This window comes from Megascapheus bottae, chromosome 13, assembly GCF_031878675.1.
Source record: "Megascapheus bottae isolate mThoBot1 chromosome 13, mThoBot2.hap1, whole genome shotgun sequence".
Taxonomy (NCBI): domain Eukaryota; kingdom Metazoa; phylum Chordata; class Mammalia; order Rodentia; family Geomyidae; genus Megascapheus; species Megascapheus bottae.
This window is the reverse complement of record NC_143521.1, coordinates 46228665-46300413: the sequence shown is the minus strand read 5'-3', so window position 1 is coordinate 46300413 and position 71749 is coordinate 46228665. Positions and strand designations below refer to the sequence as shown.

The 71749-nt window shown below is 45.0% G+C and overlaps 1 protein-coding gene across 1 annotated transcript; it reads left to right on the top strand.

The window, feature by feature from the left end:
• The first annotated feature begins 24247 nt into the window (after nucleotides 1-24247).
• Nucleotides 24248-35703, top strand: Smim20 (small integral membrane protein 20). Its single transcript, XM_090343744.1, has 3 exons — nucleotides 24248-24501; nucleotides 34024-34080; nucleotides 35126-35703. Exons 1-3 carry the CDS (start codon nucleotides 24387-24389, stop codon nucleotides 35161-35163), a joined length of 210 nt encoding a protein of 69 aa, XP_090199870.1. The 5' UTR covers nucleotides 24248-24386; the 3' UTR covers nucleotides 35164-35703.
• Nucleotides 35704-71749: the final 36046 nt, after the last annotated feature.

The following is a 71749-nucleotide window of genomic DNA, read 5'->3' as shown; positions in this document are numbered from 1 at the left end:
GAGCTAAGATTTAAACTCAAGCCACTGGGATGCTAAGATATGTTTCTTTTTAAAAAATCTAATTCATTTAATTTTTGTTAGTCATGGAGCTTGAAGTTAAAGCCAAGGCACTGTCATTGAACTTTTTCATTCAAGTCTAGTGTTCTACCACTTTGAGCCACAGTGCCACTTCTTGTTTTCTGGTGGCTAGTTGGGAATAAGAATCTCATAGACTTTCCTGCCTGAGCTGTCTTTGAATTTGGATCCTCAGATCTCAGCCTTCTGAGTATTTTAGGATTACAGGCACGAGCCACCAGTACCCTGCCTAAAATGTTTCTAATCTATGTTAGTAAGTACCTTTCCCTACCTGGAGATGTGTCTCTTTGGCAGGATGTGAGAGCTAGGGATGTAGACTTTTTTCTCCCTCCTACCTGCCAACACAGCATACTGCTCAAGTTGGTGTTTAATATACTTCCCTGTTTGTTTACTCCTGCCCCCCTTACCCAAATCCAAAGGAAGTGGGTACAGAATATTTTAGAGAGAGGTCTAACCAGCCCTGTGCACTGATGTTCTAAGAACTGGACAGGCAGGGAAACAAGAAAGGAAAGACAAGCAAGAAATGTAGGAGCCATGGAAAACAAATTCTGCAGCCAAGGCAACGGCGGACTCTTTCTGCACCTCCCTCTGTGGGGCACCCGCCCCTTTACCAGTAAGTGGCTGGTGATGGCGGACTGACTCTACTGATTGTAGGCGACAGGATTGTCCCTCTTCATCAAAATGATGTCATGCTCCGATTCCAGAAAGTGAGGAGTCGTGAAATAAGTGCTGGCTTGAGTGGGCCTCTAATGGCTGCCAAGGGGCTAGGAGGGGCTGCGAGGGGCTGCTTGGCAGACAGAGTGATGTGTTTGCTAACAAGGGTGCCCTGAGTCTTAATTAACCGAACCAGGGCCTTACCTTGCTGCAGGTCCCCCAGGGAGCACCGCCAGGGAAGCCGGTGGGAGCCCTGCTGCCATGGGTCAGCCTTCAGCCCATAAAAACTCGCCTGCAAATGTTTGCAAATTACCCTGAGTGTCTCAGAAGGAAACAGGAGGAAATGGTTTATTTTTAGAATGTTGGTCTAGCCCTGTCCCTGCTTTGCCTGTCGTATCCCTCTATGTGACTAAATCCCACCCCTTCTGGTTAATTCTGCATCATGAGCCTTGCTCCCTCCTCATGGATGGAAGCCCCTGGCCTGTCTGCCCTCAGCCAAACCACTGGTCAGGGTTTGTATTCACATCTGCAGCCATCCCTACAAAGCCCACGTGCATTTTCCACTACAGGGACTGCTTTGTCTGCTCCTTTCCAGGAATGGAAGGCAATCTCCCCCATACCCTTGACGCCAGCGGCCCCTGTGTTCCACCTTCTCCTTCCTTCCCTCTGATGGCTACTGCACCCACACAGTATGTTTCAAACAGCTCACCGTGGCACCCTTATTCTGAGACTCATCTTGAAATGCCTGGGAGGGTTGTTTACCTTTGGGGAGACCACAGCCATATCTTCCTGATAAGGGCATCCCAGAGGGCTGATGTGTTATAGCACATGGGCGCCAGAGGGCCTGTGGGACTAGGCTGAAAATGGACCATACTGCAGCCTATGTTTTTCCCACAGCCTTTTGTTCACCAAAGACTTCCTTAAGACCTTGATGAACAAGAAACCACTCCAGGTGTGACATCCTCCACCCTCTGGGATGTATCTCCTGAGCCCCTAATGCACGGTCCTAATAGGCTTCTAAAACCGCAGCCTGGGGCTGGCCCCTGTAATCTTAGATCTGAAGATCATGATTCAAAAGCCAGCTCAGGCAGGAAAGTCCATGATATGCTTATCTCCAATTAACCACCGAAAAGCTCTAAGTGGAGGCATGGTTTAAGTGGTACAGTCTAGCCTGATGGAAAAAGCAAATGGACAGCCAGGCGCTGGTATCTCATACCTGTAATCCTAGCTACTAAGGAGGCTCATGATTTGAAGCCAACCCAGGCAGGAAAGTCTAGAAACTCTTATCTCTACCAAACTACCAAAAGAGCCAGACTTGGAGCTGTGGTTCACGTAGTCAAGCAGTAGCCTTGAGTTCAAGCCTGAGGACACACAGACGGATGGACGGACACACACACACACACACACACACACACACACACACACACACACGAGCACGCATACGCTCAGAAAGGAAAGAAAAGCTAAGGGATAATGGCCAGGGTCTGAGTTCAGTCAAATGCCTTCCAATTTAAATCCATCAATGCCTCCCATTATCTAAATCCCAAAGCCTACTGTTTCCACTTCTAGCTTCCCTTCCCAGAATTCCTCCACCTCACCTGAAAGGTGAGCCCTCCCTTTGTCTTTCTCTTTTCAGGTTGCTACCATCTTCAGTTTTCCTATTTCCAGGCACCTGGGGCAGGTGAGATGTTCAGCAACTATTAGTTACTGAAAGTTATTGAATTAATGGATGGTTGAACTAAGTACTTCATGAATGTTTAATAGTAACAGTCAAATTTCAACTTCAAGTTAATATTGTATCAATATTTGTCTCCTTGTGGCTTATTAAAACTCTAAGTAGAAAATTTCACTGGGAATATGTTAAAGTAATTAAATGTTTTACCCACAGACATATACGCAGGTTGCTTAAAGTGTCTAGTACATTTGTTAGACAAAGTGACCCCAGTGTTTCAGATTTTCATTTCTTTGGGACTCCTTGCCTGCAATCAAAGCCTTCCCAGAAAAGCAATCCTGTGTTGAATTTTAAATTCTCCCTAACCTCCCTTCTGAATGTTCCCAACAACAAAAATAAAACAAACGGAGATGGGGGTTGGAGGGAAATTCTAAGTGCAATTTTAAGTGCCAGAAAAGCTCTCTCATTCAAGTGTAGAAGAAACCCTTGAACATCAATGAACCGTGCCTAAAATCTGCCATTTCCCGGCTCACTTTTCAGAAAAGCATGACCCTACAAAGGAGTTGCTATTGAATGCAAACTTGGTGATTGTCCCTGTGACTTGCCCATTGCTTACATGGTTCTGACTTGGTGTCTCAGCCAACTGTAGAGGGGCATTAATTCTCAGCGTGACCACAGACTGAAATACAAGTTGGCATTAACAAATTACCAGTGATGGATATGCAAATGAAGCAGGAACACATATTAAAACAGCCCTATCTTGCTTTGCTGCTATGTCTTCGTTTCCAAAATTCATAGAAATATTAATCCTTCCAGAATGCTTACTCGAGCATTTAGGGTAGCATTCTTGAGGAAAACTAATAATTATTCCTTGTTAGCAAGATCAACTAACTGCAGTCTTTCACTGCAGGAACAGAAAAATATTGTGACTTGCTATATAGTATGTGAAATGAGTGGCAGGATAAATGAGAACATTTAAGCTAACAATAAGAAAGGCACACAGCTCTAGCTTCTTTTTTACATATAATTGATAAAAGGAACAGGAACCGAACACAGGAGCAACAGAAGAATGCATTATGAATGGTTGATTGAGACACAAAGGACCAGATTTCTTCCTTTGCTGTGTTGTTAGAGCTAATATTTATTAGACACCTACTGTGGATGGTAGGATGCTTATCAGTAGCAGGGATAATAAATTACTACCTGTCAAGCTCATGTACAGTAACTTCATTATGTGACTAGGCAGCACTTTTATTAAGTCTTCTGGAATCTATTAAAAGTCTCATTTTGAAACAATAAACAAAGAGAAAAAAAATACAAATAGTAAATCTCCAGCATTAACCCAAACACCCATCACTGGAGCGAAAGATAAAATTCTTAGGGGAAAAAAAAACTAAACTAAAATTTCTGCAAAGGAAAATTTCAGAACATAAGTTAGCAGGCCCCCTACCAGATGCCTCTAAATGTGCTGTACCAGAGATGAGGCAAATGAATATCTAATTTCACAGGGGAAAAAATGAGTTTTGCAGACTTTGAATGGGCAGAGAATCTAGAGAACTTCCCTGTCATGTTCTCAGTCAAATGTATAGTAAGCGGTACTGTCCCCATCCATCTAGGATCTTTCTCTGATCTCTGAGTCTGATGAGAATTGCATTTATCCCCTCCACGGAGGGATCCGGACACCACTCACTGATTCCAGTTGCTGGGTTAATTTGCACAAAGGGTGTGGTACTGTTGTAACAAATGCTCACCTTTACTTATGGACAGCTCTGTGTCGTGAGACTTCACATCTCCCGTTAGGCAGTGGGATCTAGTCCTCCTTGTAACAATCTAGGAGGGCTTTGCAACTTCTTTGACCAGAAAAACACTGTGGAAATGATCATGTTGGAAAGGAAGTCCAGGCTAGTCGTCTTGAAGATGAGACCCCAACTGTCACTGGTGTGAAGCCATCTTAGGCTATCTGGTCCCTGTTACTTGATCAGGTGACAATGGCTGCCTAAGTGCCTCAGAAGAGTACAAGAAGAGTCATCCATATTGAGCCCAGTGCAAATTGTTGACCCTCAGAGTCACAAACATTAAAATAGTTATATTTTTTGACTCACTCAAGCCTGAAACTATTTGTTACGCAGCTGTAGGTAAAACAGACAATAACCCCTGCGATAGTGGTTTTAGAATTTCACACAGTACTTGAGAAGTTTTCTTCCAAGCCCTTTTACAGAATATCACCCTCCAAGATGGTGTGAACTTGTGAAGCTAAGGAATTTCTTCTCATTTCTTCCCTATTGCCTCTCAAAGCAATTCACACTGCAACTGAACTGTGCAAATTTCCTTTGCCTAGGGAATAATACAAGCAGGAGGCCCACAAATGCTTGTTCAGTGGTTGGCTCTGAGCTTGTTGACAGTGGCATGACAGGGAAAGCTGCCCTAGGTATCCTCTGTCCAGGGGAGATATTGCCAGCCCTGTACAACTTGTAACACCATTGCCCAGGCCCTAGGGCCTGTTTGATAGCCTGTGAGCCTGAGTCCTCATTGGATGGCATATCTAGTTGGAAATATCCAGAGATAAGAAACCAGCAGAATATGCAAGCCATCCCTAGATAGCTGCAAAGGGTGGAACCCCAGTGATAACAAAAATCTACAGACACTCAACTCTCTAATATAAGGTGATATGATATTTGCATATTGCCTATGCACATACTCCTGTATATTTTTAACTCATCTCAAGTTTACCTACAACATTTAGTAAATACTATGTTAAGAGTTTTTAGAAATTGTGCAGGGAATAATGACATACTTAGTACAGATGCGTTTGGGTTTTTTCCCTGACTGGTTGTGTGGTTGGTCAAATCCACTGAGGTAGATCCTGCAGGGATGGGAAGGAGAACTATACAGTTTACAAGGAGGCAGGCAGGATGGAGGTGCAAGCAAAAGCTTCAACTAGAAATGAAGGAACAATATAAGCACAGAACTTCTCTGGAAAGGGTGGGTCTTTTTTTCCTTTTTTTTTTTTTTGCCAGTCACAGGCCTTGAACTCAGGGCCTGAGCACTGTCCTTGGGCTTTCTCAAGGATAGAGCTCTATCACTTGAGCCATAGCACCACTTCTGGCTTCTATGTATGTGGTACCAAGGAATCGAACCCAGATCTTTGTGCATGCTAGGCAAGCACTCTACCACTAGGCCAAACTCCCCAGTCCCTGGGCCTTTTTGTCCATGGGGTCATCCACTTTACTCACAATGAACTGATTTACATGATCATCTCACCTGAGAAATAGCTTCACAGAAATGCCTAGAATAGTGTATGCCCTAGTTTCTGGGGATTGTGCCTTAGCCACATTGACACATAAAAATCAACCCTGACAGCTGGTGTTGAGTTAAATTAGGTCTCCCCCCAAAAGATCTGCTTATCCCAGCCCCCTGGTGTCTCTCTTGCTTGCAGACAGGCCATCACTTTAAAATGAGGCCATCAGGGGAAGTCCAACACAGTATAATTGGTGTCCTTTATAAAGGGAGACGTTTAGATTAAGAGACACACACAGGCAAAGGACTGAGAACGTGAAAATGCATAGGGAAAAGATGACCACGCAGTGGGAAAAAGAGGAGGAGCTGTGGGAAACATCATGGCCTACTCAGTACCTTGGCTCTAGACTTCAGCCTCCAGAGCTCCAGAAACCAGTAGCTTTTTGGTTTTTTTGTTTTGTTTTTGCCAGTCCTGAGCCTTGAACTCAAGGCCTGAGCACTGTTCCTGGTCTTTCTCAAGGCTAGGTCTCGACTACTTGAGCTATAGCACCACTTCTGGCTTTTTTTCTATGTAGGTGGTACCGAAGAATGGAACCCGGGTCTTTGTGCATGCTAGGCAAACATTCTACCACTAGGCCAAACTCCTCTACTTTAAGCCATTTGCTTAAGGGGCTTTGTTACCATGGCTCTGGAGAGCACTGGAGGCCCTAGTCAGAGCCCTTCCTTGCATCTGTCTGGGATGAGCTGGAGAAAGCCTTAGGCTGGGTCTCTCCTCCACCCACAGAGTAGTCCTTTTTGGGAAGCATCTATTACTTCCTTCCCCAGATTCCTGGGTCCCCAACTGGGGTGGGAATATGGAGGTTCTTGGATGTGAGCTTGGGGGTTAAGAACCTCGGCCCTGGCGTCTAGGGGAGTGGCTGAGCCAGTCTTCCCTGAGGATCATGGAGGCTGCCTTTGCCATCCATCTTGCTGCTGTCCCTCTGAAGAGCCTGTAATGGCAACTTGCAGAATTCACCCTGAGCTTCTCAAACAGACAACTGGTCCAGAGCCAAACAAATCTGGGTTAGTCCCAGCTTGGCTTTTACCCATTAGCAGTGATGACTGTCTTTTACTGAATGCTAAGAATCTAGAGACAGGATCCCTTTGATTCAGGATTAAAGACCAGAGATGGCAATTAACCTCCACACACACACAGCTGCCACAACTCAAGCCATCGAATCACCAAGTCCTTAAGCTGGAATATTATTATTTCCTTTTCCTTCCTTCCTTCCTTCCTTCCTTCCTTCCTTCCTTCCTTCCTTCCTTCCTTCCTTCCTCTCCTACCCTTCCCTTTTTTCCCCCCAGTACTAGGGTCTCACCCTTACTTGACAGGCACTCTTAACACTTGAGTCACATACCATCCACACTTTTGGTTATTCTTCAGATAGGGCCTCCCTTTGCTGAGGGTCAGCCTTGAGCCACGACCATCCTCACTATGCCCCCCAAAACCAAAATTATAGATGTGCATCACCATGCTCTGCCTAATGCCCAAATCCTTAGTCAATGCACCTGGTAGACTCGTGCAAGGAATACCGTGACACAGATTAAAGCCTGGCGTGTAATCAAACCAATCAGCAAGCTGGGAGCACCCACCCTAGAGGAAGCTATTGCAGCACCAAGAATAGCAAGATTAAGGCCTTTCCCTTGAGATGTGGATGGTCTCGCTGACAGGAAGACCCTCATTTGGGGATAATTATGACTGGCATCATCCCCCTCCTTGAGAGTGTGAAAAGTTTAAGTTTCCCCCCAGGGAAATCTTTAACTACTGGGGACATCACCATTTTTAATGAGTTGGCATTTTGCCCTCCAAACATATTGGCAAGTGGATACATTCTAGCAGAAAAATTCTACCATCCCCGAAAAGAGTAGGGAACTAAAGAAACAAGGGCCATTGCTTAAAATGCCAGGCAGCAAGTCTGAGTCACAGCTAATCATGACCTTAGGCAAACCACTGATTAATTCAGGTTTGATTCCTTCTGGCTGGCTCCTCTTCTGCATCTGTGTTCCCTACCTTGGAAAGGGCGGGGGCAAACGGTGATCAGATAAAAGCCTTGGCACAGTTAACATCGGAGGCTGTGGGTTATAAAGACAGTATTGTATGTCAAGAAATGGCTTCTGCATTAATTGCAAAGGAGAGATCATGAGACTCATATCCTGGAAACAGAACGGCTTTGGAATTAAAATTAAAAAAAAAAAAGGGGGAACGCCCTGGTGTTAGCCACGCGCAGTTCTAGGCACTTACCTGATCAAACATCCGGCTAACAGCTGTGTCACAGGAGAGCTCCCACAGAGCTTTCCTATAGGGTGTGCCCAGCTGTCGGGTGTTCTGGAACCGGATCTATCTCACAGCTAGCTACAGGAGCTGTGGCTAAGAGCTCCCACCTGCCAAGTGCAGGAGGGTGAGCGGGGCATCTGCACTCAGGTGAGATTGCACTAAGCGCCAAAGGCCACATCAGTTTCCTGGGGCTCCGTGGAACAGTCCCCCAAACTAGATGGCTCCAAAATGACAGAGCCATTGTGGAGTTTCTTTAGAATTTGTGGATGAATTCCCTGCACACTACTACCTGCTAGTAATGGCCCAGTCATTCGGCGTGTTCCAGCCTCTGCCTCGGTCCTGCCATGATGTGTCAAATAGTAAGACTGCATGTCTAAATTTCCCTCTTCTTCAGAGGTTCCTAGAAATATAGGTGTACAGTTTTCTGTAAGTTGGGCTTTCAATGTCCCCCAAAGGCCTAGCTTTGGGAAGCTAGTGGGAAGGTAGCTTGTGGGGAGGTTGTAGAAGCTTTGAGAGAAAAGGTCAAGCTGGAGGCTTTAGGGTTCTAGGAATATACTTAGGGGTCACTAGGGGAGAGTGAGACCCTGACCTCTTCCTCTTCTTTCTTTTTTACTTCCAGGTTATTAGGTGTGTGGTTTTGTTCCATCCAGTGCTTTTGCTTGGCCCAAAGCAATGAAACCAGTCAACACAGACAGGAACATAGGAAACATGCATGAAACATTGCACACCTTTTCTCTTGATAAGTTGACTACCTCAGGAAGTAGTTACAGTAACTGAACACTAGTATAGAGCCCCATCTAAGGAAAGGCGTCATCTTCACTTTATTATATCAGTACAGATCCTGCTCCCAGTGAGGTTTCACATTCACAGGACTGCAGCAGAGCTTTAGGGGAGCACACAGCAACTCATAATGACCCTCGTTAGGCCACTAGAAGTTTTGGGGTGAGAGCAGCTAAAGGATGGATATGATTTTGTATGTCTCATGCTTCAGCACTTAGCACACTTCTTGGCAAAGAGCTAATTCCTGAGAAGTAAGGAATGATTGAATAGGCAACAATCTCCCTCAGATCTACAGGGCATGTTGTTTGGCAAGAAACTTGAATGTTAAACTCTGGCTCTACCACTTCCTGCCTGGTGTTCTTTGCTATGTCTCTTAGCAACTCTGGGCCTCAATTTCTTCCTCCCTAATATATGGGATGGTGGTGAGGAGCTGAGAAGATAACAGTGACCACAAAATACCTAGCACATTGTAGGTATTTAGTAAACAAAAGTGCTATGTTAAAAGGCATTTCCAAAGTTAACCTTTTATGATATTTTTCTAGTTTGTTTTTTGTTCATACAGATTAATTTCAGTATGTCAATTCTTCAACATTAAAAAAGAAAACAAGAAGTTAGAGGTGTGGCTCAGGTGGTAGAGTACCAGCAATGAGCAAAAGTATCAGGTACCAAGTTCAAGTCCTGGTCTTGAACAACAAAACAAAACAACCAATATACATTAGGCTGAGTAAGCTCAGCCTAATCAGAAATATTTTCAGTTTATGTGAACAGAAGTACCATCCCAATAGAATTATTTGTTTAATTCCCTATTAACTGGCTTTAAGGCAGAGCTTGATCCAGAACCCAAGTAATCCTATCTGGTTCTCCTGCTGTGCTTATTATGTGGTCTTCACCAGACTGAAATTGTACCAACCCAACAAGTCCAGAACAAGAAGCTGGTTTCTTTCGAGCCAGGAAGATCAATATGATAAAAAGTCAATATGGTAAAAAGAGGAGGATTTGTGAATGGGTCAGTTCTAGTCTTGTAGACGGAAAGGGCAGACCTAGGCTCCTGTGAAATGAATTCCCAATAGAACCAAAGATTTCTGTTTCCAAAAGAGGTACTAGAGAGACTTTAAATAAGAACGGCCCTGACCCCTGAAACACTCTGTAAGTGGAAAGTAAGTAGATCTACAAGCAATCATGTTCCTGGAAGAACTAAAATGAGAAGCCATATCCTACAAGCAGAAACGTGCTGCTTTAATACAAAAATGCCTGGCTTCCTCCTCCCCCCACCTTCACGGCTGCATCCAATCTGCTGGAGGAGGGAGGAGCCAGGAGTCATGTGGTCTGAAATAGCCTATCAGTGTATCAGCTGATAACTGTTGGGTGTTCCTGAATGGGAGACTGGAATGTGGCCAAGTGAGATAAGGCCTTGCAGACATCTATAGATCCCACTGGTATAAATGGCCCATGTGGGGACTTAGTGAAAGACACTGATGTACCCAAGGCCTCTCCTGGGAGGAATCCTGCCCAAATCTACTTAGATGTGCCTCATAGTGGTTTCTTTACTTGTTTTATACTGTGGTTTTATGAAAAATATCCCATAACTCAGATTTAATTTCCCTTGGGGAGACAGATTTGAAATAACTATCTTTTTTTCCCCTTCTTTTTGCTATTCTAAGCAAACTGGGAAATATTTTTCCCCAAGGGACAATAGCCTGGTCATTCATGCAATCATTATTTTAAGGCTATTTGCTACTTTAAAAAAAATCCAGCAATGTTTGCATATGGCACTCCTTATCCTATATCTCCCCCCCATGAGTAAGTCAAATGACATATCCACATTTAGAGGGTTTTGTTTTTGAGAAACTCATTTTCATAGCTAGAGAGAGATGTGAATGACTCATTGATGAAATTAGCTAGCATTTGTACAATGCTTGACAATTGATCTGGCTCTCTCATTTTGTTGTCTTGAGACCACAAGAGGTATTATTATGGCCTCCTATAGGAAAACTGAGTCTTAGGAGGTGAAAATTTGTCAAAGTGCTACAAATAGACCTGACCTACACCAAACAAAAATACTTGACTTTAACTATTCTAAACACTGCACTGGGCCCCATTTAATCTTCTTAAGAAAACCAATGAGTTACATGACAATTGCCAGGCTTGTTTTACAGATCATATGGAAGTGAAATGAATAGGAAAGATTCAACCCCAGATTTTATAGCAAAGAAGTTTTTAAACAGAGAACCTGTGTCCAACCCTTATTTGGCTCTGATGTAGTGGGGGTGAGAAGCGAGGTCTGGACCACAGTCCCCTGGATGCAGAGTGGCTAGCTAAGTCCCGGTACTCCAGCTGAGAGGTGCTCCCTATTGAATCAGCTAGTGGATGTACTCTTTTGAGCCCCTAGTGGTCAAAAGTCCTGAGGGAGCCAAGCATCAGTGGTTGGCTCACACTTGTGATCCTAGTTACTGAAGAGGCTGAGACTGGAGAATCAAAGTTCAAAGCTAGCCCAGGCTGGAAAGTCAGTGAGACACTTAATTCTAGTTAACTACCCAAAAGCCAAAATTGGAGGAGTAACTCAAGTGATAGAACACCAGCCCTGAGAGAAAAAGTTAAGAGACAGTGTGCAAGCCCTGAATTCAAGCCCAAGGCACCAATAAGAGAAAGCGAGAGGGGCCGGGAGTTTGGCCTTGTGGTTAAAGTGCTTGCCTAGCATGCATGAAGACCCGGGTTCGATTCCTCGGTACCACATACATAGAAAAAAACCGGAAGTGGTGCTGAAGCTCAAGTGGTAGAGCTCTAGCCTTGAGAAAGTCCTCCAAGGACAGTGCTCAGGCCCTGAGCTCAAGCCCAGGACTGGCAAAAAAAAAAAGAAAGCGAGAAAGGAAGGGAGAGGGAGGGAGAGGGAGGGAGGGAGGGAGGGAGAGAGAGAGAGGAGGAGGAAGAAGAAGAAGAAGAGAAAGAAAGAAAAAAAGAAAGAAAGAAAGAAAAAAAGTGGGGGAGGAAGGGAGAGAAGGAAGAGAAAGAAAGAAGAAATGAGGAGAGAAAGGGAGAGGGAAGGAAGGAGGAAGAGGAAAAAAATGAAGGGAAGCAGTGAAAGGGACAGACAGACACTGAGGGAGCCTGCATGCTGAGATCAAGGTGCCCAATTAACAGAATGCCAATTTTAGCAGTTACCTGCCAGCCACACTCACTGGAGACGGGGGGGACCTCAGAGTTCACAAAGGCACTAGTGGCAGAAGAAATGTCTGGTAAGCAGAGCTTGCAGCCTGTCCAGTTATCCGCTATGGCCTGCTATCAGGATATTGGTACAGGCCCCTCTGTCTGCCTGGGGTGGGGACAGAGGTGGGTGTGAGCGTAGGCAGCTGGTACCCAGCTCCTCCTGCCCCAGCCTCCTAGAGCAGCCCTAGCACTACTCACAGCCTTCTCTACCTCCTCAGAGTGACAAAACTCCCACGTTCAAGTTAATCTAATCTAAATCCTGACCACAGATGAGAAAGAGGGGAAAAAATATTCCACTAATTAAAACCTCAAAAGATGTCGATGGAAACAGTGTGCAGATGCTTTCTTCCTGTATTCCTCCCTCAGGAAGACCAGCGCAGGCAGTGCAATGACAAGTGGAAGAATCTCCAGTGCTAAGATTCACCTGAGAGCATGGAGCTGCCACGATCGGAACCAGGAAGATGTTTAACCTTCGTGAAATCTCCTGCTCTGAAGGTTAATTAGATAACAAGAAGCAGAGCTTTCTCTTTTGTTCAAGAGTCATGCACATGTAATGCTGCTTTTTCAATGGTAGGAAATGAAGGTTACTCAGGCACCAGTGGCCCACATCTGTAATCCTAGCTACTCAGGGACTGACATCTGAGGATCTAGGTTCAATGCCAGCCTGGACAAGAAAGCCTGTGACCAAGTAACCAGCAAAAAGCTGGAAGTAGACAGCAGTAGTAGTAGCTGAAAGTAGAGCAAGTGATAGATCGCTAAACTGGTAAAAACTAAAAACTAAAGTAGAGTATTTAGGCCTTAGGACACATCTATCCTCATCAAACACCTACTTATTAAATATCTACTACAAGCTTTGTATTTTGGAAGGCGCTAGAGACAACAGCAGGAAGATAGACTCATCGTATTTACCTTCTAGAATAAAAGCCAAAAAGGAAATAGTGAAGGTAGATGGGGATTCCTTTAGGCGATGGGATTATTTTCCCTTTCTAATCCAGAATACCACAGATGGAGTTGTTTGTAAAGACTCAAGGCTCACCTCTGGCCAGGCTCTTCTGGTGGACTTCATAAAGTTCCATTAGATGAGGGATGCTCTCTGATGTTTTCATTCAATCTTAATTAGTTCTACCTGCAAATATTATGCTCTGGAAATACTTCATGGTAGAGACTGAATTTCACGTGATGGTAAGACCCAAGCCTTAGCAATAGTTTGCTTGGACATATACTCAAATGACAAATAAAATAGTGGGAATTGTGGTGCAAAGGCCCAGTGTGGGACTCGGTGTGGGAGAGTGGAGGGAGATGAAGTAGAATGGTGGGTGGACCAAATCACCTAGGACTTTCTTGAACATAGGAGATGTCTGCCTATGATTTGAAGTGATTGGGAAGCCTGTGGCTGTTGGAACCATGGATCCCTCAATCTGAAATCAGAGGTGGTTTTACATCAAACAACCTCTTAGACCTCTTTATGAATATTAGGGCACTATAGGGGCAAAAATCAGAAAAACAACAACAACAAACCCACCACAGCCAAAAACATGTCTCCAGTTCAACCACAGAAATGAGAATAATGCAGAAAATGGAAGCATAGATTTTGTTGGCCTCTTTCACCTCCTCTATGCCTAGGACAGAGCTCTGCCCATGTCCACATCCTGATTTCAGTTTCTAAATGTGTACCCTGGCATCAAGGTGGAGAATAGCCATTGGCAGGGGGGTAGGGAGAATAGGGACAGAGAAAGGTAAACAATATTGGATGGGTTGATACTTAATTTGAGACAGCCCCAGTGACATTGTGTGTGTGTGTATGTGTGTGTGTGTGTGTGTGTGTGTGTGTGTGTGTGTGTGTGTGTGTGCGTGTATGTGAGATGCTACTGGGGTTTGAACTCAGGGCTATATGCTGTCTCTTAGCTGTTTTGCTAGAGACTGGCACTCTGCCACTTGAGCTACACCTCTTCTTCTGGCTTTTTTCCTGATTAATTGGAAATCAGAGTGTCACAGACTTTTCTGGCTTTAAACCTGTATGTATCCTTAGATCTCGCCTTCTGAGTAGCTACAATTACAGGCAGGAGCTACTGGTGGCTGGCCCCAGTGACCTTTTGGGCTGACCTTTAAACACACTAGTTGATCTTTTCAGGATGGATTTTCAGGATGGCTTAGTTCCATCATATCAGACTTTCTAGGGTCTTCAGGCAGTATTGTTCTCTCCTCCTGGGGGTGGGTAGAGGGAGCTGAAGAGTGGACCTAGAGCCTGAGAAGTGGTTGCAGAGAGTTAAGAACATCAGCTGAGCAGGCTGAGCAGGGAAACGCATTTCCAATGTCTCAGGTACTCAGGAGCTGCAAAACTATGCCCTTGAAATGCTGGAAGACACTCTTGCTTGGTAGTGTCCAAGCATGGGTCTCCGTTCCCAGGGATGTGGACATGAGAAGGGCGTGGTGCTAGGCATAGAGGAGGCGAAAGAGGCCAAGAAAATCTATGCTTCCATTTTCTGCGCTAACTATTCTCATTTCTGTGGTTGAACTGGAGCCATGCTTTCAACTGTGGTGGGGTTGTTGTTGTGTTCTTGTTTTTCTGATTTTGGCCCCTCTAGTGCCCCAATGTTCATAAAGAGGTATAAGAGGTTGTTTGATGTAAAACATATTGGAATTTTATTTGCTGTCTCCTTAGCTATGAGATTTCCACTTACCTTAGCGTCTTCTCCACAGAGTGACCTTGTACACATAGATGGATATTCCCAGGAGAAAAACAGCATGGTCTAAAGCGAGGGTATCCTCCAGCAGCGAGATGACACTGGCTCCTAATGGCAAGTAAATCTAGCCTCGCTTCTAACTGTGAGGCAGCAGTCTGGAAAGTCAGGGAAGTCAGGGCCATGGTTGGGGTGGATGAAGCATAAGCCTTCATCACTTATCTTGGCAGATAGAAAATTGGAATTTGGGAGGCAAGTTTTGCATCTGGCCCTCAGCTCCAATAAAGTCCCATTGCTGGCTGAGTCTTCCACGTACTCAGCATTCAATTTAGCAGGCTGCCTGAGGATGCTCGGGGCTGAACCTTGGGATAGCATGTCCCCTGCAGCTGCCTGGAGAAGTTGCTGTCAATTTTTCACCATTCCTCACTTTCTGTGCTGCAGTTTTTCTTCCTCTTCCTCCCTTTTTGGTCTTCTTCCCAATGACATTTCAGCAACCCAGAACTAAATGACTTTTGTACATTACCTTAGTGACAGCTATGGAATGAAAGTGTGTGCAGGTCCAGCTTTTTATGTTGGGACTAATCCCAACATTAAGATAGAAAGGAGGCCTCTGGGTTGCCACACCCCACCCCCATTCCATGACTGAATTAGTGCCTTGAAAAGACAGAAACACAACAGGGCTTTCTTGAATGGGCACTGGTGCTACTCAGGAGACCAAAATCTGAAGACTGAAGTTCAAAGCCAGCTCTGGCAGGAAAGTTCATGAGACTTTTATGTCCAATTAACCACCAAAAATCTGGAAGTGGAGCTGTGGCTCAAAGTGGTAGAACACTGGCCTTGAGTGAAAAAGCTCAGGGATAATGATCAGGCCCTGAGTTCAAGCCCTAGGACCAGCACACACACACACACACACACACACACACACACACACACACACACACACACACACACACAGAACGAAAAATAGTCAAGTAAAATTCCAAGCCCCAGGACCAACATGGGGGGCAGGGGGAGAGGGAGAGAGAGAGAAAAAGGGAAAAAGTCAAGTAATAAGGACCTGGAATTCAAACCCTAGTAGTAACAGAAGAGAAGCTGGGAGGGAGAGGAGAGGAAGATGGAAAGGGAAGGAGGAGGGAGAGAGAGGGAAAGAGGGAGGGAGCAAGAGAAGGAGGGAGAGAGACCCTCATAAGACACAAGATCTTCCTGTACCTTGCTTTTGGACTTCTGCTCCAAAGGAACTATGAGAAATAAATCTTGCTTAAACAACCTAGCCTACAGAAACTTGCTATTGTAAACCAAATGAAAACAGTGTGATGACTGGGAGACAGCAGCAGAAGATGGAACAAGAAAGCAGGCTTATCAATGGGTTCAAATCCTGGCTCTGCCACTTAAGAATTTTGTGGCTTGGGACAAGGCTGACTGTCCTGTGCTTCAGACTACTAATCTGTAAAACAGGGATCGTGTTTCCCTCGTTATGCTAGAGATTTGGTGAGACCATCTTTGCTGATATTGTGGTTATTACACTAAAGCATTAGGTTAAATCATTGCAGCATCTCATTATTCGCATAATGATAATGTAAAGTAATGGGACACACACACACACTAACCAGCATATGGCAAAAGCACTAGCAAAGTTGTGGTCAAGTGAAGAGAGCTATAAACTCCTCCTCGATGCTTCCAGAAAGAGCTGAATTTCCTTCCCATTCCCTTTAAAATGCTATACCCACAGGATGCAGCCAAAAAGGCTATAGGTACCTTCTAGGGACAACCCACCAAGCTGGTAATTCTCCAAAAATGCTCCATCTTGGAAGCAAACCACTCTACTGGGTGGGTGACATTGACTCTCACCTGTAGAATAGAGCTGAATCTGGCAGCCCACTATGACCAAGTCCCCCAGATGTTTTCATCTGTCCTAGTGGCCCATCTATCCTCTGAGTTGTATAAGAATCCCCAGGCAGCCTACAGAACTCCAAGAGCTAATACATCACTTTTTTGGGGGTGGGGTGGGGTGGGGAGAGCAATCATTCAGCCATAGCTGATCTGCCATGTTTTGGAAAGAGCAGTGAATGTCAAGTTAAGTAGTGGTCATAGGAAGACTCCTGGCAGAGTGGGATTTGAGAATGCTCTTGGGAAAAGGGCAGTGACAAGAGGCTCTGGGGAGAAAGCTATCTCAAAGGGAAAGAAGAAGAGTAAGTCAGACAAGTGAGGCAGGCTACAGTGGACACCTGCAAATAGTAGGGCTGCTGGAGTGAAGGGAGGAGGAGAGGGTTAGGAGGAGGAAAATGAAGAGGACACATTAAAGTCAAATCATGGTGGCCTTTGGAGTAAACATTTGTCAGGGGTTTTATGGAAGACAGGGGGATGCGGTAGATAAGGGAGACAGGAAATGTGTGAGAAGACCAGAAACTGTAACGTAGCTGGACCTTGCAGAAAGATATGGATCTGTTCAAATTCTTCCTAGCAGCCTGCATTCTGGGAACAGTGTGTGCCTACCACCCGAAACTCTCAGTATCATGCTCCAGCCCTATCAGCTGCTCACCTGACTTCTTTCCAGTGTCCTTTTCTCTGGCTCCTCTCAGGCGCATGGACCTCGTCAGTGATCTGTGACGAGTGAAATATTCAGGCTCAGCCCCATAGCACTCAAGGTCTCTTCCACCTCCATTACTTTCCCTAATATTTACACAACTCCTTCCTCTTTGTTTAGGCCTCTGTCACCTCCTACAACTAGCTGTTTTTCTCCATAGCCCCTTGCTAGTTCGAATATATAGACAGTCAGATAGATCACTGTTGCCTCAACTTCTAGGTGCTGGGATTGCAGGCAGACATCACAATCTCCCCTCTTCTTCCCAGAATTTGAGTTCTGTGACTATTCTTCAAACAGCTACTAATTATCAGCTGTCCAGCTAGAATGAGGGAAAGCATGTTTTAACACTTGAGTTCCTGTAGGTGTGCCACACAAAAGGCAAGACGAAATGAATGAACACGAGAACGCGAGGCAGTTCCTGGGCTTATGGCATCTTGTTACTCCTCAGCAGGAAGAATCTGTGGATTTTCTTCTTAATTCTCCTTCGTTATTCTCTGCTTCCCGCAATTCCCTGGCTGTCTACCCAGCAAGAGCTTTTCTCTCTCAGCTTCAGCTGACTTACGGACACAGCCCTCTTCACCCAGCATCTGCATTCTGCTACTGACTCAGCTTTCCCAACACCCTCCTCGTTCTCCCAGACTTTCTAAGTAAAATTCCAAAGATGAGGTCTGATAGGACTCACCTGTTCCCTTTAGGACATGCCCATTCCCTGTGGAGGTTGAGATTTTGACCTTTGACTGGGTGCTGGGTCAAAAGCCCTTTCTGACTCCATCTGGAGTGCTCATTGACCCAGAGCATGGTAACCCAGACAGCAAGAACTATTATTTCCCTGTGCAGCTAAGTACAGAGACAGCAGGTACAGTTTAGGATCGGTTGTTCATGGCTTAAGGGCCATGCTGAGGGTCTCTTGCTTCAGAGACCTCAAAGCAAGACAGTAGTGGAACCCAGCTGGGGATTCAAGAGATAGGTAATTGGTGGATTCAAGTGCTGGAAGCTTGGTTCTCAGTGTGGCTGTATTGGAAAGTGGTCGAACTTTTAGAGGTGGAGCCTGGAGGGAGTGACATTACTCCTAGATACTCAGAAGGCTGAGATCTGAGACTGAAGCCAGCAGGGGCAGGAAAGTCCAGGAGACTCATCTCCAAGTAATCACCAGAAAACTGGAAGTAATGCTGTAGCTCAAAGTGGTAGAGCAAGCTTTGAGCAAAAAGGCTCAGGGAAAGCTCCCAGGCCTTGAATTCAAGCCCCCATAACACACAGAAATTGTTCTTTTTGACGCAGTAAGCTTTGGGGAACTAGTTATCTAGCAGTAGATGGTCAGAATTTAGTAAAGAACAATTATATATGTTTATCTGTATGTGTGCATGTTCATACCCGTCTCTAACTGGGGCTTGAATTTAGGGCCTCACACTTATAAGGTAGGTGCTCTACTACTGAAGCCACAGTTCTAGTCCCAGTTAATTATTTTTATTTTTTGTGCTGGTACTGGGGCTTGAACTCTGGGCCTGGGCACTATGTGAGCTTTTGTGGTCAAGGCCAGTTCTCTGTGACTTGAGTCATAGCTCTAGTTTCGGCTTTTTAAAAAAAAATTGGAGAAAGGAGTATCAAGGACTTTCCTGCCTGAGCTGGCTTTGAACTACTAGGGTTATAGACGTGAACCACCAGTGCCCCGCTGCAAGTTAATTATCTTTTATTAGTGTGTATTAATTATACAAAATGGTTTCATTGTGATTCTTTCCATAGAAGCAAACAATGCACTTGGATCAAATTCATCCCTGTATATTACTCTCTTAATAGCCGATCTCTTCCCTCCTTTTAAATAGTGTTTAATGACTTTCATTTTATATATCTATATATGAAACATATGTTCATATATAATACATTCCTCCCACTAGTTTTCCCTTGTTAAATTCATGATCTACTATTGTTGTTATTGTTCCAGGTATAGATTATGTATATGAGTAAAAACATATATTTGGCCTATTTATTCGAGTACTTGCACAAAGGGTTTTCAATTCAGCATGTCAGTTCATGATACAATGTACCATTATCAATGTCACCCCTTCTATCATTCTTCCCCATCTCTCCCAAGCTTACCTATCATGTTCAACATGATAATTTCCAGTTCTACCCATTTTCCTGCAAATGATACCATTTTGCTCTTTCTTTCTTTTATTCTTTCTTCTGTTGTTTTCTTTTTCTTTTTTTTGTGGGGCCTGGGCACTGTCTCTGAGCTCTTCAGCTCAAGGCCACCACCCTACCCCTGGGCCTGGGACTTGTCCCTGAGCTCTTCAGCTAACGGCTACTGCCCTACTCGTGAGCGAAGCCCCACTTCCCATTTTCCAGAGGTTAATTGGAGAGAAGGGTCTCAGGTCCTTTTGTGCGTGGGCTGGCTTTGAACCATGATCCTCAGATCTCAGCCTCCGGAGTAGCTAGGATTACAGGAGTGAACCACTGTGCCTGGCTATACATTTCTTTTTGGACAATGTCTCCCCTTCCTTTGTGCTCTCCCAGTTTTTCCCTTCTGTCCCCCAATTTTCTTCTTTTTAAGGGAATGAATAATATATCACATTCTCTTTATCCAGTCATTGGTTGTGTTGATTCCACAATCTGGCTATTATAGTGCTGCAATAAACATGACTATGAAAGTACTTCTCTTGTGTGTTGACTTACATTCCTTTGGTATGGCTGGATCACAGGGCATCTATATTTTGAATTTTTTGAGGAATATCCAGGATGCCTTTTATAGTGAGTGGTTGTACTAATTTACATTCCCACGAACAGTGGGTTAGGGATCCTTTCTCGCATCCCCACCAGCATTTGTTGTTTATTTTCTTGATAATGACCATTCTGATTGGGGTGAGATAAAATCTCAACATCATTATGGTTTGTATTTCTTCTTTGGCTCAGAAGGATATTGAACATTTCTTCACGTATTTATTGGAAGGAGAATTCATTCTTGATTGAGTGGATTACTTATCAAAGAATGAGTTGTTGGAAAAGAGCAAGATTGGCTTATCTGCACATTCTGTGTGATCCTTCTTGCAGGCTATTACGATTGTGGCCTTCATCAGAGGCCAAGTTAATGGGGTTCCAGAATCTCAGACTTTCAAGCTCTAAAACAATGAGCTAAATAAATGTTTTTCCTTCACTTTTGAAAGTATAGTAGACAGACTAACACAGGAAAAGATGGCATGTCTAAAGCCAGAGAGAGCTATGGCCAGTCAGAGCAGATCTGATTGTAAACCAGGCCGAGGCAGCAAGGATAAAGAAGGACCGAGGAGAAGTGGTCTTGGATGTGAAGCTCTCTTCTAGGCACATGATTCTGGAGGTCAGCCCAAAGCCTAAGTCTGAAAGTCAGAAAGATATGACTTAAACCTAGGAATGTATAGTATGACAAGAAGTAAACCAAGTATACATTTGGAGAGATTTCTTATATGAGAAGAATAGAAAGAAGGAAAAAACATGACAAATGATGCATATTGGAAATGTTTGTAGAGAGGGGTAGAGACTTGGGGAATCATAAAAACAAGAAAGCATTTCTTTTTTTAAACTTCCCCGTGCATCGGTCCAGAGGATTCTGGGTGAGCCTACTCTGTTTCCAGATTATTTCCCAACAGCCACCAACCATACTTCTTGGGAATCTACACTATTCTAAAAATACATCTGCCAGGCTGCAGTGCCACAATTAGTGGAGCTGCTGTCCCAGGAAACCGTCGTCACCATTTTGCTTAGATCAGAGAGTGGATTAACTTTGATGTCTGTCTGTACTCTGGTGAGACACCACTGGCGGTCTGCTCCCTGCAAGCATTCAATCTTCACATCCAAGGGAAGAAGGGAAAAGTGCTGTGTAGGAGCTCAACCAATTTTTTTTTTTCAGTGATTGAGATGAGAATCGGCACCCTAGGGTTCCTGTCATATATGACTTGAATTCTGTCTCAGGCTCTCTCTTTCTTTGCACAAACACTGCCTCCCCCCAATTTCCTTTGGCTTTTTTAAACATTAGCACAGCCATAAAGCCCAGAAACCCCACATCTATGCCACACATTGGTCATAATTGTGTTGATTTCTGCATCTCTTAGGGCTCCTGGTGGCATGAACTGAAAGCAACTGTGAAGAACTAAGGTTCAAATAGAGTTTACTGGAAGCACATGGGGTGGCCTACAGACTATAACAAATACTCTGGAAACAGCTTGGGAAAATCAGCAAAGCTCTAGGATTATGGGTAAGCAGGAGCGGTGCACAATCATCTTGCCAGGCATCAGCAATGGAAGGAATTTACTGTGATAATGTCATTCATGTGTCACTGTCCTTAGATTTTTATTTCCGGGAGAAAGAAAATAATTGGACTAGGTTAGACTGTATTCACCCCAGGCAGCACAAGCTTACAGACTTGTGAGGCAATTTAGCTTGGTTCAAAGCTGGTCTCTGGGCTTAGGGATATGACTGAAGTGAGAGTCCCCGAGTTCGAATCCTAGTACTTAACAATGAACAATAAAAAATCTTGCTTGTTGTTATACTCTCCAGAGAATATGAGTTCGACTCTTTACTCTGTCACTAACTGGCCCAGTAAGTGACTTTGAACAAGGAATTTTCACTATGTCCCAACTTCATTTTTTCTCTCTCTGAATATGGAAGCACTTCTTTGCAGGCCCAGTGAGTAGTAAATGAGGAAATTGGTGACAGTGATTGCTAGGGCAGGACTTGCTATTAGTCCTGCACTATTGAGGAGTACAAATAATCCTTGGATTTATAATTTATCCACGCATGCCAAGATGAGAGGTCATTTTCTGAAAGACATCAGAAGCTGTATCTAGGGAAAGCAAGTAGCAGTCACTCTGAGCCCCATATCTTCTGCTCCCACTAGACAGCAAAAACAAGAGGACAACAGATTGCTGTTCTAGTCATGACCACTTCTACCAGCACCTGAAAACAATCTGGCACCCTAGGCCTGGCTCCTCAAACCAGCTGAATTCAAGAAGCAGAATGAGTTCTCTTTGTGCCTCCATCAACCATGAAGTCTATGCATGAAGGAGACACACAAACAGAATTGGCTGGTTGAATTGATAGTTTAGGGACATTTTCAGTCCCTAAACAGTGTCTCCTCCAATAGCTCTAGCTTCTAATGCCCTCGTGTTCAAATCCAGTTTTCCAGTAGGGCTAGGATAGATGATGCTTGGGTCATGTAGAATATAATAAGCACTCAAGAATCCGCCTGCAAGGGAAAACCAGGGAAGCGCCAGGATTACTAGCAAGCAGATGTACAATAGTCTCATCAAAATATGAGCAATGAAAGCAATCCACTGTGACAATGTCACCTAGGAGGTAACAGGATACACATGGATACATTACAGACGCCACTAGAAAGATGCAACTAGTCTTCTCCCAGTCTGTGTCAACTAATACATGTACAGGAAGCTGGATCAGAGTGTTGATGTGTTTAACTCAGATCTGGGAAGAATTACAATGAAGACAGGAAGTCCTGCTTCCTTTGTGGACCAGGAGTGAGGAGAAGAGTGAGTCCCCATAGGGTAGTTAGGTGGCTCTTACCAGAAAAGATGGAAGTGGACGTGGGCTGCTGCACTGAGAAATGCAAACTCTACCTGAGCAGTTTCTATTGGGTGATATAAAGCACCGGTTCCTTCTATGCTGTGAAGTCTTTTCTCCTTAGCCAACAAGTGCTGCCTGAGGAGCAGCCGTCTCACCACACAGTCATCTTTCTTCCTCCCCTGCATTTCTGTAGCCCACAGGACCATATCACTCATTGATAACAAGCTGTGTTGATCTTGAGTTATCTTTTGGTGTATTTGTTCTATGGTAGGGATCTGGAGAGCAGGGGTCACATTGTATTTATCTGTGTCCCCCATAGCACTTTGCCTGGCAGTTTGGGGAATAGCAATTCATCCATTAATCTGCTGACAGATCAGACACATGATTTATATCTCTAGAGCCTTGGAAGCAGAGGGTATCTTGATCCAACTACAAAACTACCGAAAGAAAGAGGAAACCTATGTTGTCTCTCCAGCATTTCAGAAAGATCATTTCAGATCATTTCATTTCAGATCTTCTCAGGGCTAAATAATGCTACTGGGTTCAAGATAAATGTCCTCATTCCCCCCCCCCCCCAAGCTCAAGCTGCTGGAACCTTTTCTATTTATAAAAGATTGAATATAGGCCCAAGGAATCTTGGTTTCAGCTGCCCAGTTTCCCTGGCAGGTCATATTCAGTCATACCCATGTATAAATGGGACAGGTGCAGAGGTTGGAGGACGGCAGGCACAGGAAGAGGAGTCAGATGTCTGTCCTCACTAACTCCCATTCCAGGTCACAAGCTGGAGACCCAGGGTCGCATGGGTGGAACTGGCTTCTGGTGCTCTGCCCTCCCCTGGTCTTGTCTACTCGTCATCCTTACCGGTAACCTTGATATCCCAGCAGGGACGACGTGGTTATGTGCTGAGCAGAGGGAGAGACGAGGAGAGGGGGATGGGGAAACAGAGTCAGGAATGATATTCCTAGTGTGGTGGCTGAAAGGACGTTGCTCTCAGGCTGGTCTAGGTCCAGCAACCCTGCGACTTGGGTTACAGAAACACCTCGAAGGCCATCCTGGGCCAGGAGAGTTGCCCCTTTGTCCTTCATTCCCACAAACTGCCCAGTGACTCATCCCAAGCTATGCTGTCAGAGACAGAGGGCGCTTGTGACAGTCGCTAAATAACTAAATTAATGGGGGACAGAGGGGAAAGAATTGGAATAGGTGAGAGGCCCCATGGAGGGGGGAACCAGCTGTAGGGCAGGGAAGCAGGCAGAAAAGTAGAAGGAAGACAGGGCCACAAAAGCCTCACCTGCCACTTGCACCCAACCCTCGCTTCCCAGTGAGTGGCCCCTGAGACCACGCCCAAAGCTCCACCCCCTAGAGGCCACGCCCAACCAGAGGACGAGGCCCCGCCCAACCAAGCGATGCAGCCACGCCCCAAGCTCCACCCATTCCAGAGGCCACGCCCCAGTCTTGCTCGGAGACCACGCCTCTGGCTCGGTCTCCCTTGCCCTCACCACCCCCCCACCCCAGCCTCGAGGCCCGGAAGTAAAAGCCGCTCCGCCTCTTCCGACAAAGGGTCACGGCCCATTCGGCCGGAGAAGGGTATCGGAGCGTGCCGGGCCTTCCTAGGTCACCGCAGCTGCAGGCCTGGCCGTCATGTCGGTGTCCCGGAATCTGCGCACCGCGCTCATTTTCGGCGGCTTCGTCTCTCTGATCGGCGCCGCCTTCTACCCCATCTACTTCCGGCCCCTGATGAGGGCGGAGGAATACCGTGAGTGACCTCTGACCCCGCGCGGTGGCCTGGCTCCGTGGCCCCCCCACCCTCACGCACCCCCTCCCCCTGTCCCTGGGAGTTCCACGGGGTGCGGGGAGTCAGGCACGCCCGGGTCTCTTGTCTGCTTCGTGGCTCTGCCTGTCTGCCCTTCGGTGTTCCCATTGACGGTGACAAGCCAGGCGCCCCCTGCAAGGCTCAGGGACCGCGACGTGTAAGAAAGAAGCAGCCTGCACGTAGTAGGTCGTCAGGAAAGGCAGATGCACCCAGCTGTTACCACCGTGTGCCGGGTGAAAGCACATGAATGGGCACAGCGTCTAATCCCATTTTACGGAGGCGAGAACTGAGGCCCCGAAGCCTCATTGTAGAGGTTGTTCAAGGTCACACACACAGAGGGAGCGGAAAGGCATTTATGCCCCACCCAGGCCCGAATCTCCAAAAGCCTCCTCCAAACACCCAGGCTCAGACTAGGTGTGTAGGGAGAAGGCAGATGGGTGTCCTGAGATGAAAGGTGTTTTTATTTCACTTCATTTTCCACTCCCAAAGATATCTTTGCGCGGAAATATCTCAACCCTAAACTATTAACTTGGGTTTTTTCTTTTTAGTTCTTCCTCTCCTTTTTCCTCCGATCGTTTTTCAGATTCTGCTGGTTTCCTTCATTTTAAGTTGGTTGTGCCACATGACAATGGTGAATATCCTGGGAGTCATTTTCTTCCTTAATCATTCCAGTCCCATCATTCTAAAAGCCAAACTCTCCTTCCTTGAGACCTATACCTCAGTAAGGATTAGCACTTTGATACATCTGAAGCCATCTGTCAGAGACAAAATATTAGGCATTAGAGGCTCATTTTGTACTCCAGGAAACCTGAATCATCTTGAAGATGGAAAAGGGCCAGCCCTGTCCCTGGAGGGTATTAGCTGAGGCTGAAAGCTTGGTGATTTGAAGGCAAAAGCTCCATGTAAATGCTCTGCCCATTACAAAAACGCTGCTCACATTTGGTTTCTGGAGGGAGAGCCTTTTAAAGCTCACCTAGATTTCCTTGTAGCTTCTTTCCATCAGCCCAAACTGAGATGGCTTCCACCTTCTGCCTTCCAGCCTGGCTGCAATGCATCCTGTACAGATTTCAGATTCCGCATCTGGCAAGGAGACCACAGAGGGATAATGTGGGCCTCTGCAAAAGTCCTGTGCAATACATTTCCATCATCATTTTTCCCTCACAGAGGGCCCCAGGCTATTTTATTATGACTTCTAGAGTTGAACCTGGGACAAAGGGAATACTTCAGGTCCCATTAGCAAAATTTCTCTTATAGAGGCTAGATCAGTGGTTCTTAACTGAGGTGGGTACGGTATCTCCCTCCCCCCCCCATTTTGGGACAAGTGCCCTTATTTGGAGGCATTTTTTTTGCTTGTCACAGGAAAATGAAGGCAAGGAATGCACAGGATAAAATTCAGGATAAACGTTATGTAGGCACAGAGTTGTCTCCATGATGAAGAATTACCAGCCCCAGATGGGAGCTGGGCCTTGGTTGAGAAGCCAGCTCCGGTCAGATGGTCAAGATTAGATGTGTCTCCTGTCCCATGGGACATGTATGCCTGTCTGACAGGCTGTCTCGATTTCTTGAAATAGATCAATAAATGAACCCATTTTGGGGCGAACATTTTTTTAAATGTAATTTATACTTTATGCAATAACTACCATTTCTCTTTATTTATAGAGATATTTTTGAGACAGGGTCTCACTATGTAGTCTAGACTAGTCTCCAATTCAAAGTCCTCTTGCCTCAACCTTCCAAGTCCTGGGATTCCAGGAATGTGCCACCATTCCCAGCTGATGGGAAGCTATTGATGCCTACTCACTTATCTGGTTCTATTATGATTAATTGGGGAAACTTATCTGGGAGTCAGAGCTGATTCCTTAAGCAAGTAAACAATACTGAACAGCTACTTTCTAATCAAAAGATATTGGATACCTTTCTAAACATATTAAGCCACATAGTGTTCATAATAACCCTGTGTGGTAGTTGGTGAATCATCTTCATCACCATTGTAAACTGGAACAATTAAATAACTTGACAAGGACCCACAATTGAGGAGCCACAGATCTGGGATTTGAAGCAGTGTCTTTAATCCTAAATCATACTACCTCTAGAGGGCAGAAAAAAAGAGGTGAGGGGCCAGGAGTTTGGCCGAGTGGTAGAGTGCTTGCCTAGCATACACAAAGACCTGGGTTCGATTCCTTGGTGCCACATACATAGAAAAAAGCTGGAGGTGGTGCTTTGACTCAAGTAGTAAAGCACTAGCCTTGAGAAAAAGTCCAAGGACAGTGCTCAGGCCGTGAGTTCAAGCCACACAACTGGCAAAAAGAAAAAGGGGGGGAGAGTGAGGCTCAGCACCTTGCTAGATCAAAGACCGTGAGGCAAATTACTTCACCTCTCTGACCCCTTGGTCTACTTCCCCATCCATAACCATGGAGTTTACTGGATAGAATTTACAAGGTTAGTGGTGAATTAAATGAACTAATGGTTGCATACCAATTCCTCATGTAATCTATGTTAAGTGTTCCACAAAAACATTAAAAATAATAATAAGGAGCCCAGGGGCAGGGGTGTGGGAGATTGAAGCAGGTGCACAGATCTTAGGCTGGCTGTCCTGGCAGTGAACTGGGGCCCAGGTGCCTCGTTGTGTGCTTGAGATCAGGCCAGGGGGAACATGCTGGGTGGTCAGAGCTGCAATTTACTGCAGTGCTTTCTGCTGACAATCACTTAGCTGCTGTTCTTGTCATTGTTTCAAACCTGGATATTAGTGGTCATTTGGCTTCTGGCAGTGTTAGATACAACAGGATGGTCAGAATAGGTCTTTTCATTGTACTCTGCCTAACCTGTCCTAGCCCATGTGTCTCCCATGATGCTCTTGGCCTGGAGCTTATTGGTCCCAGGTCAGTCAGTCCTGCCACTCGTCACTAGGCACTGGTGGCCCATCTTTGCACACATTCTTCATTGATCTGCTTTTCTTTGTAGTTTCACTTTTCTTTCTGGAATACATCTGTTAGAATTTCTTTGGGAAACGTTTTGTTTGATAGGAACTGTGAATCCCTCCAGGTCTTTGGCTGTGGAAAAGGCTGTTGTCCTGTCATTCGTTCTTCACATTTGATCATCTAGCTGGCTTGATTAAAATACTTTTGCAATGTGCCATGTCCCCTGAGCCCAGCCAGTGGAGGGTTACCAAAGTGCTTGACAAGGACGGCAGTGGTGGCCCATCCTGTGCTGGCAGCTTGCTGTGCGTGGAGGGCCCCAGGAGGGCCGATGAAGAGGCTGGGTTTCTTTTGACCTCAGGGAGTAGTCACTGGCCTGAACTACAGTGGTAGTTGTGGGTCTAGGAGAGTAGTAAACTGCGGGGATGTGTACGGATAAGGGAGGGAGAAGAAAGGGGGTGGAACTGAGGAGGCTTTGGCCCCAGCAGCCAGAGCCTTGGTGGTGATCAGTACAAGAAGGCAGGGTTTAGGGGTGAGGACAAGCTAGGAATCTAGATGTGCCCAAAGGCAGTGGACTCACAGGTGTGGAGCACCAGGGCAGGTGTGGCCAGACTGTCACTGGGCATGTCTGGTTAGGGCAGGAAGAGCCAAACTGGCCCAGTCCAGAGGGCAGTGAGTGCCAGAGTGTGAGGGTTTCAGGAAAGGCCTGCAGGAGAAGAGGAGTGGCCACAGAGGTGGCCTTAAAGCCTCCAGGGTATACTGTCACAAGTCCCTGGAAGACTGGGTGGTGAAGGGGGAGTGGTCTGGAGGCAGAAGGGATGTGGCCACTTGGAGACTGAGAAAGAGCAGTGAAATTACATATTGTATTTAACAAAAAGATAAAAATGTTAGTTACTGAGGCCAGGAATTTGACCTAGTGGTTAAGAGTGCTTGCCTAGCATGCACAAAAACCTGGGTTCAATTCCTCGGTACTACATACATAGAAAATTGCTGGAAGTGGTGCTGTGGCTCAAATGGTAGAGTTCTAGCCCTGAGAAAGCCCAAGGACAGTGCCTAGGCCTTGAGTTCAGTCCCCATGCCTGGCCAAAAGAAAAAAAAAAAATGTTGGCTATTTTGTTCATGTTTGCAGTGATTTTTTTGCCCCACTTTAGTGGGGCAAAAAGATAGTAACCAATTAACCTATTAAACTGTGTATTTAACGTTGGCTGTTGGCGAGAAGCACAGGAAGGAACATTTGCAGTAGATCAAGGGTTCTGGGGGGAGATCAGTTTGGGCTGGAAAGGAGGGGAAGAAAGAAGAGCCCAGACAGATGGCACTGGGAAGAAGACAGCCCTCAGAGGGGGCGTGGCAGGCTGGGAGCTCAGGTGCCCACTAGAGCCTCAGAAGGAGGCAGGGTACCTCTTCTGGGGAAGGACCCGTCTGGGTGTAGTTCAACATGGCTTTGAAGCTGTCAAGGCCTAAGTGTTGTCTGTGATAGCTTCTGTTTCCTGTGACTTCTCTCCAAGTGGGAAGCACAGTGGAAGATGGTCTCTCTCTGTTCCTGGGCAGCTGCAGAGGCCCCTCTGCCTGAGCCTCTACCTTCCAGCTGCTCCTTAGGCTGCTGTCAGTCCTCCCTGCTGGCTTCCCTATACACTTTTCTGCACTGGACATGAGCCATAGCCAGAAGCCCATGACCTGTACACATTTCTGTACTGGACATCAGCCATAGCCAGAAAGTCACATCCACAGTTCTTGGAAGGGCAGGACTGAGGACTTGGTTTCTAGCAAAAACAAGATTTGGAGCTAAAGGCCTGATAAGGAAGAAGCCCAGGTCATGTAGGCCCCCAAATAGGTCACTTTGGACCCTTCAGCTGGGCCAGCCTGGGTGTGGTGAGGATGAGGATCAGTCTCTGCTAGGAAGATCCTGCAGGCAGCAGAAATGAGGAGGGATGCTCAGTAAGAGAGCCAAGGTGACCTTCTACAGTGGCCCCTGCTCACTAGTCTGCCTCACTGGATGGCATGTCTGCATTCAGTATGATGTACAGCGCTTCCCATCCACAGCCTTGCACTTTATAAGTTCTCTTGGATTACAAGGTCAGTGCTAGGATTACAAGGTGGTTGGCTGTGGCCAGCGATGTAGAACCAGGGGTTTGGAACTCTTTTGCTGTGATACAACTTTTACTTACATCTTTTTGCACAGCATGGTTTGTGAGGTGGGCACATTTAGGGAAGGCCAAGTGACATTAGAAGCCTGACCTGTCTTTGTATCCTAGAACTAACTACATGATGATCCTGCATCTGTGTGGCTGTTTAAATGGTATATGTCGCGGGCCTTTCAATCAGCTGGTAAAACAAGACAGTCAGATCATGTCTGTGACCTCATTCATTTTTATTTGAGTTAGGTGTGCAGAAGCAGGAGAACACAGAGTTTTGTCAGAAGAGGTTTGAACTCATTCATTCTTCTCATTTAAATGATTGTCCAGTGTCACTTAGCACACTAATTACTGGGTACACATTGGACCCTGACTCCTTTGCCTGCTTAATGCCTTTAGGACAGCGAGGAACGTGTAATAGGCAGCAAGGCGCAAGCTTAACACAGATGAGTGAGCTGGCAGGAGATTCCTGTTCTGTTCAGTTACGTTTCCACTGAAAGTGTGGTGCCTGCCCAGCGGAATGTGGCTACAAGATGCCACCTGATGGGGAGGTGATGCCTGCTTGTAAAGGCAATTTCCCTCTTTCATGCTGGGTGCTCTGGAGACACTTCTATCTTTTGCCACGTTTCTCCAATGAAACGTGGAGACAGTCTTAGGTCTGGTTTTCTAACTGGATTCAACCAGACTCTAGGGTTGGAGCAGCAGTGTCTGTCTGCCATGCTGTGAGCCAGGGATTCAGTATCCATTGGCCCTTCAGACATGATGGAGCTGTGATGTGGTGTGGTGTGGTATGGTGTGGTTTCTCCTCGGCCTCTGGTTCATACCTGCTGTGCTGACCATGTGGTTCCCAGCAGCCAGCAATGCACACATGTCATTGTGGTCACTGATTCCCCTCTGCCAGCTGGCTCATCCCTGTTGTTACAGCTGTGTGGGCTCCTCAGCCAGCTGCTGACAGTTGCTCCTTCCTCCCCTCAGCTCCTGGCTCACACCTGCTGTTCTGACCATGTGCTGTCCACCCCTGTCGTGGTGGCTATGTGTCCCCTCAGCCTGGGCTTCTCAGTCAGCGTTGTGACCACGGGGCCTCCCTCAGCTGAGGTTTATATTTGCTGTATGGTCGGTCCCTCTCTGTCACTGCTTCACCCCTGGCCGTTGTGGTCAGTGGTTCCCCTGAGGTGTGGCTCACATCTACCAGCAACACACATCAAGTTCTGGGTTTCCCTGTAGCAGAGTTTGTGTCTGGATGCTAGCAGCACAGGGGTAGCTTTTTCTCAAAAATGGTATTTGCTGTTTTCAGCAACCATAGATACCTAGAAAGTCTCGTGGACCAGCCACAATGTTGCTGCACTTTCTTACATGTACGGTTTGCATTTGGCTATTTTTTCATATTAAGAAAAACTCCAAACTGATGCCAAAGACCCAGGAAAAGTAAATCATTTCTTATATTCCCTCCACCTAGACTTACCAGTTACTAACATATCGCACATTTTGCTGTCTTTCCTAATAGAGACTAACGTCCATGTGTGTCCTCATATACACACATAATTACGTGTGTGTTGCAGTCATTACTGTTGTTTTGTTGAACTGAAGACACTGCAAGCTTTTATCCCTAAACACATGAGCCTGTATTCTGGAGAAAAGGACAGGTCTCACCTCATCCCAGTCTGGTGGTGCAGTGCAGGAAGCTTAGTACTGATAGATAATGCGGTTATCTAATATACAGTCCCCACCTGCTTTCACCATTTGTCTCAATTACTTCAACCGTGAGTTCTTTTATTTCCACTGCTCATTGGCAGGACGATGGAGGAGCTGTATTCCGGAGGAAGAACTGGGTACCAGCTACTCTCTGCTTATTTATTTTAGCTTGCTTCCTGCTGGGGCTTCTAGAACACCCGCAAAACGCCATTGTAAAACTGCCTGGAAACTGGTTTTCAGTGTACTGTGAGGAGCATAGAAATAACTGCATTTCTTTCCATGTCTGTCAATGTTAAATTCAGTAAAATGGCACATGCTGAATTTATTTCCTACTGTGGACATAAAGTGTAAGGATGAATTGTCATTTCCAAAAACTTAAGAATTAGAAGGTTGATTCTTTTACTACCATGGCCAAATCAGTCCACCCTTATGTATGAACCTCTTTAATATTGTACCTTCACCCTTTGACTAGAGGTAAAGATTCTCAATTAAAACTACAAATCAAAGCACTGCCTTAGCACCAGGGGGCAGAGTTGGGCTTGCTGAGACACTGGAGCAGGGAATTTTCTAACTCAGTGGCCCATGGCTGGCTTTTAATTTTCTCATGCTCAGGACTGAAGTCAGTAATTAGCTATTGGTTCATGTAGTCACAGAGTGGGAACCCTGGCTTCCACCATCACTCTTTTCCCAAAAGATGTATATATCTGCCAGTTCTGTAGTGATAGTAGGGCAGAAACTTGTCAACTTCATCAAGATGTGCTGGCTAAATCCCAGGAGACTGGTTCTTAGCATATTCTGCAGTCACAAATAATGTGTCTTTGTGCTGTCATGAATTTACATAAGACTGCCTTGACCTTACTGTGTTTATTAAACATTAATGGATTAAAGAACCAGCGGGATGTAGATAGGATGCTAATATCTGGTTATCACTTGATAAGAACTGGTTTAAATTGCCTGTCCAGGCCAAACTACAGGGGTGATTGCATCAGGACCAGGATTAAAGGAGATTACAGTGTGTTTAAAACAAATCCCCCACCTCTCTCCTACCTCATTAGCAATTAGCAAGGAAATATGCAGACAGGGATTCCTTTCTCTTCACTCTTCCCTGCTGCCTCACAAGAGATTAGAGCACAATTCAGCATTCTTTCAGCATTCTGTTCCACCATCTAAAGCAAAGCAGCTTTCAGTGTTCTGGTAACATGCCAGTATCTTCAGCTTCCTAGAGAACATGTTTGGTTCACCAGGATGAGTGATTTTCTTAAATCTGTATGTCTAACATGTTCTCTGACTGTACTGTCCATTATTTCCTAAAACTCATCCATCAGTCTTCTTCCTCAGTATCAGGTCTAGAATATTATGGCGATTTCTGTTCCTGGCATGACTGATGACAGCATGGCCTTCCACTAAGTATTTGAGATATCCATACTCGTGAGTCTTACATTTGGTAGTGTGAGATGCTCAGGCCTCCCTCCAAGAACTTATTTTAAGTCTCACCAGGGGAGAACACTGTTTCAGAAGTCTAGCACCTTCAAGGCTCTGTACCAGCCTCTTGACTTGGGAGAAGTCTTGCCATGGCTTGACTGCTCTTTACCTATTGCTTTCAGCCATTTTCCATAATCAGCCTCATTATGTTCTGTCTTTCTATCCTTAGAATTGGATATCAAAAGTCCCCAGATCTCCATGGCCAGTGTTTTATTTGTCAAATCAAAAGTGAGCATTGATACAACTACCAAGCAGGTTATTTAGGAGTGACTTTCTAGCACATCACTGGAAAACCTTGTTGGGTGAATATCGGAGTTGGCAGAACCTAGTTCTGGTACCTTTGTGCCTGTGTAACTTTATGAGACTCCAGGGGCCAAAATAAAGAAAATGGCCTAGCATTAAATAAGAGCTAAATGTGGACTTAAAGAAACACTGCCCGTCTGGTTAAAACAAAGCTCTGATTACAACATTTAATTACTATAATTTAGTAGTAAACATCCTTTGGCTCCAACTATTTCTTCTAACAGGCTGCCATTTGTTTGTCAAGATACTTAAAATAATGTCTTTGTTGTCACAGGCCTCGGGTTTGTTCTAAAGCACTTAGAAAGCCCACAGTCATAAAATGCTCAATTTCTCTTGGCCCTGGCCTGGTGGACTTCTCCAAAGAGACTGGGTTAGCTGCTGTAGCTATAGCCTGTGTACTAATTGGCACAACACCTGCAATCAATTAGGGAAGCTTCAATTACCCAAACCAAAGCCACCCACCCAAAGATTCATTTTCTGCTCTATTTCCTATCAAAAACATAGCATATTTAGCTCTGAGTCCAGTCCTTCAGTGGAGTGCGTTTTAAACATAGAAATGTCATCATTTTCTTGTTAATTGTATTCATTCCTTCATTTCAGCAGTCTTCCACTCATATCCCGCCCACCACTTCTTCAGAATTGTTCTTTTCTGTTGTTTTGTTGCCTTTCCAAAATGCTGAGCTCACAGGAAAAAGATGTTAGTTGGAGCTTTTCAAGTATAGCTTTCTTTATTTTATTGAAAATACTCAATTTTTTTTGCACTATAGGCTCTAGCTTCCACAACCTGAAAGCTTTGAGTGATGGAGTCTCTGAAATTAATAATTTTCATAAGTACGGTCTGTGTCATTGGCCCATGTAAATGCAGTTTTGTGCTTCCTCCCTCCCCTCCTCCAATGATCACTCCTCTTTCTAAAGTGTAATTATTCTATTGTGTTTCTTAGAGAAAGAACAAGCGATAAATCGGGCTGGGATTATTCAAGAAAATGTGCAGCCACCAGGTAAACTTAAAAAAAATCAAAACAAGATCTAATGTACTCATATGTTATGTGGTTTGTATGTGTTTGCTTTTTAGTTTAGAAACATGATATTGCTCTTTACTCTGTAGTTATTGCCACTTTCTATGTGCTATCCAAAATTTTGTTTTAATATTTTATTACAGAATACTTTTTTGCAAGTTCCTCTTTTGCACTTGGTAAGTGGGCACAAAATGGGACAAGTGTGTAATTAAATATGAAGTGTGAATAGCTGTTTTGCAGATTTATTTACCAAGCACCTAGTTAAACACCCCCCCCCATGGGAAACTGGTATTTACTGTGAGCTTTTTTTTTTCTTTATTAACGTTGATTTTTACATCATATTTTAAATGACAGGTTTAACAAATGAGTGTTCAAGAAGGGAATCTCTGTTTACAATCACTGGGACTTAGTATTTAGAACTAAGGGTTTGTATGTCATAGAAACATATTAATTTTAGAAAATAAAACATGTCTATAGAGTCATAGGTTTTATATCTATATAGTTATGTTTATATTTCCATTACCATTTGTGCAGTACTGGGGCTTGAACTCAGGAACTGGATGTTGTCCCTGACCTTATTTTTGCTCAAGCCTTCTACTACTTGAACCCCCTTATGTGTTATTTTAATTGATGTGGGATTCAACTTTATACACAAGCTCTAACATCCCTTTATGGCTGAGTTGATCCTTCCTTCAAGATGATTCAAGTTGGCTGAGACAGAGAAGTTTTCAGCTTATGAATCAAAACTCTTTAATCTGTGGCAGCATCTTACTTATTTCTTAATGAGGCCAGATATGTACCTTCTATTAGGGGACAATTTCAGAGCCATTTCAAGGTCTCTCTTAGCCACCATTGCTTTCTGATCCTTTCATTTGGTCCCAGAAGATCCCCTGACCCTCTGTGCCTCTCGTTTAACTACAAGGAAGCTGCACAACTCATTTCCAGTGTTGTTCTGTTTGTCTGGTGATGAGGGAAGTGCTAGGACATTTAAAACTGAATTTTGTTTTATTTCCATATCTCCTCATAGGGTTGAAAGTGTGGTCTGATCCATTTGGCAGGAAATGAGGAGACTGTCACCGTGTGCAATTATAAAATGGCCTTTGTCCTGCCTTGCACACTGCATCATCAAGCACGCTGGATCACTTGCTGTGCAAGGGTGGCTGGGAGGAGAACTCAAAACAGCACCTGTAAGCCACTGGTAATGAGACTGCATAAAGCTGAACTTCCCTTCTCAAATACCAAGTGACCCTGAAATGGATGACTCTGGGAAGGCCTTGTGAGTCCGTCAATTTTCTACAGTTAGACGTGGCTTGTGAGACTGCTTGTGGGGAGCGGATGAAGGCCTGGGCCTGCCTCACCACTTTTTACATACCCCTCCCCACCGAGCCGAGCTGCAACGTTTCAGTTGCTGAAGCCCTTGAGGACAAAGTGCTCTGTGCTGTTTAAGAAGACACAGTTTGTTTTAACTGCCTCTTTTGGAAGATGGCTTTATGTTGGAAAGTGAGTGAGTGGAAGCAGGTGGGAATGGACAGGGCGCACAGTGGAGAGCAGTGGTGAGTTCTCAGCAGTGAATGTACAGATTAAAACGATTCCTTTTACTCTGCAGTGCTGTGCTTTTTCTCTCCCTCTCCCCCCGAAATGAGTGCTTTGTCAGCTATAGTACCCAGAAGTATTATTTGCCTAGATTATATTTGGCCAGGTTATTTATGTAGTGTTCATCTATTCTAAAGGTAAATAGCATAATATTTGTCTCAACAAATATTGAATTCCATTTCTCTACCAGGGAAACAAATTTTGCCACTGCTTTTCCTTTTCTTCGCTTTCGTAGCCCCTTTCTAGGTCATTTACTTCTACAGAGATATCTTCATTTTGTATCAGAGTGACTTGCATGTGGGATAGATTCCCCTTAGATGAGCTGTGTGGTGACATCATTTGATTACTGTGAACTTAGTGTTTTCTTAACAGATAACTTGCCTAATTATGCAGTTACTGTCAGAAAGAAATAAGATTGATAGTTTCAAAACAAAAAAATCATTTTTTTCATATATTTTTTATCATAATTATTAGAAGGGTTACATTATATTCACCAGATAGAAGGTGCATTACTTCACAAACATTGATACCCTTTCTCATGTCTTGGTCCCCATTTCCCTCTCCCCACCCCCGCCCCAAATCATTTTTTAAAGGTATTCACTAATGTTTAATTGACCATTAGCCTAATAGGGGAAGTGGTCTAATTAGGGGTACATTTGCCCACTGTTTTCCTCCAAGGAGTCACCAAGAGCTTATGTCACTTAGCTTCTGCAGATGTTTAATTGAGTTTTCCTAGGACATAGGCAAGTGCCTGGTAACATGCTTTGGAATCGGTCCAGGCTAGGATGGCTGGCTTTGAAAGGAGAACCATGGCTATGCTGGAGGGGACAGACCCAGATTGCCTCCTGAGTGGGCTCTTTGTCCAGGGCCTGCCCAGGCATGGTCCACCTCCTTGCCAGGATGAAGGGGCTGTCTGTGCTGCTTAGTTGCCTTGATGGATGAGTCTTCATGTTGTCAGACTGCTGTCCGCACTTGACAGAAGCCAGATTGTAAGAGGCACTGTTCATGAGGATTGACTGAGAGCCTTGCCCCTCTCCAGAAATCCCACGGGCACACCGAGATGAATAATAGAAGCACTTTTAGGAAACAGAGTTAGACAGTTGATTATGTCTGTTGGCTTTTAATTTGATGATTTGTAGTAGAGGACGTTTGTCACATGCGTTGGATCCCAGAGCACTTCCTGCAGGCTGCCTTCTGGGGCTTGTGATTAGCTCAAGCCTTCTGGGGAGACTTTCAGACCAATGGTTCAACTATTTGGTCTCTTGAAAATGTATCAGAGCTCCACGCAATTCTGTATATATGGGTTATTTTCTTTTTTCTTTTTTGTTTTTGTTTTTGTGCTAGTCCTGGGGCTGGCCTGAGCAGTTTTTTGTTCAAGGCTAGAGCTCTACTATTTTAACCATCGTTCCACTTGCAGCTTTTTGGTGGTTAATTAGAGGCAAGAATTTTATGGACTTTCCTGCCTAGGCTGGCTTTAAACCTTAATCCTCAGATCTTAGCCTCTTGGGTGGGATTACAGGTGTGAGCCACCAACACTGGGTTCATTTAGGCTATCTCTATATATTTCTTTATAAAGTTACTTTGCCTCAAGTACTTTGTTATAGTAATGAAAATTACTATAATGGATATTTTATGCAAGCCAAGGAAAGTATCTGGCATGCAGATATGCAGTGAGTGAATGAAAAAGATTTGTAATTGAAAAGACTACACACATATTTGAAAGATGATATGGTTTGGGTGCAATTTGTATAGGGAGATGGTTATACTGTGGGTTTTACCTGTCCTGTGTCCTTCTACCTGGTGTGGGCTTGGCACATAGTAGGCTCTCTGTCAGTATTGATGCATTGAATGATCAATTGAGAGAATGAATGATGAACGAGGGGTCTGGTAGTTGGGGCCATGTGGCAGACACCCTGAAATATCAAGCTGATAATTTTGGTTTTACTTAGAAGACATGGAGTATTTTCAGAAGGAAGTTTTCTGCAAACTTTAAAACCAAGTGTATTGGCTTAAATATGGCGTATTTAAACCGACTCACATTAAAGACTTGGTCCCAATTGGTAGATCCAATCATTGAGAGGTGATTGGATCGTGAGTTCTCTGAGCTAATCCATGTTTTTGTCCACTGATGGATTCATAATTCAGAGATGTTATTAGAAGGTGATGGAAACTTCTGGTGATAGACCTCGTTGGAGAAGTGAGAGGCTGGAAGATGTGCCTTTCCAATGACTGAGTGCTAATCCCTAAAAACAGAGACACGGCCAGGGAATGGCAGCTGAATCACCCTTGCCGGTTTTTCCCTGCTGACCTCTGTCAGCCACATATCTTTACACTTAAGACTCAGCTAGCTGTGATTGCCTGAGCATTTTAGGGAGAAATTAGAACTCACTGCTCCCTGAGGATCTTTCATAGGGACTCTAAAGTGGTCTTTTCCAGGGGTTCTATCACCACAGAGAGTAAAATAAGATTATGAAGATTATGACAGTACATCATCCAGAGTCGTTTGGTTGCAAGTGACAAAAACAAAAAAACCCCAAATGACTGAAAGACTTCACATACATAATTGAAGACTCGAGAGTCATAGCCATTTTTTGTCACAATCATTTGCAAACAAAAATAATTATGCCAACATTTATAGCCCTAAAAATATCCCTCTTCTGGAACTCACGACAAAAATGATAACCTTAAGTATATTTTATTTATTTTTTAATTGTAAAGTTGGTGCACAGAGTTAAGTATACTTTTACATACACAAATTCACAGAACTATATAGATTTGCTGGACGGCCCATGATATAGTCATTTTATGTTATGCTTACACTGTACTTACTTTTTCCTGTTTTTTTTAATTTTTTGTGAGCATGTGCTATTTATGAAGTGCATATATTGAATGTACATATAGATCCATCTTATATATGCTTATTTGTGCATACATATGTTCTACAGCATTAATGATCTTAAAATACAGTCAGGTACTGATTGCCACAAACTCATCTATGTGTTAAACATTTATTGTGGACATAAAACAACAAAACAACTTATACCCAGAGGGCTCAGGAAAGTCATTTTGTATATATTAGACAGTCAAGATTTATCTTGTCCTGGGCCAAAGTGTGGCCTAGTGGTAGAGTGCTGGCCTAGCATGCATGAAGCCCTGGTACCACATACTCAGAAAAAGCTGGAAGCGGTACTGTGGATCACATGGCAGAGCAAAGTGGCCAAGGACAGTGTTCAGCCCTGAGTTCAAGTCCTAGGACTGGCCAAAAAAAATTTTTTTTATCTTGTCCTGATAGATACCTTCCTCATTCTTTGCCCAACAATAGTTTTACCATTTCATAGAAACATCTCCTCCCCCAGGCTCCTCACTTTTGCTCATCTCTCTCCCGTTCCGTCTCTGCTATGAGTGGCACTAACTTCATCCACATTTGGAAGAGAGACCTGGTCCAAGTTTGGCCATTCAGAACACTGGGCACATTCCTGGCCACAAGAATTGGATCCCGGATGGGCAGGTGCTATTAGGCTTGTCTGTTGGTTTCTGTGGTTTGTCTAGAGGAAGGTCTCTTGTTCACATGTTTGTTGTTGTGGGTATCCCACCTGGCAGAACCAATCTGTAGACAGTAGACTGAGGTCTAGAACCAGCAGAAGACAGGTGCTGAGTCCTGATAATTTTCACGCCTCTTGGATTCACTTGTTTCTCAAGCCAAGATACCGTCACATTGATAAACAGAGCTAGTAAAATTCCTTTTGCCTCCATCTCGATTGCTTTCTTGTCATTGGCAGCTAAAACAGTTTTGACATGGCATCTCAGTTCTACATTTTACATTGTTCATTTTTCTGAAATGCATTCCACATGGTGTTTCCACTTTCAGTAAAGATGTTAAACATGACAGCCCTCTCCTTAAGACTTTGGGCTTGTTATTGGACAGTCATGTCTAAGGAACTGTTGGTGTGGGCTAGCCACCTGGCCTTTGTGGTGAGGGCCGTGGTGTATGGTGGCATTTCTGGTTTCTTTATCTCTGCCATGCTGCCCAGCTGTGGAGATCAGGCTCTGCCTTCTCTAGTTTGCTGCTCTAAAAAGCCTCAGAGACTGGAAAGCCTTTCACCCCCGTGCTGGAATCTGGCATCACATGAAAAGAAACGCTTCTAATGTGTACTTGGGCACTCCAATGGATAATTGCAATGGTATGGGGACATTTTGGCCACTCCCAAGAGGCTTTTTGTTGTTGTCGTTTTTTATATTTGCTTTCTGTTTCTGCAGTATTCTGGATGGATGAGGTTTCCTGATGTTTCTGTTGACTGTGGGCTTCTCTTGTTTGTTTAACAAGTTTTTCCCACTGAAGGACTATACCTTGGAAAGAAGAGTTAGGATTGGAATGTTGTATAATTTCCTTCATTTTCCTCAGAGGAGGAAGTACACGCAGCAGTCCTCTGAATCGCAGGCTGCCCTTTACCTAATTTTGCTTTTTTTTTTTTTTTCTAAAATAGCCACTGTATTTTTCAGCCTTTTAATAACATACAGTGTTGTGCGAGGGCGGGATTGTTAGAGGGATCGTTTACTTAGGGCAGATGTGGAATCGATTTGAGTCCATGTGAGTTGTCGGTATCTGCACTTTCCCGCTAAGTGTGTGCTCGCTAGAATACATTGGAGCCATTAGGCTTCATAAATGCAAGGCTGGACTATTGGGTAAACATGTGCAAGGGGCACGCAGCTTGCCACCTTGGCCAGGCTGAGTGGGAGCCCAAGGGGCACACTTCCTCAGAAAGGCTGCAGCCAAGACAGTTGTGTTTAGGAAAAACTAACCAGGATCCCCTTTGGAAATTCCTAGGAAAACAGCAGCTCCAGTGTGTTACCTTGTAAGATAAGCAAAATGTACTTTCTTAAATGGTTGTTTTTCACATTTATATTTTAACTCAATGTAGACTCATGTGGCAAGCAGTCAGATATTCAGCACCCAGACACAAAACCACTGTGGGTTTCTCTCATCAGGAGAGTAGCTTGTGGCTTTTGATGGTCCCTGCCTTTTGAAAGTTAGATCTGTGGCTTTGAGGTTCAAGTTAGGCAGGGGACTGAGAAACCCAAAGTTCCCTGCAGTTTCTTCACCCACTGAGGAACCAACCCTGGCTCCTGTCTTTGCCCACCCCATGTGCTGAGAGTGACAGACGCCTTGGTACAGCCAGCCCCAGGGCCCAGCCTCCTGGCTGCGTATTTCAGTAAAGGAACAGGAAAACCTGTGAGAGCAGTTGCTTCTTCAGAATCCCTAACACCAGGACCAAAGTCCTGAACTCCATACTCTTAAAATGGGATGTTGAAGTCCTAAGGCCAAGTACATCAAACCATGGCTGTGTGTAGAGACGGGGTCATTACGAGACGCACACACAGCCTGTATCTGACCAGGTACCTCTCAGGAATGATGGAATTGCTGCTGAGTGCTGGCTCTCAGCTAGCCTTCCACCACTTGCTCTGCATGCGCTGTGGAGAGATCCTTAGCTTCCTGGCTCTGCTTGTACCCTGCAGCCGCCTGAACGGACTGGCCACTTTATCCCCTTCCATGTCTCTTTCTGAACTATTTCCCAGACAGACATGGGCCCAAATCATTCTTTAGGGCTCTGCTTCTGCCTGAGGGAATGTAGACTAGGCCAGTCTCCTGTTTGAAACATTAAGGTTGAAAGACACATTTGGAAACCTCTAATGTAATCAGATCTGTCATTCTACATGGAAGGCTTGAAGACTGGGGAAGGCCAAGGAATGTGGCCAAGCTCACCAGCTAGAGTAGGGGGCTAGGGCTAGAACTTGGGCACCTATACTCAGTTCCACACTCTTCTAGATGGAAAGACCTGTGGGACTCTGAGGTTGTGTCAGCTGGAAATTATTTTGATAGAGCCAAAAATGTCCTTTAAAAGCACAGGGAGTGAATTTACCCTTTAGGAGATAAATTAGCTGTAATGAAAAAATTTCTAACACCAAATGAGCTTCTCTGTGGGAAACAGCTGCATGGCATATGAAGAATAGTACTCAGGACACACGCCCTCACTGCAGAAGCAGTGTGGTATGATTATATGCTTAGCACGTCCTTGGCGTGGTGAAGACGCATAGTGCCTACCTCTCTACCATGTGACCACCTCCGCATCTCTTCCTTGTCATGTGTAAAGTGAGGAACGGGAATTCACACCTACAGGGGATACCCAGTTTCAAGTTCCAACTTGTTCTGGATCCTGGATAAATTCCTCCATCATGCTGAGCCTCAGGCTCCACATCTCTACCCGAGAATTGATGATAAGCTCTGAAGACGTTTTTAGCACAAACATCCCAACCGTGTGGTCTAGATGTCTCTACAGATCCCTTCCAACTCTCAACATCTCTATTTTATTGCATTTGTAATTGATTTGTATTTGAGATTGATTTTTTTTTAAACCAAACTAAAAATAAAATGATACCATCCCTTCAGGTGGGCTAATCCCAAGCAAACAGCAAAGAGATGCAGAAGGGCAGGTTGGAGTGAGGGCAGGTGCAGCAGGGGCACTCAGAGCCTGTTTCCTTTCAACCATAAGCTACCCCTGGAAACCACTCTCGACCCTGCATCGCAGGCTAGAATGGAAGGCCAGGCCTCATGTTAATACCTGTAGGTGAGATGATGAGGAAGAAGAGGTTAAAAGGGTTCCTTCAAGCCTTGCTCCTGGCTCCATTTTCCAAAGGAGGAGACTGCCTCAGGTTATGTTATATTCTGACCACAGTCTTCTCACAATGCCGCAGACATCCTGTCATGCCACTGCAGGGGCAGGGACCAGGAGCACAGTCTATGGAAAGTGGTGTACAGTAAATCAACGTTTAATCCTTGGTGGGGTAGGAGGAAATTAATTTCTGTTTAAGGAGCTGTTTGTCCAAATGGATGATCAGATACCTTGGTTAGTCAAGTACAAATGTCACAAGTCAATCCTGGTTTGGTCATTATGTATACCCATTTTGTGTGATGGTAACAGAATACCTAAAACAAGCAACCCAAAGGAAGACATTTCTTTTGACGGTCACACTTTCAGAGGTTTCAGCCCATAGTCCATGGTCTAGAACGACATTGCTTTGGGCCTGAAGTGAAGCAGAACATTGTAGCGGCAAGAGCCTGCAGTGTAAGGTGTTCTACTAGAAGGAGACAAGGGGAGAGGAGGAGAGGGAGAAGGACCTCTCTTTGCCCTAGAAGGGCCTAGGTATATCTTCAAGGTCATTTCCCCCAGTGACCTGCTTCCTCTTGTACCCAACTCTGAGTTACTGCTCTCAGTAATGCCATCACATTATGATGCCTTCAGTGGGTTAATCTGATTAGCTCACAGTTCTCAGAATCCAGTCATCCCCTCCCCGCCATGCCACTTTGAACATTACATCCAGGACCAACCCTTCAACACATGAGTTTCCAAGAGTCATTTCATGTCAAAGCATAACAGTTGTTTATGGAACTCCCCTTTCAGACTTGGCCTTTGGAGGGATTTGCTGTGGGAGAAGATCAATCTTTTTGAGAATTCACTTTGGTTTAAATAGCCTTAAGTCATTCAGAACAAGACTTGTGGAGGTGGTGAGCCCTTTGGCTGCTTAGAAAGATTTGCCTGCTTGACAGATGCAGAAAAGGAGTGGGGAAAGCAGGCACATCAGCATTTTGCAGCTCATGGAGCAGTGATTGATAGGGACAGTGATCACCAATGAGCACATTCATTGAAAGGCTGAAGAGCAACTTGACCACAGAAGGATCAGCCTGTCACCTTCTCGACCAGCGATCAATCTTAATGTCATGGAAAGTAGGGCATTGTGTGTCTCCTGATGTAATGACTGTCTTAGAGCTAATTTCCATTTACAGGGGATACGGAGGGATGGAGAACACAAGGAATGACTGATGTCACACCACACAGGCAGGGAGAGAAATCCAGAGCACCACTGGTAAATTCGCAAAACAACGGTACATTTGTACAAGCCAGTAGCGTGAAATTAGATGGCAGAGGGGCATTCAGGACTGAAGAGAATAAAGAGCTGGCATAACTAAATGTAATGTCTGATCTTTTTGAACAAATCTAGTATTAAAAGGAGCATTTTTGAGACAATTGGGGAGATTTGCTCATTAGGTATATACAAGATGACATCAAAGAACTATTGTTAATTTTGTTAGATGTTACCATGACTTTCTTGTTTTATGAATATAGAAGTGGTATGACCTGATATCTGAGATTTAGCTTAAAACAGATCGGGGGGGTGTGTGGGGGGATATCAGGAAATTTTAAATGGACCAAACCCAGGAGAACTGCAAAATTGGCTCCACTGTACTTGTTTCTACAATTTTGTTTGAAATGTTTAAAAATAAACAATGGGAAGGTGTCTTAGTCTGTTCTCAGTGTGATAGCCACAGATGGGTTATTTATAAGGAAGAGAGGGTTTGGTTTGGTTTGGTTTGAACCCATAGTCCTGCAGACTTGCGGCTGAGAGGATTTTTCTTGCTGTTTTATAACCTGTACGAGATATCACAGGCAAGGTCATAGCCATGTCTTCCTCTTATAAAGGCACTAATGCTACCACCCTCAGATTCCACCCTCTTAAAAATGTTAACGCAGGAAGACAGGCAAATTCACATCATAGCAGAAGGTGGTGGCTTCAATGCCATTCTGAAAGAAAATGACATAAAGACCACAGGCTCTTTATGCCCTCCTTCCTATGAGTTAGTATATTTTCCACAAGTTAAAGAGATAAGGATGAAAAGGAGGGGGAGGAAAGAATGAGGCATAGCTCCACAAGCTGGTATGTGTAATCTTCAGAATACATGTTTAGTGGAAAGCAAGAGCCAGAACCCTACCACATGTAGAGAAAAGGTATGTGTGTAAATTTACCTTCAGAAAGATGCAAAAGAAATTAGAAGTGGTCTTAGAAGAGACTGTTGGCTAGACCATAGTAGGAAGGAATTGTGTGTGTGTGTGTGTACATGTACTGGGCCTTGAACTCAGGGCCCGGGTACTCTTTTGCACTTGAGCCATTTCTGGCTTTTGGTGGTTAATTGGAGATAAGAGGATCACAGACTTTTCTTGCCTTGGCTGGCTTCCAGCCACAATCCTCAGATTTCAGTCTCTTGAGTAGCTAGGACTACAGGCAGGACTTACTTTTATAGTACATACTGCATATTCTGTACAATATGCATGCATTACCTGATAGAATTACATTTTGATACATTTTATAAGCAAAACAACTAAAAATGCATTTCTGTGCTTGAAGCAGGGCTTTTTTTATTTTTTTATTTTTTTTATTGTAATTAATAAAAAAGCAGGGCTTTTTTAGTCTAGCACTGCGAAGGGCTTTGGATGGGGTTGTCTGCCTCACCTGAAGCTCGCTTTGGAAGCACTGCCTACGGGGTGGTGTCAGGCACTGGTGCAGGCCGAGGACAGCACTGGATGCCACTGCAGTGCTAAACTGAACAGCCAAGGTCCACCCAGATTTTCATCCCCCTCCCCCTCAGACTCAGGTTTCTTCTAATTAGAAAAACAAAGTACACCTGTGGCAAAATACACATAAGATGTATCATCAGTTATTAAGCACATTCTCTTGGCTGTAAATGAATCTCCAGATTAGTAAACTAATTCTATCTGCAGAACTGAAGCTCTGTCTATATTAAATAACTCTCCATTCACCTCTCCATGAGGCTTTCAGTATCCATAAATCTAAATACCCCTGGGGGTTTCGTCTGTGTGAAATCATCTCATATTTGACCTTTTGTGGCTAGCTTATATTACTTAACAGAATGTCATCATGGTTCATCCATGTGGTAGCATGTGTCAGAATTGCCTTTCTTTTTAAGGTTGAATAATAGTCCACTATATGGAAGATGTATTACATTTTACTTACCCATTCGTCCATCCACAGACTGTTGAGTTACTGTTAGCTATTAGAAATAGTGCTGTTGTAACCGTGCATGATTAAATATCTCTGAGCTGCTGCTTTCCTTAGTTTTGGTAAACACCTAAAAGTGGAATTGCAGGATCACATGTTTGTTCGCTGTTGACTATTTAGAAGGGAACTCCACACTGTTTTCCAGAGCAGTAACAGCATTTCCCATTCCTATCCACAGTGCTCCAGGGTCCCACCTCCTCCTCTTCTCAGTACTTGCTGTTTCTGGCAGTTTTGACAGTATTTAACAAATGATTTTTATTATAAAGGTGATGGACAGAGAGGTTACAGCTACGGAAGTCAGGTAAAGAGTACATTTCTTTTCGGACAATGTCACCTCTCCCCTCCTTCTCTTCCAGTTTTTCCCTCCCATTTCCCCACAAGTTGTGTAGTTCATTCTCAACATAGTGTCGAGTGAGTGCCACAGCTGCATTTGTTCACCCTTGGTCTCTCTCTGCACCTCCCCGTATCCTCCCACATAGCAAAAGGCCCTCTATCACTGTGGCTTTGATCTGGACTACCCCAGTGTCTCTTGTCTTCCTGATTGGACCCATTGTCTTCAGTCTGGTTCCCTTGTCAAGCGTTTTGGAATCTGTCAATTTCTTAAGCATTTTTTGTTTTCCAAGTGTACCGAGATGCTCATTATTGGCTTCTCCATGCAAATTGCGGAGGCCAAGAACTTCCTGATAGACGGGTTGTAAAGTTTCCAGTTCCAAACAGTCTGCTTCTGACAGGAAGTTGTGCAGCTGATAATCTGAGAGCTCAGGCACCACCGCCAATTTGACACAGCTCGAGGCTGTGGGCTGTTTGGTGAGGTGTTTGCAATGGATTTACCTTGTTTCCATGAATAATTGTTGAGATTTATGCATTGCTTTTTATAGGGCAGAATTTGGTGCTTTACCAGAGGGACAGTCACCAAAAGGTGAATGTATTCTTTAGACTTGTCACTCCAGTGGACCAGTTCACCAAGGAAGGCCCATGTGCACATGTAGGGAAGTACTCCAGGAATCCTGCCTTTAGAGCAGGGGTCTGCTTGGAAGCCTCTGGAAAGGACACAGGTGGTGGGGTTGGAGCATTCTGGGAGAAAAGGAAAGCAGTAAGAAATGAGAGCCACGGTAACCATGGTGACAAAGGATGCATTTGTTTCTTGGGACTGCCAAGCAAAAGTTTTGCCAGCCCTGTGATTTAAACAGCACACGTGTATAATTTCACGGTTCTTGAGGCTAGATATAGGAAATCAACACCTAAGCCAGGCTCGTTCCTTTGGAAGGCTGTGAGGGAGGATGGTTTGGTGCCTCTGCCCCTAGCATGTGGTGCTGGCCAGCAAGCCTTGGAATCCTTGGCTCACAGATGCATCACTCCAGAGGTTGCCTTCATCTCCACACAGCATTCTTGTGGGCTTGTACAGTTTTTGTGTCCTATTCTCTCATAGAGAAGCCATAGGGGCTGGGAGAGTGGCCTAGTGGTAGAGTGTTTGCCTAGCATGCTTAGGTTCAATTCCTCGGTACCACATACACAGAATAAGCTGGAAGTGGTGCTGTGTCTCAAGTGGTAGAGCTGTAGCCTTGAGAAAGCCTAAGGACAGTGCTCAGGCCCTCAGTTCAAGCCCCAGGACTGGAAAAAAAAAAGATAGATAGAAAGAAAGAAAGAAAGAAAGAAAGAAAGAAAGAAAGAAAGAAAGAAAGAAAGAAAGAGAAAGGAACCAGAGTAGTTTAGTGGTCCACACCACTGTGGTAGGCCCTCACGACAGCCACCCTGTTTCCAAAGAAGGGCTCCTTCTGAAGGCTTATGGGTAGAACTTTTGCATATTTGGGGGAGAGTACCTTTTACCCCACAATGAAAACCAGTGTTGCACCGAGCCAGAGAGCTAAAGTAAGTCTTATTTCACCATAAGACAAAGGCTTCCCACTGCTGCAGCTTCTAAGTCTGGAAGTTGAAGAGCCTAGCAGTTCAGTTGACAAAGATCACAGGAACACTCAGCAAACGCACAAAGGAGATGTGGCCGTGGTTCCAACACAAGTGTAGATCTGTTCTCTGACCAGTGCGTTGATGTGGCATGGCAGGATGGGTAGGAGCAGGATTTGGAGCAAGGCTTCCTGGATTCAAATCCACATTTATAGCTGTGTGGTCTTAGGCAAGTTATTGAACGTTTCTGTGTCTTGGTGTCTTTAGAACTGAGGGAAAGAATAGAATCTGTATCCAAGGGTGATCATGAGACTTAAGTTCGTCAGTATGAAAAAAACTAAGAGCCGGGTGAGGTGGCTCACGCCTGTAATTGTAGCTACTCTGGAGCCTGAGATCTGAGGATCAAGGTTCAAAGCCAGCCCAGACACAATCCAATCAACCTCTAGAAAAAACGGGAAGTGGGGCTTGGTTCAAGGGTAAGGCAGTAGCCTTGAGCTGAAGAGCTCTGGAACAATGCTCAGGCCCAGGGATAGGGTGGTAGCCTTGAGCTGAAGAGCTCAGGGACAACACCCCCCCAGGCCGAATTCAAGCCCCATGACCCACAAAAACAAAAAGAGAAAAATTAAGAATGATGCCATGGCTCATTCAAGTGTCAGTTGAAAGGTTAATGAAGATACTATTTTGGAAGGGCTAGCAAGCAAGAGCAGGGGTTTAGAAGGGACAGGAAGCTCTTAACTCTTCAGCTAGTGCAGGAACACTCGTGTACCTCCTTGGCTCTTCTCTTGCCCTTTCTGGGTGACTCTCACAGCCTCTGACCACAAACTGAAGTCTTGACTTGAGGCAGTAAGAACTCAACTGCCCCTCTCTGACCTGCTTCCTCACTGGTTCAAAAGCATTGATCAGGCACCTCCCATGGTGACAGATATTGAAGGCACAGCCGAAGTAGTTTCTGTCTCCCTGAGACTGGCAGGCTAGCCACGAAGAAAAATAATGAAAATAATAACAGCTCGAATGATGTTTCTCAGAGAAGGGCCTGCAGTATATGGAGGAGGACCTGGAAGTGGATGCTTCAGCTGACAGCTGTAGCAGGAATGTGATTGGATTGGGGAATGGGGTAAAGAATGTGTGTGTGTGTGTGTGTGTGTGTGTGTGTGTGTGTGTGTGTGTGTCCAAAAAAGGAAAGGATTCTCACAAAGAGGTCAGTGTATGATCAAACGGTCCCCATAGTCTAACTAATAAACATCACTCAAAGAGACCTGGGAACCAGACTGGCTTAGCACTAGGATTAGAGAGATAAAAATCAGTGCCCTGCCTCTAGAGAAGGAACCAGATCATGTGGCGGACCTTGACTGCACAGAGCTCGCTATTTGCCATGGACCGTAGGTGTTCAGTTCTGCTAGGGCAGAGGAAGGAAGACTCCAGGAGGGCTGGTACCTGTCTGAGTTGGCTCCTGAAGGATAAGTAGGCAGTACCAGGCAAGAAGAGAATTCAGAATGAGCTGAGGATAGAGGCCAGTGGCAAAAGGTACCTGGTTGAGGAAGTGAAGGAATACAGATGCTCCAAACCATGTCCATACATAGCGCATGAAATCATTTGACACTTGACAAGATGGATTTGGGCCAGCTGCCCAAGGCCCTTCACCTGTACTGATGGTTTTATACAGGCCTAGAAGCATGTTATAAATATCTGCCTGGCCCTTGCCAAGGAAAAGGTTCCCCACCTCCGGTAATGAGTAGGTGCCTGATTAGCTTACCCAACCCAGCACAGACTTGACATGCTGTCCACTTGCAGAGAACAGCAGAAGCAATGCTAGATGCATATCGCCCTTCAGCATGACCCACGCATTGACAGTTGCACTGCTTGAGCACAGGAGGAGGCAGTGGGCTCACACTGAAGGATTTGTCCTGTATGAAATACTGTCTTAACTCCGATGGAATTCAGTGCACCAACACCATTGCACCAGTGGAGCTGAGAAGCTAGCAGGAATTGAGGTGGTCCAAAGCCCTCTTCTCACTCCCTCCCTCTCTCCCTTTCCCTCTCCCTCTTCCTGTCTCTCATTACATAGGGTTGAAAACACGCACATACTGTCATTCTATTTGCAAGGCACATCTCTTCAGAGCACAGATGCCATGTGCTGTGGCCAGGATGCCAGGGTTTGAGTTCAAATTCAACTTCTCAGTTGTGTTGAGAAAGTTACTTCTCTGCTTCAGTCTCTTCATCTGTGGAATAGCAATAGCAATACTGTTGGGAGAAAGAAATGGCATAACTTATGCGAAGTGATTAGGCTACCTAAGCATGAATTGTAAGTCCCTGTCGTTAGTGCCAAGGAACATACACAATGGTTCCTTACTAGACACTGAAGCTAGGTTTATGGCCAAGGTGTTGTCATAAACTCTGTACTTGGCCATAACCAACCAGGAAGCTTTGCCCCAGAAGACAACCCTGATGGCCGAGGCAGGGCTGACACAGTCATGGGTAGGAGGCATGTGAACCTCAGCCTGGCTGCCTGTTATGATTTGGGTCTGAAATAATTCCCAAAGGCTCATGGTTTGCAGGCTTGGAGATCAATGTAGTATGTTCAGAGACAAGTCTTGGGGGCTTAGATCTCAATAATGGGTGAACTTACAGACAGGTTCAAACTTTCCTGGGCTAAGCAAAACTGTGCCGAGGAGAATCTGCATCTTTACAATGTCTTAGAAAGCAGCAGGCGTGCTATCTTGAGAAGCACTGTCTCAGAGAATGCTCGCTGTCTCTCTGCCTGCTTTCCGTGTTCTTTTGCTGACTCTAAGGAAGCTGGCTTGTTCAACATGCAGGGAGAATGGTCTGCTACTGCCGTTTCTCTACCACCTCAAACCTTCTGCTTTCCAGCTGCTGAGCCCTTCTGTCCTCAAAGTCTTGAAAACACTCCTTCCCTTTCAGTTTTCCATAGCAATATATACAGGTTTATAAATGTGTGTGTATTTGTGCTGGTACTGGGATTTGAACTTAGGGCCTCATACTCTTGCTTAGCTTTTGTACTCATGTGTGGTGCTTTAGCTATACCTCCACTTTTGGAATTTCCTGGTTAACTGGAGATAAAAGTCTCCCAGATGGGTGGCTCTGAACCAGTCTCTAATGGGCTGGCTTTGAACCAGAATATTCAGATCTCAGACTTCAGAGTAATTAGAATTAAAGGTGTAAGCCACTAGTGCCCAGTTAACATATATAACATGTACTAAAAGCTTAGGTTATTATGCTACAGCACAGAAAAAACAAGTAGTTTAAAGTATTTTATATCAAAATAGCATATGAGTGTTTTGAAAGTCAATAGAAGCTAAGAAATGAAAAAAAAAAAAAACAAAAAACCCAGTGACAATCTCTACCTGATTCCTCTCCAGACAACCATTCTTGTAGGTTTTTCTTCTTATATAACCCTTGATACACTGCCATTTCTTGACTTAGTCAATTTTATACTTTATCTCTTGGCTTCCAACCATGGTACACAGGATTTAACTCTTAAAAAAAAAATCTGTTTCTTTCCCTAAATATAGTTTCCTCACAATTTTTGGTCAAAAACACAGTAAAAAAAAATGTTTTCAATATTCAAGATGTCCTATAATCAAGTACTCCAGCTTCAGTTCAGACCTTTTAGTATAGTATTTCTTTGATTGGTTGACCTATGGAAAGAGAACAGATTTGATCTTGTAATCTTTTGTTGGGGAGCAAAAGAACTGGAATGACCCAGGAGTAGACTAAGGGGAAAATAGCATCTGACGAGAACTGGTATTTCCAGTCTCTCCTTTATTCTGGTCCACCTTGTAAGGATTTGCAGTTCTCTTTGCTTCTAATCTAGGTCCACAAGGATTCTTTTGTTTTTGGTGTGCTTTCAGTTTCTTCCACCAAGAGCTCTAGTCACTTTCTTTGTGTCTGATCTTAACCTTAGATGGGAATGAACTGCAAAATCCAGGCCTGGCTGCTACCAGCCTTACACTGTCCACTGCCAGGCCTTGGTCAGCAGCAGAAGTGAGGGTTCTGTGGGCCACATCTGGGGAGGTGCTTGCCTAATGTAAGAGAAGGGACTTGACTTGGCACTCAGCTCTGGGGAGGTGCTTGCCTGATGTAAGAGAAGGGACTTGACTTGGCACTCAGCTCAGTGTTTTATCTAGCTTGTCTTTTCCTCTTGTCATTATAAACTTTTCTAAACTTTATGACTGTCCTTTCCCTCTCCCTTTCCTTTTCATTCCTTTCAGCTTCCCTTTCCCTCTCTCACTCCCTCTGTCCCTTAGCCTTTACTGTTTGATCCACAGCTCTACTTCTGGCTTTTTGGTGGTTACTTAGAGTTAAAAGTCTCATAGCCTTTCCTGCCCAGGGTGGCTTTGAATCATGATCCTCAGAACTCAGCCTCCTGAGTAGCTAAGATTGCAGATATACGGCACTGGAGCCTGCTTTACAAGTGCTTCTTCCTGTCTTCTGCTTATTTTAATCCTACTTCTTTCTCATGATTTATACTGCCGGTTACTCCTCCTGGCTTTTACTCCACTGTCTTTTGGTAAGTATTTTTCCATTTGCTGTTCCCATTGCCATCTACCTCACTGGTCATTTCTCAGTTCAGATCTACGAGGGGAATTTAGTGGTCTAGCCACCTTTTTTGGGGGTGGGGTGGGAATAGAGCACAGGCCAACTCCTGGACTGTTTTTGTGTGGTCAGCTGAACACCTCCGCGGCTGAAGGGGGAAATGGAAAGGAGAATGCTGGGGGTTTAGTGGTGGTTCCAAGGAAGAGAATCACGTCACTCCTAGAAACCCCCACACCTGCCTTACATGGACAATTGGTATAATTCCAGTTTCCCCTTAACCATGACTTCAAGTTTTTCTTCCAATTAGGTGGACCCCATGTCTCCTAGACTGAAATGCTGAAGCCCTAATTAATAGTGATGGTGCAGGCCTGGTGGCCCCCTCTCTCACAGCCCAGGATGCTTGTTCCCAACGCAACACTAGGCTCCTTCAGTATAATTAGCTACCAACGCCCTTCCCTTGGGACAGCCCCCTAGGCTGAGCTATCACCATGCAGGCCAACAAGGGTCCCCTACACCTTACCGGTCTTATAGGTCACCTGAGGGATCAGGCCATGACCATATAGGGTAGCAGGGCCCTCCCCATCCCTACAGGTTAGATAGGTCACCCCTGCAATAACCAAAGCTTCTCACCTGTGAGTGTGTAACAAGGGGTCTGCCGCTCCCTTTCTCCGGCATTAAACTTCTTCCTTTGTCCCCTATACATGGGCACCTGTGTGGTTTTTGGCAAAGTCTCCATATTATCTAACACTAATTGTTACATAGTGTAAGACATAATGGTAGGCAGAAAAAGAGCCACAAAAACAAAACTGTATGTGAGGCTAGTGTATTTGAAAGGTTAATATCCTAAGCTTTCTGTGCAAAAAGTATTTTTTATAATGATTACAAAAAGCTTGGAAAATACAGAAAAATACAGGGAGAAAATTAAAAAAAAAAAAAGCTAGCTCATGCCTGTAATCCTAGCCTTCTCAGGAGGCTGAGATCTGAAGATCAAGGTTCAAAGCCAACCTGGGTACAAAAGGACCTGAGACTCTTATCTCCAATTGACCTCTAGAAAATGAGAAGTGGGGCCTGGCTCAAGGGTAGGTTGGTAGCCTTGAGCTGGAGAGCTCAGGGACAGTGCCCAGGCCAAGTTCAAGACCCATGACCCACCAAAACAACAACAACAAAAAAACCAAACAGACACAGGAAAGTTCCACCCTTAGACATCACTGGAGTTTGAATTTTAGGGCCTTTCTCTCTGTGTGTGTGTGTGTGTGTGTGTGTGTGTGTGTGTGTGTGTGTATGTGTGCGCGCGTGTGCGTGTGCTTACAGAGGAAAATAGTTCTTCACCATAATAACAGGATCATTCTACATATGCTGCTTTTTATAAGTGCTTTTTTCACCTTATCACTGAACATTTTTTTCCATGTCATTAAATATACCTCTACAGCTTCATTTCAGTGTCAGCCTGGCCTTCAGACGTAGGCATCCTGCCCTGCTGAGCTGCCTTCTCAACCCTCCCCACCCCAGGACACTGAGCTGTGAAAGGCACCGATTTACACAGGTCAACCTAATGAGCTCAGTTCTTCTCCTCCACCGAATCTCAGCACACTCAGGGCTGACGGCTGCCATGTGGGGTTAGGCTTTATGCACACGAGCTTCCCCATAGCCCCAGACTCTCAGGGGAAATCACCAGTCTGCTCGCTACAGCTTCCTCATTCCCCAGAAGCCATTCTCAGCTCAGGCCACCGTAAACTCAAATCATCAAAAACTGATGCTGGAAGTTCCCTCAGGAAGCTGGCTGCTCCAGTTAGAAACATGGAGCCAGGCCAGAAGGAGGAAGTGGCTGGCTCAGATTCAGCCTGGGAATGGGTGGCAACGGCAAGGCTCAAGCTGTGTCCCTGGGGCCAAGCTGGGTCTCTTCTTATTACCCCTCTCCCCCAGTGTCTCCCAGGAGTCAAGATTCTTCCCTTTTCTCTATCAGTCCTGTGAGATGGCACCCTGAGCCAGAATCCACAGCCAACTTAAAAGTCTTGGGGAACACAGTGCCCTGCCCACCAGCTGCGGCCTCCTTTTGGATCAAATCCCAGTTCACATCCCAGGGTGTGGTGTGCTTAGAGCAGCTGCCTTTGGCTCAGCAGTAGCTGAGTAAACATTCCAGCATCTCTGGGCTTCCCTTTTTTCTAGGCCCGCAGTGCTAGGCCTTTGTCTCTAGCCACAAGCATCTTCTCATCCTCCAGTTCCTCTGAGTCCATGGGGCAGATGTTGATGGCTGGAGCAGACACAGAGTCCAGTATACCCTGTTCTTTCAGCAGGCTGTCGTGGAGAAATGTCCTTAGGGTAGATGCCCAGCCCATACCAGGAGAATCTGGCCACTGGGGTAGACCTAGAGACAACTCTGCTCCTGCCATGGAAGACCCAGCCCTGATTGTGCTCTGGGAACACTTCCAGCTGAAAGCCAGTTGTGCTAGGAGTAAACCAGAAGTAGCATCATCTCAGAGCCAGCTGCAGTGCTCAGGAATCTTGGGTCTGTGCCTGATTGCAAGAACCTAGGGACCTTGCAATGGAACAGCGTGAACAGAATTTGGAGGCCCATTCCCCCCTCTTTATTGAGCTGATCTTGGCTCAGTGCTGGCTGAAGAGATCCCTCAGGTCCTAGCCTAGCAGAGCTAGCTGACCTTCTCTTCTCATTCTAGGAACAATGCGATATTGCCTTTTTCCTTGGCTCTACCTTACAGATGTGTCTGCCCCATCTTCTATCTGGCCTGTCCTTCACTTCGGGGAAGACTAGTCTCCTAATGCCAATCCCTCAGTGCTTTTGCTACGTCTTAAAGCACTTGCTAGCTGAGTGCTGGTAGCTTCTGCCTGTATCCCTAGCTACTCAGGAGGCTGAGACCCAAGGATCTCTGTGCAAACCAGCTAGGGCAGAAAAGTCAGCAAGACTCTTATCCCTGGTTATCCAACAACAACAACAAAGCCAGAAGTGGAGGTATGACTCAAACAGTAGAGCACAGCCTTAAACGAAAAAGCCAAGTGAGAGCATGAGGCTCGGAGTTCAAGTCCCAGTACAGGCACAAAAAGAAAGAAAAAAAGAAAAATGATGGAAGGCAAGGAGTCAGGCTCATTTGGAAAGCTAGGACCCTTCATGGATTTGAGCAAAGGTGGTAACAAGGGCAGGGAGGCACAGGTTGCATCTGATTATGCATTAACCAAGATGCTGGGGGAAATGGAACATCTTTTCTTCCAGGCCATTCTGCATCAGAGACTGCACTAATAAATGATTTTAAAGTGTGGCTAAATGAGAGCTATTGAATTTACCATGTTTTCCCTGGTACCCTCCAGCATCATGGACAAACTCAGGCTCCACAAAGGCCAGGATGAGTCTTGAAATAACTTCTCAGGCAATTAAATCACATCTGATTTTATCCAACTGAATATTTCAGAGGATCCTGTTACCTCCATCTTTGGGCCTGAGGGGCAATGCTTGCTCATAAAACCACACTGGCTTGTAAGAGGAGCTACCACACAGGTGATGAAACATACCCGGAGCAGACCTCTTCCTTACCTGTTCTGGTTATTGGTTGCTAACCAGCTTCAGACTGTCTCTTTGGGGGGTGCTAGTATTTCAGAGACTCAGAGGATTCTGTTAACTCAGGTCAACACCTTTCATTCTGCTTCATGAAGACAAGGCCTAAATTTTAAAAATGCCCCCAGGAGAAGCAAAGCACTGGTTTAATTTGACACAAAATGTGAATGAGTGAGCAGAAGCTTTTTTTTTTGTCCCAAGGGAAGATTTTTTTTAAAAAGCAGTGAGAGGCAGGTGGTAGGGGAGAGAGGATGGATTTCTCACAATCCCAACTCTTTCCCTGCTATCTGTGGGACTTTGAGCAAGCTAATTAACCTAATGTGTGAAAAACTATGAGAGTCTTTAGACTGCTTCCTTGTTGTGCCATCTACCCTCACTGCTGGGCCCTTTCTCCACAACCTCTTAGCCTGGAATGAGTCTTCCTTCTTGGTGCACTTGAGCCCTCATCCTTTAGCTTCCCCTTCATGTATGGATTAATGCTGTCTAGTGGGAGTGGGTCAGATCTCAAGGTACTGCATTCGTTCCTGTAAGAATAAGTAGTTACAAGCAATTGCAGCCAGGCAGCCATGGTGCATGCCTGTAATTCTAGCTATTCAGGAAGCCGAGATCTGAGGATTACCCTTCAAAGCTAGCTTGGGCAAGGAAAGTCTGTGAGACTCCATATAATCACAGAAAAAGCTGTCAGTGGAGTTGTGGCTCAAGTGATAGAGTGCTAATCTTGAGCAAAAAGAAGCTCAGAGACAGCGCCCCAGACTGGCAAAAATTAAATAAATGAATAAAGCAAGTCCAGCTCTCTCAAGGATTCTCTTGCATGTGCACCTTTGCATGTGGCAGTTCTGCTTTGGCTTTTATGTCGTGAGTAAGCCAGGGTCTCTGCCAGGGACATCAGCAGTCTCTTGATTGCACTCTCCATCTACCACAGTAGTGAAGTGCATAAACCCCTTTGCTTTATAAGTTATCTGGCCTCAGGTAATTTGTTATAATAATGCAAAATGGACTATCACACATGGTAAAGCTAACTAATGTCAAGTCACTCTCCCTTCTGCTCAGCCTCCTCCCGCAAGAGATTCTAGAAAGTAGGGACCATTCCTTATGCCGGTCACCATGAAGAAGTCAGAAAATTCTTCAGTTACTGAAAATTACTTCAGGAAAATGACCTGATCTCACCATGGAGCCCAGACCAGCCTTGAACTCTTAGTCTTCTCACATTAGTCTTTTTAGTGCTGTGATCACCATCAGATACCACGGTGCGAGGCTCTCCAAACTTGGAAATAAAGCAAGAAAATGACTGCATGCCTTAGTTCTAATGGACAAATAATAATAATTGTATATGTTTATGAGGTTTACTGTGTCCTTTCAATGTCACAACAGAGCCTGCTGATCCAGCAAGAATTGCAGAATTCTTGAAGGAAGCTACCTATATTTGGCTTTACTACTTCCTACTGAATGAAGCCCAGATGCTGGCATTCACATAACAACATGCAGATTCTCTTCCCAAAGAAACAGAAGTATTTTTTCCTATAGAGAAGTTAATATACAGTTTGATTGTCACGTAGAACATTAAGCACTTTTGTACCTTGCATTTTTTGTTTTCCTTCTTTTGCATGCAAATACCTCAAATATGCTTTAATAAGCTTTGCTGTGTTCTGAATTCCCTGATTATTTAATGAGTTGAATAATAAGATACTGACATATATTCATTCTATATTTAGCCAGAGCCATTTTTTAGGAAATAATTTTAATACCTTGCAAGAATTTAAAAAGACCTAAATAATACAGCCTCTAATTGTTGTGTTTTCTTATAAGCTAAGCATTGTACTAAATATTTTATATCTATTTCTTCATTTAATCCTCTTCATGACATAATAATATTAAGAAGATTTTTAGTTTATCACTGAGGATTCTAAGGTAAAGAGAAACCAAGTAACAGGTCAAGACTGAGGTACTTCACTCTCTTTAACTTCATGACAATCTGGTGACACAGGAATTATGGTCACATTTTGTTTACTAGAAAGCTGAGGCTCAAGTCAGGGCATGGTGGCTCACACCTGCAATCCTACCTACTCAGGAGGCTGAGATCTGAGGATCATGGTTCAAAGCCAGCCCAGGAACTAAAGTTCATGAAACTCTTATCTCCAATTAACCACCAGAAAACCAGAAGTGGCACTGTTGCTCAAGGGGTAGGGCATCTGCCTTGAGCTGAAGAGTTTAGGGACAAGGCCCAGGCCCCAGTTATGGGACAAAGAAAGAAAGAAAGAAAGAAAGAAAGAAAGAAAGAAAGAAAGAAAGAAAGAAAGAAAGAAAGAAAGAAAGAAAGAAAGAAGGAAGGAAGGAAGGAAAGAAAGAAAGGAAGGAAGGAAAGAAAGAAAACTGAGACTTAGTGACTCAGTAAATGGCTATTGAAAACTGTGCACTGCAGTCTGCCCGTTTTCTTCAATGATCATGTGATATGATTTAGGGAAAGTCCATTGTATCTAGGTAGCACATTAGAAAAAATGTTCATTTCTGTTGGCAAGTTTGGTGGGGAGGAAGTGTGGTTGAGATTTATTAGCCCCAGAAATAAAGGTATGCTTTTTCTCCTTGCTTCATAAGAACAAATTTCACATTTTTTAAAGCTGGTCATTTCAGATAAAGATTTTATTTTCCAACATGTTTTGCAGCTATGGGTCCACAGGGGCTTACATTTTGTCAAATGGGAAGTTAGGAAAACAGTCACGTGGCTTTTTATGCAAGTATCTTCCTTAAAAAGCAGTTGGTGAGGGCTGGGACTTTGGCCTAGTGGTAGAGTGCATGCCTAGTATGCATGAAGATCCAGATTCAATTCCTTGGCACCACATACATAGGGGGAAAAAAAGCCAGAAGTGGTTCTGTGACTCAAGTGGTAAAGTGCTAGCCTTGAGAAAGCCCAAGAACAGAGCTCAGGCTCTGAGCTCAAGCCCAAAACTGGCAAAAAAAAAAAAAAAAAAAAAAAAAAAAAAAGAAGCAGTTGGTGAGTCCTTTTTCTCTGTACTGGGAATATGAGTGTGAGGTCTGGCATTCAGCTGTATCCTTGTATCAGGAGGATACATTGGACCTGGGGAAGCTAGAGGTAGGCACTAGAGGAGCCTGAGGGCGCTGAGGGCATGGCCAAGCACCCCACTATGTCTGGAACAGTAACTTCTGGGATTTAATGTGAGGAAGAAATGAAGAGCTGTCTTGTTTAAGTCATTGTTTCCTAGAATCTCTTGCTCCCGATCAAAGGTATCCTAATTGATACGGCACAAAGATATGGATAGGAAACCTCAGAAATAAAGGTGATATACACAGAATATCCAGGGATGGCCTTGGTAACAGGAGCGAGCCAATGAGAAAGGACCTGGAGGGAGCCTTGTCATCGGGGAGACAGGCACTGAATGAGTCCTGGCAGAGCTCCATTTCTGCAGGGCCTGCCCTGCCCACATGTAAATGGCACTAAAATTGCCCAAAAAGACATTGTATTCCCATCACCCCACCTCTCTGTGGAAAGAAATGATGCCACACTGAAAGTAACGAGACGTGACCTCCTAAACACTGGTCTTGTGAGCACACAGAAGCAATTCCTTCTGTTCCACTCCTCTGGGCTTTGCCCATTAGTAGCTCAAAGAGAGCGAGAAAGAGACAGACAGACAGAAAGAGGAGAGAGATCATGTTGATCTCTTGAACAGAAACACACAAGGCAGCATGCTGGCCTGCAAACTTGTTAGGATGTGAAATTTGGCTTTAGTTTTTCCCAGGCTGCTAGAGGAACAGAATTTGTGTTCCCTACAGCTGTAGAGCAGACTTGAGAGAACTGTGGGGACAACTCACATTCACCAGGAGCTGGCAGGTGGCTTGAGTGAAGATACCAGTGGAGGGGTCGTTCCCTGCCTGCACTGCAGGGGCCCCAGCGCCTGGGGGCCTCTGCCTCAGGTGAATTCCTTCATGGTGACAGATCTTGCTGGTCATCTAGATCACTGTTGGGAGCCAAGATAAGCTGCCATATAGTGGAATCTAACTGATAAGAAAATCTGGTGTTTATCTAACTGATAAGAACATCTAGTGATAGTAACACCTCATCCACGTAAGATAAGCTTGACTAATATCTTACCTTGTAGAATAATCTTTAGCCCTCATCCTTGGTGCATTCCTGGAGAGTAGGGGCAAATAGAGTTGCTTAGTAACCTGCCCTAGGTCAACTACCCTTCTTGAGATACATAAGCTGCCTTGCTTCAATAAAGTTTGAGACCTTGATCAGAATGCTGTCTTGGTCTCCTTTCTCGTGTCTGGTTTGTCTCTCATTCTGTATGCTCCTCCTCTAGTTGACTACCCCGCGGGCCGGGGCAGATCACCATGTTCAAAATGCTTCAGTTCTTCACCTTGAAATGAAAAGTCTGAGACTGTCTGTCCCACAAGACTATTACAAAGATTGAGTTATCTCAAGCAAAGTTTTCAGATGCCTGCCCGATGCACAGTAGATACTCAATAAACGCAGCTTGTTGACATGACTATGGGATAATAATACTGCATAGCAAAGCTTTTGCCATGATGTTGGCACCTTGCTAAGACCATTGTAAACTATTTTATCCTCATGCTCAGCTTGTGTTGACTATTACTACTGCCACAGTAGGATGGAGCCATTGTGTAGATAAGGAAATCAAGGCACAGTGAGGCACAAAGTCAGGCTATTGCTCCACGATCCACCGCTCTGTCATCTTGACTGTTTACATAACTTCCATTCTTTTTCCCCAGCACAGTGGCACCTTCTCAGCCCTTCCTTGACCTTCTTTTTCTGTAGGACAGCCTTCCCCCACCACACTGCCTTTTCACTCTTGGTGCCTAAGGACTTCTGTATTCCCCTGTCAGTGTTCTCTGTCTTTCTGCAGATTGCACAGCAAGCATGAGGCAGAGGAACACCTGTCTCGCTCCCAGCTGTGTGGTATGCCAGCATCAGAAGATGCAGGTCCAATGGGCATGCAGTAAATACATGGGGTGCACAGTCAGGAATACTGAGGTCAGAGCCCACCATGAACGCAGCCTGAGATATGTTTGAACTGTCATCTCCAGCAGGACCACCTCACTGGAAGTAAGAGATGGTTGCCAGAAGTAGGCCCTGAACCTCAGAGACTGGAAGTGAGTCAGGGACCAGAAGTGGGCTTTGTTGGAGTATGGGTGAAGAGTGAAGAAGATTGTGGGGAAAGCACAAGATTGTTTTTGTTGCTGTTTTTAGAGAAAAGGGGAAAAACGGCATTGAAAGTGTCATTTTGTGTGAACAGAGCTAAGAGAATCGTCTAGTTTTGGATGCAGAACCCTCTACTGTCCCCTGTGTGAACCAGGCCCTTGTCTGGAATGAGCAGGATTGACAGATGTCTCAGAGGCCCTGACCCGCATCTTCTCACTGAACTCTCATAGCCTCCTAGTGAGGTCTGTATCTGCCCCTAGCAAAACACCCTGGGTCTGAAACAATGGGAGTGAATTCTTTTCCCAGAAAGAGAAGTCTAGGGCCACAATGGTAGCCTTGGTGGCTTGGTTTCTTCCAAGGTACCATCTTTTCTCAGGCCTTCATCTTGTTTTCCACCTACATGGCAGTGTCCTAATTTCCTCTCCTGAGCAGGACACCAGTTATGTTTGATTATGCTCATGCTAATGGCCTCGATTTTATCCTCCTCATCTCTCTAGGGCCCCTGTCTGCAAACACTGTGAAATCCCATTCTGAAGTGTTCAAGGTTAGAACTTCAGCTTCTGAATTCAGCTCCCACCAGGATAGGAGCTATTGTTATGTGACTTTTAGTGGAAGAAACTGAGGCACCAAGAGACTGGTAACTTACCCAGTTTTGTAGCTAAGTGAGGGCAGAGCTAGAAGCTGAGCTGGAATAGCCTGACTCTGTAGCCTGAACACTATATGCCACCCACCACAGCCCACACTGGCAGGGCCCAGCCACTGGTCTCTTTCCACCGCTGAGGAAAGCAAGACTCAGGTGACACCTGTTGCCCAAGGTCACTTATGAAGACAGATGTCAGAACAAGAGCTCCAACCCAGACATTCTGGCCCTCAGCCCAACCTCACCCAACTGCCATAACGGCCTTCTCCTGCAAGGAAAGAGCAAATGGTCCCAGGAAGTTAAAGACAAATCTGTGACTAAAAAACAATTGGAGTTTCCTATGGCATTGTGGGAAGTTAACGAGAAAATCATTCCATTCTGCCTCTGACACAGCTCTGTGATAAACAGCACATGAAGTTTAGAGCAGCCCACATTCCTCCTTGGAATTTCCCCATCTCTCCTTCTCCCAGGCCTTGTTCCATGCAACAAACTCTGCAGCACTGACACCTAATACCTGGTCATTCCAAGTACTTTTATCCTCTCAACAGTTGCATAGCACTGAGGCTAATGTAGTAACTGGACTTTTTCAATTTGGAAGTCTGAGTTCAGCATGTTACCTGAGCTCACGTAGGATATCTCTGAGGCAGGGTGCTCTTAAACCCTGTCGGCCTGGCCTTGCCTACTAAGCCCTGGTCCACTCTTCATGGGTGGCTGAAAGGCAATTCATGGCTAGCGCTAAGGATTCATTGTTTACCTGATCATTCATCTGAGAAGAATCTGGCTCACTGTAGAACTCTACTTACTGTAGTCCAGGCTCAGCAGCGGCTTCTTTCGTGGAGACCTCTGGTGGCATAAGCCCTCTCTAGGTGGATTATATCCAAGAGACTCTAAAACAAAGAAGAGGAGAAGCTGTAGCAGGGGAATCGACAGCTCTTCTGGGTCTGGAAAGGCAGGCAGGTGTTTTCTGGGCACCTGAAAGTGGATGCCAGCCCAGGGAATGCTGAGGCTGGTGTTAGGGAGGCATGAAGAGGAGCAGTGCCACACTAAGGAGAGGGCTCCATTACAGACAGCATCTGTGACATTTCTCATGCCCCTGTGGAGTTTAAAACAACACGACGTGGCCTTCGTACTCTGCAATAGCTTCCTCTCTTCCTTAAGACTCAAAGCCAATGCAGCCTGGAAAGCTGCACACAATATGATGCCTCAGTCCAGGTTGCTACTTTTAGCCTCATCTCTCAGTCTCTCCTCACTTGTCAGTCTTCATTTTTACCTGCCTGTCTGCCTGCTCTTTCTTCAAAAGGCCAGGCATTTGACTGAGACTTGGCACTTGCGGCATCCTCTGCCTGTACCTTCTCTTTTAGCCTAGTTCTATTTCACCAGCTAATTGCATTCAGCAGAACTGTATCACAGCTCTCATAAAGACTTGTTAAATGAACAAATGAGATAGGTCTGTTGGATGACATTCCAATTCATTGAAAGTATAGAGAGCTCTCAGCTATCCAGTTGTGCTGACTGATTAGCCAGAACACAGGGGTCTGGGCTGCAAAGGGTGGCTGCTTAGCAGTGTAGCTCTGCAGCCTGCAGCGTCTAACATGCCTGCCACAAACACGCCTCAGCTGTGGAAAGAGGCCATGAAATTGCCCGAATTGGGAAGCTGACAGGAAAGTAAGAGTCCTGTCAAAACCCAGGCAAACTGGAAGCCAAAACGACAATTTCTTCGAGCTATATTGGTGTTCCTTAGGCTTCAAAAAGGAGAACATAGTGCCTGCTACCCCCTCAGCAGAGAGGACAGAGGAGTTGGAGAATCACAGTTGCTGGGTTTTGTGACCCCAAGGCATTAGGGCTGAGTATGGTAGTGAATGCCTATGATCTCAGCACTCCGGAGGCAGAAGTAGCAGGAATTTGAGTGAGACCAACTTGGACTACATAGTGAGTTCACGACCAGCTTGACTTGAGTCACGGTGAGCTCTCAGGGAGGTTGGGCCTCCTGGGCTAGCTGCAAGATGGGTGGCTGGAGATGGGTACTAGTGCTCTCGCCTGTAATCCTAGCTACTCGGGAGACTGAAATCTGAGGATGGCAGTTTGAAGCCAGATGGGGTAGAAGAGTCCCCAAGAGACTCTTATCTTCAAGGAAGCACCAGAACACTGGAAGTAGCTCTTTTGCTCAAAGTGGTAGGATACTAGCCTTGAGCAAAAGAGTGAAGGGACAGCATCCAGGCCCTGAGTTTAAGCCCCACAACAGACCCCACCCAAAAAAAAAGATGGTTGCCCCCAGACTAACTTTAATATGGGGATGGGGGAGGTTGGAGATGACATAGCAAATACCCATCCACTGGTGGGCTCCCAAACGCATGCAACCTTCCTAGCTTTAGCCAAGCGATTGTTTCTCCAGCCTCAATTCAACCCCGGGCTCCTTTCAGAGTTGTGCAGGGCTGATAGTGATCCAATCATTGGGCAACTTCTCATGCTTTGAGGCTGGGGAACCAATCAGAAGACTCACTACAACTCATGTCCACCCTCAAGCAGTCCTACTCCAGGGGGAGGAGACAAAGACTACATATGGCAGGCCAGCGCTGGGTCTCCTCTGGTATAAGGAATTTGTTTCATTTTCCTTTCTCTGCTGTGTTAGCTTTCAGATAAATCTACTTTGTCTGCTTTAGACACTTTCCTGTCCTTTAATCCGTAGATAAAACAAACTCAAACTTTAGATTCAGAACCTTTCTCCAAAGACCAAAGGCAGGAGGTTTAGCTCAGGAGTAAAGTGCTTTTCTAACAAAGTCCTAGATACAATAACTGGCACCAAGAAAATATGTCACTGGCCTCATTATTAAGAAATATATTCCTGGGCCCAGAGTTTGGCCTAGTGGTAGAGTACTTGCCTAGCATGCATGAAGACCCAGGTTTGATTCCTCGGTACAACATACATACAAAAAAAAAAGCCGGAAGTGGTGTTGAGGCTCAAGTGGTAGAGCTCTAGCCTTGATAAAGTCCAAGGACAGTGCTCAGGCCCTGAGCTCAAGCCCAGGACTGGTTAAAAAAAATACATCTATCTATCTATCTATCTATCTATCTATCTATCTATCTATCTATCTATCTATTCCTGACAAATTTTGGTTGATCAGGATAGAAATAAAATCTTGAGCTCAGATACCATGGCTCAAGCCTGCCAACCTAACTACTCAGGAGGCTAAGATTTGAACATCACAGTTCAAAGCCAGCCCAGGCAAAAAAGTTCTATGAGATGCTGATCTCCAATTAACTAGTAAAATACCAGAAGTGGAGGTGTGGCTCAAGTGTTAGAGCACCAGATTTGAGTGGAAAAGGCTAAGGGATAGACCCCGAGTTTAAGCCCCAGTGCTAGAAAAAAAATCTTGTGTGGAAAAATCTCCCAAATATCCCTCTTCCTCCCCAGAGTTCCCCCCCCCCCCGACTCCCACTCTTGTCTCCTCTATCTTCTGTTTTCTCTCCCTGGAAGAGGATTGATAGTTTTAACATTTGTGACCTACAGATATCACTTGCTTCTTGTCTTTGTCTAATTCAGAAAACGATCTATGATTTCTGAAACTTCCCAACTTTATTATGTTTCCAGTCCTTCCTGTTCAGTAACACTAGCTTATTACAAAGAAACCAAGTCCTTTTCTGGCAGTTGCAGCTGAAAGTTAGAGTCCAATTGTGTCTTTAACAAACACAGGGTGGAGGCCATTTATGCTCCAGGATGAAGAAGTTGGGGCTTAATGGACTCTGAACAGCCACCTTCCTCTCGTTTATAAAGACAGAAGAAAACATAGCTCTGTATTTTACATGGGAGCCAACAACTGTTTTTGAAATTGTTATTTAGAGACAGAGGCAGTGGGAACTCTGGGAAACAGATGTCTTTGAACCTTGCGTGAGAGCTTTTTCTCTTAGGAAAGATATCCATAGTCCTGAGAGATTCTGAGGATAAAGTTCAGACCCCTGATTCCTGCAATCCTGGGCATGGTGGGTTTTAAATAGCAAGAATGTCCAATTGTGGGAGCCCCTCGGGCAGCTGTCAGGCAGCCTCTGCGGATTCTGCAGGCAGTTGGCTCCGAGATTTACTCCTTGAAGAATGCAAGACGAAGCAATGTCCCAATATTTGCCAATTGGCAAGCTGTGACATTTTTTGAAAAGGCAGATGGGGGTAGGAGGGCGCAGAGATGGCTGGAAATTCCCAGCTCTATGATGTGCTCAGAATCAGTTCTCCATATGAGCAGTAGATGGCGCAAGCAGCCTTCCAGGGCAGTGCTGCCTCCCCAGGGCCAGGCCCATGGAAAAGTGACTATGAATAAAAACCAGAAACAGATTGTGTAAGGTGATCAGTGAGGTGGCCACTTCCTGCTAACTGCATATGGGCTGATGTGAGGTTTGAGAGCCTCTTCCCTGCATGCCTGGTCTTGGATTGCCAGCAGAAGCCTGTGAGGAACGGCTGCTTTTCCTATGGAGGATTCTTTGGAGATTACCCGCAGAACCATCTCAAAGAGTGACACCTGGGTTGTGGCAGAAACAGCTGTTGGCCTTAACATTTGTTTTCCCCTCTTCTTTAGCATTAGAAAGCTCTTTGTAATGGGAGGTGGTGGCTGTGAGCTGCTGGGGGTTCCTCAAGAAGGAGTCCAGCAGTGTGGGGTTGGGAGAGGCTCTGAGATAACCTAGGACGCCTTCCTGAAGCCAAAGATCATCCCCCAGCTTGACTGTTGTGTCCAGGAAGGAAGGACCCTAAAGAATCAGTAGCATAAAATCTCAAGTTCAGAGTATGGTCAGCCCCAGGAATTTCTTTTTGTCTGTTTATTCTTAACTCCCCTCCCCCCACCTCACTTCATAAATACCCTTGGGTTAACATGAGTCATGGATATCCTTGAATTCATATTATCCATAGGAAGAAAAACATTAGAAATATGTGTGTGTTTAAGACGGTACACATTTTAAGTTGGAAATCCAAAGCCCCAGCGGGATCCACAAACTACTCATGTTGCATGAACGAAGGTGGAGCTTGGCCCTGTCCAGGCAACTTGACTCTCAGGCTAGGCTTTCTTCTACCACCAGCATGTAAATATGCTTTAATTTAGGTTCATGATTGATTTATCATGGTGTAAAAAATCCAAAACTACTGTTTTTCAAAAGGAAAGAATTGACTATAGGGGATTGGCTATATAGTGGTGCTTAAGCTGGGGAGATGAAGTCAGAAGACGAGGCCACCTACAAGGCTACTCCATAGGAAAACTCCTAGGACTGGAGGTTCCCCTGCGAAGCTGCTGGAGCTCAGGGTGGGGCCTAATCTGAAGCGATCATCTGAGCCTTCACTATGCAAGAGAAATGGGGACTGGGAAATACTGTAGGAGACTCTTCCTCCAACCTTCCAATCTTCTGCCAAATTCTCCCATTGCCTGAACCAAGCCAGAGGCAAGAGGCCCTGGGGATGATAGTTTTCTGGCATACAAAGTAGAGCAGGGAAGGGTAGGAATGAACGGAGAGCAAAATGTCAGCTTGCCCGCTGAATGATGTCCCGGGAATGATCTTGTGTTTGTGTGTGAGCACATGTGGGCATGGATGCGTTCAAAGACAGTTCTGCCTGGTTAACATCTCACTGGGACCACACCAAACCTCTATGTGTCCCCCTCCCTGTGTTCTGACTGAGACAGTGGCTGAAAACTTACACAAAATAACTCCTGAATCAACCATAGGATTAGAAAGGAGTGGTGTCACAGAATAGCATGTGGTTTTCTGAGGTGGGGGAGGGGAGGGGGGGAGGAGGGAGGTTGCTGAGCTACTCTAGGCCTCCTTCTCTAGACAGTGGAGATTCTGTGAGAACTGAATGAAGTAAGTGGATGCCAAGTTCTTGGAAGGGTGCCTGGTACAAAATGGCATTCAGTGTTATCTATTACAGTTTTTAAACACTGCCCCAGATGCTTTGTATGTGCATATTATTATGATTCCTAGTGCAGCACAGAAGCCTGTAGCCTGTGACCACCACAGTTGACTTCTCCAGGGAAGCACAAGGCAACTTCCAGATCACCTGTGCGCATGCGTTTGGGATAGCTGTGTGATCGCCAGATATTAGGTTCTGGCAGCAAATGTTTTAGGAGGAAAATTAGATGGTATGAGTCCTCTGAAATCCAAGATGTTACTCTTACATTACTCAGTCCAACTTGTAAGTAAAAGTTAACTAGGCTTTGGTTTCCTATTAGAGCACAAGTTCTAAGCTCATAGTTCAAAGCCAGCTCAGACAGAAAAGTCCCAGAGCTTCTTATCTCCAATTAACCAGGGGAAAAAAAGCCAGACATAAAGGTGTAGCTCAAAACCAGGTGTGGAGGCTCACGCCTGTAATCCTAGCTACTTAGGAGGCTGAAATCTGAGGATCAAGGTTCAAAGCCAGCCCTTGCACAAAAAACACCCTGAGCCTCTAATCTCCAGTTAACCTCTAGAAAATGGGAAGTGGGGCTTGGCTCAGGGTAGGGAGATAGCCTTGAGCTGAAGAACTCAGGAACCAGCGCCCAGGCCAAGTTCAAGCCCCATGACCCACAAAAAAAAAAAAAAAAAGGTGTGGTTCAAGTGGCAAATTACCATCCTTGAGTGAAAAAGCTAAGCAAGAGTATGAAGCCCTGAGTTCAAGTCCTAGTACAGAAACTAAAAGGCTCAGAGGAGTTTAAGACTTCCCAGGGGTTGAATTGAAACTGAATTTGGTTTATTCCCTGTTGTCACTTTTTTATTTCTGTATGCTTAGTCTTGTATGTACGTTTATCTGATTTGGGGAAGGAAAGGGGAATCACAGAAACAATGGGAGAAACTGTGAACCAACTCAACAGTGATAATCACTGTTGGAAATGAACTTGATGACTGGGGGAAGGGAAGGGGCTCAGGAGGGGAATACTGGGAGAAAATGAGGGTGGGGTAACACTCTTGAGAAAGAAATGTAGTCATTACCTTAGTTGTTTAACTGTAATCCTTCTGTAGATCATCTTTACAATAAAAATTACATTAAAAAAAAAAGACTAAGTCAAAGGCCTGCACTTGCTCCTTCTGCCATATAGCCCATTTCAAGGCAGTCTGCTGTGTGGAGTAGGACATCCGCTTTTGGTGTGCTGGGTCTGAGGTTGGCTGTGGGCATGAGATGTGGGTACAAGGGGTGGCATCTGTGCAGACCACTGGATGACCACTGAGCCAGGAGTCATCCAGGGAGCTGCACCCTTGCCCGAGGGCACAGCTAGCCAATGAGAGAGAGGCAGCCACAGTGGGCCAGGGTTTTGGAGGGAGAATAGTGTTAGCAGTTTTCAGGATTCCATTGACTGATTATTCCAGGCTGTGTTGTGTCCCTGTCAATGATGGCATCTTGTAATTGGAAGCTCAGCCAAGTCGAGGAGGTTCATTTGGACAATTGCTATGCATTTCCAGGATGGATGAGGAGCATTTATCTACGCCTTGTTGTCTCAGCAGGTCTAAAGTCAATGCTAATGAGAACACATCCATTTTCCTAAAGCACCATTTCTAGCAGGCTGTACCTGGGTTAAAAATCTACCATGACGGTGCCTTACCTATGGGGAAATGCCACATTTGGATTGGCCTTGTGTGTCTAGGTGGCCCTCAGCCTGCCCCCTCCACCAAGTAGACCAAGAGCCCCCCAAGTTCCTTAACACTAACACCTCAAACTCTCCCAACTCTGTGCTTTTGCCTATGACATATTCCACCAGAGTCAGCCTCCTGGATCTCAGTGAGGACCACTCAGCCATCCTCTGCTCTCTCGGGAAGCCAAATAAAATCATGTGCACTGAAGTGCCTTCCACCAGGCATTACATGTAAGTACAATTATTTGATAATGTTTATTGAGCACCTGCTGCATGCTAGCTATTGCTGAGTTATAACAATTAGGATACAGAGTGCAAAACAGACATAATTAATCCATAGTGTGTATTACCTCACATAGAATTGTTGAGTTTTTGTTTCAAACCTTAGGACAGCTTTGTTTTCAGATCTGTGGAGTTATAAGACTCAGCCTGGTGCTAGTGGCTCATGCCTGTAATTCTAACTACTCAGGAGGCTGAGATCTCGGGAGTGTGATTCAAAGCCAGACTGGACAGAAAAGTCTTGTGAGACTCTTATCTCCAATAAACTACTCAGAAAAAGAAGTGGCGTGATGGATCACGTGGTAGCCTTCAGCAAAAGAAGCTCAGGAGCATCCAGGCCCTGAGTTCGAGCTCCAGGACCATAATATAGATAAATAAGATTCTCTTGTACTATCCACTCCAGTCCAGCCCTGTGTTGTCCTAGCTGCTGGAGACACATTTTGAGGCCTCAGTTGCTGAGAATGGCCTTATCCAAGCTCATCCTTTTCTAGTTAGTGGCATACCCATGACTGACTGGTCTTTATATTGATCATTTTGGCCCAATTAGGAAATTTAGAATGGGTCACTCCGACTTCAGAGCCTCCAGGGTGCTGTGGGTAGAATTATGCTGTCTTTTACATTGGCCACCCCATAATTCGCATGTGGAAACCATAATTACATTCACGATAGACCTTTAAAGCCATATTGAAGTAAAATGTACTCAGAGCTAGAAACATTCGGGTAAACTGAGGTCTGGGGAAGGTATGCCTGGTTATCCTCAAAGAAAAGGAAATTGAGGTTCTGATGCATAAGGGGAGGGGGCCTTGTGAAGACTCATGGAAAAGGGGGTCTTACAGCCAGTGCCACCACATGCTTGTAGGCATGAGGCTTCCGAAGAAACCAAACTTGCTAGCACTTGAGCTCAAGATTCCCGGCCTCTGGGGATTGTGAGAAAATAAATGTGGGCCACTCCCGCTGGGTCTATTGGTTATAGCAGTCCAGGAAGTGAAATCCTGGAGCCCCAGAGTCCGTCCCCAGAGACAGTCAGCATCCCCTCTGGGGCTTGCTGGGTTCAAATCTCCAAGAATCTGATTGGTCCTCTGCAGCTCTCCCTGAGCAGTGGATCCCCCCATAGGAAGGGGGTGTCCAAGCCAAATCTTCTGAGCCCATATTTCTTTGAAGAGAGAAGCAAACTGGCTGAGATGAACAGTTGGCTCCTTTGGCCATCCACTGAGAGACACTTGGCTTGTGCTACCTCGTGTTCCGGCTTGCTGATGTCCCCGCTCGCTGGTGTCCCCAGGCTGCTGCTGATTGCAGGGCCTTGGAGGCCACAGTTGTGTGTTCCACTCATTGGTATTCCTTTTCTCCCTTTCTCCTTCACCATGGCCGCCAGCCAGCCCCGCTCAGACCTGGTGCTTAATGAACATTTCAGCATTCGAGGCCAGAGGCCAGGATTTGAGATGCGTTTAATTCATATTCTTTCGCAATCACAGCTGGGTGTTGGCCTCATTCCAGGCGTCCCTCCCCAAGGGGCGTGAAATGATAGGCAAGGGAGCAGCTGGGCTGCAGTCCTGCACAGTACACGTTATTTAATAGTGGATGCTTGTATTGAGGTAAAATACATACACCATAAAATTAACAATTATTGCCATCTTCAATGTGGCATTAAGGGGGTTCACACCGTGGGGCACCCATCACCAGAACCCCTTGCTGGAACCCCACTGACACGCTAAACTCCTTAAGCAGAACTGTCATCCCCCTTCTCCGAGAAGCTTCTGGCAACCAGCATTCTATGTCCAGTCTCCATGGATTCCAATCCTTTGGGTTTCTTAGGAAGAAAGGGGTCATATGATGGCCTGTTTTCTCTAATGTAAAGGTTGCCATGTTCAGCCATGTAGCCTGTATCAAAATACCTTTCCTTTTTAAGACTGGGTAATATCCATTGCGTGTATCTTATGTACCCATTGACATTGGACCCGTGTACTTCCACTAACAGCCCTTTTTAAGGAAAATGTTAAATCAGTATTTATTAAAAATATGAAATGTATGAATCTCATATGGAATTTATTGTGGGTGGAGAACAGATAAATATAGATGGAATAAGGTTTACCACTTCCTAGATGTTGGAACCTAGAGATTGAGTCTTAAGAGACCTAGCTACTAAATGCATTGTTCAGTCCCTGCTTTGGTCCTGATTTGAACCAATTAAGTATGAAATCAAGATTAGAAAGATAACAGCCATACTTCCCAAATATTCAAGTTTCAATGGGCATTAAAAAAAAAACCTTTCTGATGAAGACTGTCCTTACACAAAAATAGGCAATTGGAAACAATCAATCTGCTATTAATCCATGGCTTAAAACAATTGTTTTGGGTCTCTGTCTCTGCTTTACATGGAAAATAATTTTGAAATGATCCATCTGCTCTTTGTTTTTTGTTACTCTCTTCCCTTCCCCTCATTTTCCAGACTGGTTGACTGA

What these genes read in the sequence shown, in the direction of transcription:
- Smim20 (XM_090343744.1), top strand. Translation starts at nt 24,387, where the DNA reads ATGTCGGTGTCCCGGAATCTGCGCACCGCGCTCATTTTCGGCGGCTTC. An exon ending in GATGAGGGCGGAGGAATACC is followed by an intron (nt 24,502 to 34,023) that starts GTGAGTGACCTC and finishes TGTGTTTCTTAG; the next exon opens with AGAAAGAACAAGCGATAAAT. An exon ending in AGAAAATGTGCAGCCACCAG is followed by an intron (nt 34,081 to 35,125) that starts GTAAACTTAAAA and finishes ATCTCCTCATAG; the next exon opens with GGTTGAAAGTGTGGTCTGAT.